At 38.6% G+C, this 72,089-nt stretch overlaps 2 protein-coding genes across 2 annotated transcripts; both read left to right on the forward strand.

Moving 5' to 3' along the window:
- The first annotated feature begins 12,022 nt into the window (after window positions 1–12,022).
- Window positions 12,023–24,636, forward strand: LOC135471411 (aspartate--tRNA ligase, cytoplasmic-like). The gene is made up of 15 exons (XM_064750644.1): window positions 12,023–12,263; window positions 14,117–14,213; window positions 14,873–15,050; window positions 15,279–15,381; window positions 15,631–15,733; window positions 17,423–17,497; window positions 17,942–18,110; window positions 18,843–18,977; window positions 19,347–19,494; window positions 20,008–20,076; window positions 21,422–21,542; window positions 21,750–21,830; window positions 23,136–23,247; window positions 23,729–23,800; window positions 24,032–24,636. The coding sequence occupies exons 1-15, from the start codon at window positions 12,229–12,231 to the stop codon at window positions 24,121–24,123; spliced, it is 1,590 nt and encodes a 529-aa protein (XP_064606714.1). The 5' UTR covers window positions 12,023–12,228; the 3' UTR covers window positions 24,124–24,636.
- Window positions 24,637–28,970: 4,334 nt separating this feature from the next.
- LOC135463837 (sentrin-specific protease 1-like) lies at window positions 28,971–43,813 on the forward strand. The gene is made up of 19 exons (XM_064741286.1): window positions 28,971–29,144; window positions 30,776–30,831; window positions 31,247–31,413; window positions 32,138–32,204; window positions 32,631–32,723; window positions 33,239–33,284; window positions 33,983–34,121; window positions 34,855–35,015; window positions 35,309–35,380; window positions 35,865–35,957; window positions 36,557–36,641; window positions 37,001–37,033; window positions 37,403–37,496; window positions 37,783–37,925; window positions 38,762–38,965; window positions 40,377–40,456; window positions 40,914–40,992; window positions 41,974–42,069; window positions 43,650–43,813. Exons 1-19 carry the CDS (start codon window positions 29,038–29,040, stop codon window positions 43,710–43,712), a joined length of 1,878 nt encoding a protein of 625 aa, XP_064597356.1. The 5' UTR covers window positions 28,971–29,037; the 3' UTR covers window positions 43,713–43,813.
- Window positions 43,814–72,089: the final 28,276 nt, after the last annotated feature.

A 72,089-nucleotide genomic window follows, 5' to 3' on the forward strand; every position in this document is an offset into this window, starting at 1 on the left:
GAATAAACTAAGCTGAGCAAAGAGAGCACATGGCCTTGGTTATAGCATGCACAGTTCAACCTTCCTGATAAAAGCAGAGAAATTTAACATTATTCTATGGACTGAATACACTGAAAACCTGACATTTCAAATTCCAGGTTTATGATTCAAGTGAAGGTGTTAAAATGAAGTTGATGCATGACTGACCTTGCAGTCTCGTGCCTCCACCACAATGCATAAAAACCCTGAGGATGGTTGGTAGTGAGGCCATTGTTGATCAAAATATCTTACTGCAAAACATAACCTGAATTCCAGCTAATTTTAGAACAAGAAATATATACATATATATAGCTAGTACCTTTTATAAGACCGTAATGACCCATAAGCCTCTCACCAATGTGGTCACTGTGAGTTCAAGTCCAGCTCATGCTGGCTTCCTCTCTGGCTGTAAGACAGAAGGTCTGTTAGCAACCTGTGGATGGTCGAGGGTTTCCCCCAGGCTTTGCCCAGTTGCTCCCACCATAATGCTGGCCGCCATTGTATAAGTGAAATATTCTTGAGTACGGCATCAAACACCAACCAAATAAAGACTTTTATAAGCTTTCAGCTGTACATGTAACAGCCTTCGTTACATGGGTCAGTCTTAAAGTCTTTAAGGTACTAGCTTTACATATATATATATATATATATACAATTGAACTGTACAAAGTACAAGCATGCAAAAGATTCTTGCAGTAAAAAGATTAAACGCAAAGAACACTCTAACATGAACATATATATGTAAAATGAAAGAGCATTACAAACTATCTACCTGTAGGAAAAATGCTCCAAGTACATGTTTTTTTTCAACCTAGTAAACTGCAATCGAAACTTTGGAATGTGCGTCAGTCTTTTCTAACCATAATGGGACTAGTAATGTGTAACCTCTATAACTTCCACGGTAATGATAAACATTTTAGCTCTGAATATATCTATGTACATATGCTACAAACATAAGACAAGAGAGAGGGAGAGAGAGATTCAGGTGGAAAGCTCTAATGAGTTTACCTGAAGGATATCTGAGGCTGGTGTAGGGGTAACGCCAGGGTAACATCGGGGTCAGACAGAGTCGGGGCAGGAGCATCCTCTGACAGCAGATAAATGTCACATTTACACCTGTATTTTACTCAGCCAGCCCAGAGAACAGCGCTGGATCATCAGCCAAGGTACACTGAGCTACACCGGTTCACACCTCTGAGAACAGGTTATCCTGATAAGCTGAACAGCCCCTTTTCTCTGCTCATGAGCCAGGGAAGAAAAAAAAGGCACCTGGGCTGCATACATGTGCATACATGTGTCAGGTTTTAACTTGTGAAACTGTGATAAGAGTAAAATCAAAGCCAGCCCTTCCACACAGAGCTTTGGTTGGTCTCAGTGGTCAATCAAAATTGACAAAGAGTGACCAATGCCGCTGCCAGCTCACTTGGACAGCCGGAGGACATGAGCATGGGCCCCGGCTGGACACTGGCTCTAAGTCAAGTTCTGGCTGTCTTGGAATGCTTGCCAGGTGTCTGTATGTTATATCAGAGCAGTCTGCAGGGCTGTCACAATCCCCCCCAAGAGTCGCAGCACAGGCGGTCCCTCCCCCAGCCCAAGTGCAGCAAGGGAACCAAATCTACACTGTTGACCTGTCATTCACATACACGCACACATCAACACCACGTGTGATCTGGCATTTGTTTGAGCAGGACTGACAAGGGCCTCAACACTCCACTGTGCAATGCATGTCCAGGAATATTCTCAAATCTACGATCAATAGCAAGCTCAAGGGCCAGTCCAATTTTGCTGAAGAGGGGGTTTCTTCTCCCCCTTGCATTATATCATGTTGGTAATTCCCTACTCAGCATCAAGTAAACCAATGCAGCTAGATTGGGCACATTGACAAAACTCGTCTGCGTGCAATGTTACAGAGGGCAGTTGAGGCCTGACCCCAGAGGCCAGATTCCCGAGTGATCATGGACTCGCCTCCCTTACAAGTCTCTTGGGAAAGGGGCGCAATCCTTCACTTTTGTGCCATTCATCTCATTAAATTCCTCGACATCTTTTTGAATGCTGAAGAGACAAGGAGCTACAGATAACCAGTTCATCATTAGTATTAAGATGAGCTAGTGAAAAATGTCTTCTGCTTAACCTGTAATAACTAGGTTGTTGACATCTTCATTCAACAAGCCATCTACCTAAGTAATCCCTACACAAGCCTGTATTCTCTTTATGTTGTCATAAATATTTTATATACATATAACACACATACCCAGTGCTTCAATGTTATCTGTTTTACTTACATGACAGCATTTTATTTTATGATGGCAGTTTTATGGGAAACGCAAGAATATTTTAGTCCTATATGATGTTAATCACCAAACCACTCACTAGATATACATGACTACAAATGCCCTGCTGTTAAGATGCCACGGTGACAGCAGGAGTTGGATTTTAACGCACGGCCAGCTAGGATGCTTTGAAAATCAAGTAACATTTATGCGTCAGCACATATTACAATATCCATTATGACATACACAGTATATCACAGCATTATTGTGGGAGGAAACCGGACGCCCGGGGGAAGCCCACAACCATCCACAGGTTGCTTCCGACATACGTCTGGAAAGGAAGCCAGCATGAGCTCAACTCAGTGACCATATTGATGAGAGGCTCCTGGGTCATTGTGCTGCTGGAACATAAACCACCTCTGCCACAGAGACCCCCCTTTCAAATTTAAGTTCATTATTTCCATGTTGTTACATCTAGTACACCCTGAGTAGTACAGTATGAACACACATGTGCACATTTACACTGTACATGCATATATAGTAATTCTACACACAGATGTACAGAACATGTTATACATGCTAAATGTACAGGTATTAACACTGTGCTCACACATACTTCACACATATGTAAGCAGGACAATCACAGTGACCGTATGTAATCTGAGATAATCTGAGATAATCTGCTTATCTCAGTCATACTATTCCTCACATATGCATATTGATTTTTGTGATTAAACACGACAGATGCCATAATTAGGGAATAAATGTCACTTAGTTTCAGCCGTGTCAGATTTCCCTGTCAAGGGACCAGTGTTGGTGTATTTGGTGAAATCAGAGATCAAAGACAGCATAGCACACATGTATGTACATGATCCATATACAAGAACATACACCTCTCTCTCTCTCTGATTTCCAAAAACAAAGCTTTTTGTTGAGAAAACCGCTTTACCAAGTGGTCAAGCACTTCGGCAGATGTGAGGGCTGTTTCACGTAACTTCTATGGCAACCAGTACTACACATATGGTAGTTACGGAGAAGTAGCCCTATGTGCGCTTGTGTGAAATGGGGCCCTGGTAGCCATATACATTTATGAGATTAGTGTATGCATATCCCAAAGGAAGAGACCATGAGTGCACTTCAAAAATATAAAATGCTACATAAACTTAAAACCAGATAACTGACACCCCATACCAATGATGGCCAGTGAGGTTCCTCTCTGTGTGCATGTATATATCAAGTTTCTTCACCTGTGTCCCTGTTACTTGATTACAGTTCTAAATTACCTTGCTAATTAACATACATGAATAATATTGACATACACTCTGACTCAGTCACAAACCAACCCAGGCAAATGAGCTTCAGTGTCAATACAATATATATCCACACATAACAGCATGTGATGTTTGCAGAAAATATTTATACTAGCATTACTATTGTTAAATTTCCAACAGTGTCTTTTGTTCACTTGATTACTCTTATAGTCACATACAAACCAACATTTGCTTCAGAGCATGGGTTGATATTATAAATTTCATCAACATAATATTATGAATAAAGGACACTTTTTTTGACACCTTCATCCTTGTTAATGTAATTGTATAGGCTTCTCAATATCTTACGAGAGCTTGTCAAGGATAATCATTCTTACTATGCATACATTTCAATATCAATGTAACTTGATAAGAAACTATCATAACCCAGAATAATCCCGGCCATCATCATCTTGCCTGCTTTATCATAAGAGACCATTTATCTCACAATACAATGCATTAGTAGGCTGTCTGGTGATGTGCAAGCCACTTAATCATCCCACAAATAAAGGAGGAAGCAGGGAGTTAAGAATACATGTTGAAAGTGGGCAATTCACCCAACGTATTGTGTAATACTACATGTAGCCAAATGCAAATACCTGATCTACTGCTCTCTGTTTGCTAAACCTATAATCATTTAACCACAATGGAGGGGATTATCTGCATGTAAGTAAGTATGCCTGTTCTTTTACTTTCTAAACAGCCATTCATCCAATCGTTTACAAACATACCAAGTATATTGCTAAAGACCCAAGAAAGTGCAGGATCGAGAATTCATATACATTGCATATTGCGTATGCAAATTAGGCAATGATGACATCACAAACTGGCTCAGGAAAAGATGTTCAAATGCTGCATTTCAATGGGCATGCTACTGCAATAACTCTACCGAGATTGGAAACTAATATGTTGAAGTGAGTGAGTGCTTGGGGTTTAACGTCGTACTCAACAATTTTTCAGTCATATAACGACGAAGGAATCCTTAGGGTGCATGCACATGTAATGTGCCTCCTTGTTGCAGGACGGATTTCCACTGCTCTTTTATTAGTTTATTTAGTGCTACTTCACTGAGACGACTTACCGAAGGCAAGTAAGCTGCCCCGCCCGAGCCATTATACTGATACGGGTCAACCAGTCGTTGCACTATCCCCTTCATGCTGAACGCCAAGCGAGGAAGTTACAACTTCCTCTTTTAAAGTCTTAGGTGTGACTCGATCAAGGATTGATCCTGGATCTACTTGTCCCGAAGCGGACACTCTACCAACTGTGCTATCCGGGTCGGTAATATGTTGAAGTGCTTCCATACACAAATGCAGAGCCAATGCAGCAAAGGGCATGGAGACCCTGAAGTGAACATGTCAAGCAATAGCAAGGGTGATCACAAGCACATCTCATAAACACAGCATCTGCTATTCTCGCCCATTCTCTAATGTATATCAAGAACAACTAGCCACATGTGACAATTTGACACCACTCATATATCACCAAAAACGTATTAAAAGTTCAAAACTAACAACCAACGAAAAGAGCCACCAGGATTTGGTGAATCCCCCAGTTCAAAATACTTCCCCTCTGTAAATCCAGGTAATATATAGAAAGAGTGATAAACTGATCCAAAGTAGCCAGGTTACACCAAGAGCACTGTATGCACACCTGTATCCCTATCATGCCTGCCACATTTCACCAAAATCTCATTAACACTGGATGGGGTTAGGACTTTATAAATGTTTACAAACAGACCTACAGACAGACGGATGGACGGACATTCTATCATCATCCCCTTCCTCCCCAACCTGTACTATATCCGAGGGGTAAAAATGCATTAATTAACAAATACTGCTGTGGTGTCACTTAACGCCTGCCCGCATGCCAAATGCAGACAAAAATCACTGCGGGCATGTTACAGGCTCGTGTAGCCTGCCGGATCAGACAGCCACTATTTTCTCGTGCCCATTTTCTCCTTTACTAAAAAATTCCACCTGCAATGTCCGATGGATATCCCTTTTACTCTTCTGTTGTTGTTGTTAACTTGACGACCATGCCTCTGCAACACAAGTGTTCGGCTACTGGGTGAAGAAGATTTCTCTGTTCTCTGCGACTCAGTTCCTTGCAGTATGGTAACCATGATGCATACATCCAGTATGAGAAGCCGGGCACAAGAGAGTTTGTATTTTAAAGGTCAAATCCGTTGTTAACCAGAAGGTGCAATTTTGTGGCGTGCACTGTTTTCTAATGAAAATTACCCGGAAAAATCCAAACAAAGGTAAAGCTATCAGTTCTCTATCATCTGATCCCAATAGGTTGTATGACCACAGTTCAATTAAATAAAATGATGAGGTCAGTTCTAAACAATTTCTGATACTGAATTGGTAATGTAGTGACTTTGCAGAACGCAAATGGCCATTAAACCCACTCCAAAACAGCGGCACATGCCGATTTCTGGTGTGAACTGAGAAGAGTGGGTCTTTTCGATCACTTCTGTAAGTTTCAATCAATTTCAGACTAGTTATATGCAAAGAACCTGATGAAGTGTTGACTTTTTTCTTTTCAATATGGCGGTGTGCTGGGGCACCACATCCAAAATCCAAAATCCGGACGGAGGCCACGGGCAGAAAACATGGATAACGAAGCAGATGTGCACATGATATCCGCAAGCCTCGACTGGAACCTTTAGAATCAACTGACTCGGCAAATTGTTCTTTCTATTCTACATCCATGATGACCGATAAAGTCATTGCTAGTTGTCATTTAAGACTGTTTTCGAGGTCATGTCGAGTTAGGTTGATTTACATATCTTTTGGGACGCAGTTCTGAGATTTAAGTACACCTGACTTGCCATCACAGTTATTTTGACGAGGGAGAAGGAAATATTTCTGTGGATTTCAACAACATTTCGACTCGGGAATGGATTTATACTCGCAGGAGTGGTAATAAAGGCCCTGTCCTCTTCAATGCACGCCGGAAATTGGCGTGTGCAGCCGTTTCAAAGTGGATTTGTGAAATGGAACTACCGGGTTTTTTAATTCAACGATTAAATGTTGCGGCAGATAAATATTAGAAATTATAGGCAGGTAAAATTATAGACCTCAGCATACAATTACATTAACCTGCATGTATTTGTAGTCAGTCCAAAAATAACTGGTACATAAAGTTAACCCTGTAGTTAAGCTATGCACACAGGCAATATGCATGCATATAAGTGGTTATTAATAACGAAGACAATATATATATATATATATATATATATATATATATATATATATATATATATATCTTTCAAATGCATGTATTAGATTTTTTAAGACCGCTGACTGTATCCCATTTTTCTAATTCCTCAACCTTTTCGCATATAGAAGAGCTACTTTCAGTGCACTGAACATTTATATTTACATTTTGGAAACAAAACTACAACGGTTGGAATTGGCCAGTTTTAAGCTTTCTTAAAAGTATAATTTTATCCCTATGCACAGAGCAATGCCTTCAGAATATGCTTGAATAAACTTTGCCAACATGCGAAATGGTTGAAGAATTACAGTACATGGAGGTATATTGTGTACACTTGTAGATAGACATCTCCACAATAAAAGCTCAGTGTACTTGTTTCATTATCTGTTTATTTACTTACTTCTACTCTTTTCTATGCTGTGCATAAGAATATTTTATTAATTCGACGGTGGCCAACGTTATAAGTGGAAACAGAGAGGAGCCCTGGAGAAACCCCCATTTTCCGTAAAGTTTACCAGTTTCATTATAATCAGCTGCTGGTGTATATTCATATTTTCTACAAAAATCTTCTTTTAGTTTTGTATACTATCAACACATTTTTTCATTATATTTCCTTGTCTTCATGTTAGCCTAACTTGGATTTGAGTCAGTTACATACTTGTAAATTTGATGCTGTCATTAATAACTGACAATTACATTTATTTCGATATGATCCATAGCCAAGCAACGTGTAGTCTATGGTGAATGTTTCTGTACTACGCAAGAACTTTTTGATCCCACATTATCATTACACTATGGCACATACACTGTATATCAACATGTACTAACTTACTCCACAGCATGTACTGACATTTACCTGTAAAGCAGCATTTAGCTTTCTTTTTCATACACCTGACCGTCAAATGAATTTGACCTTTAAATCCCTAAAACTGATAAGGACATATGCACTAAAGACACAAAGCTACCAGTCAAGCGATCCAAATTGGTCAATTACTGAATGCTGACTCTTCAACATCTAGACGATGGATGACACTACATCTGTGCCTTACATCTCAAAACATCTTCAAACTCAAATGTACTCAACTAAATTCTACTAAAATTATTTCAAATTTTAAATGTCACAATTACATAAGTAATTGTTCAGCACTCAAATATTACAGTTGTCATAGTTTAGAAAGAACTTATTCTGAATTTCAAGTATACATGTAGGTGAATGATCTGAACAACCTGTGCATGGAGTGCATCATATTATGTGAAGGGGCCATTCCCTGTCATTTCAGCCAGCTGTTGCATTGACCCCCTTGGACTATTTTGAAAAAAATTTTAAACATACCTTAGCATATACATGTGTGAGGAAGGTTTGCCAAGTTATAACTCGAAATTCTAAGTGGTTTTTTGGATAAGGCCCTTTAGAAACACCCTGTACTGTTCATTTTTGACAGTCTTGAAATGTTTGTTTATTCTGGAGGCATTTTTAGATAACTGTAATTCCCCATTCAAGGGTACTAGAGGTCTGGAAATCCACCTGCTGAGGTGGACTCTACAATTTACTGCCTCTTTACCTTAATAGTTCACCTTTGTTGAAAGCTAGACAGCTCTTTATATTTTTCCTTACATCAAGATACATCTCTTAGCCAACTATGGAAGAAAATTCAAGAGTTGTTCTCAACTCCTTCTAATGAAAATAAATTTTTGAAAAGCTAACCACCTGACATACATTTTGATATCATTTATGTACATTATGTACATATACATGTATGTTTTGAAATTTAAGACTTGACAGCAATACTATTATTATGAGTCAGTTAAATTAATTTCAGTATTTGAGTATATTTTTGAAAATATATTGAGTATATTCATGAAAAATGTCCTGAAGATTGTATACTTAGAGCACATAATATACCCTTACATGTAGTTAATGGTAACATGTATTTCTTTGCTACTGTTCATAGTAAAACAGTAAACCTATAACAAAGGTGTGTTATGCGATAAATCATTAGGTCAACTGAACTATTTCTTCGTAACAGATTCCCACTAATGTTATCACATTGTATAATGATCCACTGCTTGGGTTCTCATAACAGTTTTAGCTGGTGGTACATGCAAGATTAAAATGTAGACAGTTCCTTAGTAGACAATATCTTACACTGTCTTAAGCAGTAGCTTGAATTTGTGATGATGTTTGGTGCTCTGACTGTGTTATTGAATGATCAGGTGGAAACCAGAATGTACTTGTAGATTTCATGCAACTGTCTTGGCCAGACAAGAGTAAAGATCGCATGTTGGGTTTCAACGAAATGTGTCATTTCTTGAAAAACACATACATCATACACAGCAGTCAAATGTATACAAAATCTATTAAAGTCTAACTGTGAAGTAAACTTCAAAAAAGCAAAAAGACTTGCTGTCTTGCTTTCAGGAAACCAATCAAATAGTTTACTGATCAAAGTATTATAATTTACACTAAAAAGTGACAAAAATTTGTGGCATTTTATAGAGGATGGCTCACTAATGTACATATATAGGAACAAAATCAGACAAGTTACATGTAGAATCCTCTCAAAATGATTTTCAGATAGGGAGTTGTACCGTGCATCATTACCTGTTACAGTTCAACAGCTGGAACACTAATTACACACATGGCAAGCTTCATTGGCACCCAACATTAATGTTTACTCTTGTCTGGCCAAGACAGAGCCTGACACTAAGATAGTCACATGAGATCAACAAAGATATCCTGGTTTTCATTTTATCTCTGAACAACACAGTTATGCACAGCTCAGCATCACACATGCGAACTACAACATATATGTATCTTTCAGACATTGCCATTATCCAGTGTTTTTCATGGATACCCACACTTGAAACTTCGTAAATTTCAGTCTTACCATCAACTCATGGGATGGCACTGTTATTGGTGCCCAAACAATGAGGTTACGACTGGGTGCAACATGTAATCAACATTTCTGGGCAACTGTTGTAAAGTATAGTTGGAACATATGGTTCATTTGACTCCTGCTACTCTTAAAGGAATAACAACTTCTGTGTAAATTATGTTTGCCTTAATGATTAGTGAAATGTTACATGTAAACCAATAACTACAAAGGGGATAATTATGTGGCGTATGCATATCTGTATGAGATTTTCATAAAAAATATACTTTAACACTAAAATTAATTTAACTGACTCACTTTATGATAACATTATTGCTGTCAAATGTTAAATTTTATAACATACATGAACATTTTCGATGTATAATGTACATAAATGATCACAAAACGCATGTCAGGTGGTTAGCTTTTCAAAAATTTAGTTTCAATAGAAAGAGTTCAGAACAACCCTTGAATTTTCTTCCATAGTTGGCTAAGATATATATCTTGATGCGTGAAAAAATTTAAAGGGCTGTAAATCAACATGGTGACAGGTAAAAAAGGGGTAAATTGTACAGTTGTTTGTCCTGGAGCATTGCTCAAAAACTAAGTACATCGAAGATAAAGCTTTGAAGTGGTCAGGTCTTCTTATGCAAATGACCATATTTCTAAATAATATTAACTAGGTAACAAAGATCTCCTAAATATTCCAGCCGACCAATGGCAGTTTACTGAAAATATGAAATTTAACAAAAGCTTTAATCAAAGTGTGATTTTTTAGGGCTATTGTCTCAAACAGTACTGAACATATTACTATTCCGATGCCATCTTCTGAAAGTCTGGGTAGGAAAACCTCAGCAGGTAGATTTCCAGGCCTCTTGTACCCTTGAATAGGAAATTGCAGTCATCTAAAAATGCTTCCAGAACAAATAAGCCTTTTGAGACGGTCAAAAATGAACAGTGCATTGTGTCCCTAAAGGGCCATATCTCAAAAACTACTTAGAACTTGGAGCTATAACTTGGCAAACCTTCCTCATATATGCTAAGGTATGTTTAAAAATGTTTTCAAAATAATCCAAGGCGATTACAGCAAAAAACATTTTTGGGCTGATTTGACATGGAATGATCCAAAGGTTTTAAACACACACATAAATTTTGTTTTCATATACTGGTATCTTTGAAAGTAACCTTTTGATGTTGACTGTAAGCTACAATGTGCATGATGTACTTCACTTTATCATCAGATATAAATGCTAGCCTATATGACACTGTGAGGTTGCTACTGAAAGTTATCAAATAGCCACCTGTTATCACTTGCATAATCCTTCATGTCTATTTACCTGCCTGTATCTTCAGTTAAGTGCAATTATCCTGATATCACGTTATTTACCTTGACATAATCCGAGAATGGCAACTGCACCCTTAATCCCTCTGCTACCAGTACACCTCCCTCTTTATGGAGCCCAGTGAGCTGCACTGCAGTTACCTGCCACCTTTTGAGCATTCAATCCTTCACATGCACATCTCATAATCGTACATGCTTACATTCCTAAGTGAAGGAGACAAATACCAACTTAACACATGGCATGCGATATATGCAGTTTAATTATGTCTTTACGTCTTGAGTGTTCGTGGAATGTCAGCCGAGTAAACAGGGATGAAATTTAAAGATCAAAGCCGTAAAGGGGGCAAACGTGTCAACAGACTTGTCAAGCTTCCAAAATTGTTTTTCGAAGTATGAAGAGAAATAGTCAGCACTAGTCACGGGCAAGAACCTGACTGAGAAGGTGGTCTGGGCATGCCTCGTGCTTTCTCAGCACCACGGCCAGTGTCGGCTGTAACATTCTGCCACTGAAATCAGCTGCGTCTGCCAGAGAGGCCTCTAGCACGGGGAAAAACAGGGGAGCTAAATTTGCCACAGTGATTATGCTGGTCTCGGGCTGCCACCACGCAGCTAGCAGGCTCAACTATATTCCATACCACTACTGGCCGCGGCTGAGCTAGCACAGGCTAGCACTCGCTAATTTTGATCATTGGTCGCACATGCTACGTGCCTTACAGCACTGGTTTTGTCATGGACTGTTTAAAATAGAAAACAGCTTCCACCGGAGCTTGTTGTCCATGCACGCCCTGTCTCAAACAGTCACGCATAAATCTGTACAAAATGTCACGCACACATATCACGTAACGTGCGCACGCGTACTGGAATGCATGCATGCAAATACAGCCGTCAATCGGACAAAATGACGGCAAGAAAGAGAATTAAACTACATACTTAGTAGATGTTGTGGCTTATTCTGCTTCCTCCTCGACATCGCCTTGCCGCAAACGAAGGCATCAGCCTTTTTGGGCGCGTAACGGACAGCCGGTTCCACATTTCGTAGCAGTAATCGAGGAGACGTACGATCCTCCCCTTCCTCCCCTCTCCATTTTGAGCGTTGCATTGTGGGAGAGGGCCATGCGAATCGTGCACGTTGCACACGCCGGTCAACACTGACTCTGACATTATCGTCTGATCACTTGTAACACGAAGCGATGGATTCCAACAAAATGGATGCAGGTCAAACGGGGTTGGTACTTATATAGCTTAGCACAGCCTGGTTTCCTTACGTTTCCGGACAGTGGCAAAATATCTAAGAGAGTCGGGCTCAGCAGTCGGCATGAGTGACTTTACACATACACATCACAGCCCGACACATGTATATATACAGTAAGGATGTAGCAGTACCGGTTTAGAAACCTATCAGTGAACTTGATCAGCCTACTGTTAACATGAGCTGAGCATGTGATGATTTTATTCGCCCTTTTAAAAAAAATGGCTATGTAGTGTTATGGTTATGTAGTGTTGATTTGTATCTAAAACCATCTTGAACAAGAGTTGTACGTACATGCATTGCAGGTATATTGCATCAGGCACCTGATATAAGTTTCAAGACTCACTTTCTAAACATGGACTGCACAAGTAAACATGACAGTCTTCAACAAAGTAACTTCATGTTAGCTACTGAAATGACATTAAGTCTGTCATGTGTTATACTTTTTGTATTTAACGTATTTATATTAAAGAGCTTATGTATGAATTTTGAAAGATTATTTTCATGTTTCACTCTTTGTATTTACAGACCATGTTAATAAATACATTAGAACAAACAAAACTTTAGTTTATATTATAACTAATTAGGTCTAAATCTGAAATGCTAACGTTTTACATAAACCAGTTTCAAGGCCAATGTAAGGTGTTATGGTCAGTCACTGGAAATATGCTTATAAAATAGACAAAACAAAGTTGAAAATTAATTAACAATAAAACTGAAGACAACAAGATGTGCTGATCAAGAATTAAATAATGAAAAGAAAGATCATCAACTCCATTTCCTGCATAAAACCTACATACACAAGTAAGTTGCAATAAAAAAATGTTCATCCATAAATTGCAACACAACATTGTTTTGTTCACTGGTGTCTGGATGTATTTAGCTGGCAGATAGAATGAAATCATATGATTAGAAATGTGTTCTTGAATGAAGTTTAAAGTTTGTCTTACCTGTTTCAATAAGATACACCTGGCAGTGAGCTTTGTTAGTGTGCTCATCCTTAGCTTACTTCACTTTCCCACAAACTGATGTCTTATTTTCTAGTAGCTGGAGCAGCTATGCAGACGTTCATTTTTGGCATGTCTGAATTTTTGTGTGTGTGTGTCTGGTCAGCATTGTTTGAACTTTTGTGGTTATCTGTTTTTTTCCTGTGTTAACTTATATGGTATCTATATCTGTCTTCATGCCTGCATGGCTGCATGCTCTTTGGGTAGGATAATTGGTTATCTCCCCTTGATGATCATTCTTTTGTGTACTTACATGAGGATGCCGACTTAATTATTTACTTCACCACTTATTCATAGTGATACAACAACTCTGGCCTCGGGATGATGAAGCAGTCTTAGACTTAAGTCAAATTTCATATGACTTAAAATTGTTATTTCTTACATAACAAGATCAGAATATTGATTGACAATGTAAATTCTGTGTACGATGTTGTAAAATAAATTTCACCAAAAATGATGAAAGGAACTTGTCATGTGTAATGATATAAATTTTGACTTAAGTGTAAGACCGCTAAGAACTGTGATTCTTGGGCCAGATGTTTGAATCTGAGTGATAAATTTCTAAATATTTGTTAGACAATATTCTGGTTCACTCTTTACATACAGAAAAGCATTTGATCTCATGTGTTATTTTATTAACTGGCTAAATGTTTCCAGAAAGGATACTGCTATCTTTGGGATCTTGATTTTGTTTTTCTGTCACTGTATGTAGTTAGGCACTTCTGATGTATGCACTCCTGATGTTGAGATCAATGCGATAGAAAGAGCAAACATCACTGTTTAAAACATTTCACAATGAAAAGAAATGATTTCCTCTAACAGCCCCGATGGACAACAAATCTCAAAGAAAGCAGCCAAAAAACAACAGAAAGAAGCAGAAAAAGCTGCCAAGAAAGCTCTGAGAAAAGAGGCGCAAGCTGTGAGTATCTATCCAAGAGTTGTAATTAATAAATGAATAAATCAGATCTTTTGTCAATTAAACGTCCTAATCCCTAAAACGCAAACAGATCAATTTCTTTTGACTGGGATTAGGACTGTGTACAGTGTTGCATATCCACATGGAAAGCTGTTATGTGTTTGACCCATTCCTTTGAATATACTTGTGTGCATTTCTGATTTAACCAATCAGATGTGGGATTGTGAAGTGTGAACTAGAAAATTGGGACTGCCTGATGTTACATTTATTTAGTTCTTATTTTGGGAAGCAGAATAGCCATTCAAAATATATGGGCTCAGTGTTTTAAATATTAAAGTGATGCGACTGCTAATCATGATGCACTTGAGATGTGGGTTCCATCTTGTCATTGGGCAGGGAATTTATGTATTTCGCTGCCCTATTGCACACAGGGCCTAGTTAACAATGACTCGCACAGTCATTTATGTTCATTGAAGTCCATGTATGGCATACAAGTCAGTACAGCACACATGGGAAAGATCATCAGTTACCTGCCAAATGTCAGTGGTTTACCCAAGGCACTCTGGTTTCCTCCACTCATGAAAGTAACCGCCATCAGATAACAACAACAATGAAATAAATAAACAAAATTGATTAAATCAATATCATGATGTATGGCTCAGGTGGCTGATGAAGGAGCCGCCGAAGCAGATTGTGCCCAGGGTCACTACGGGTCTTACCCCATGATGCAGTCTGCAAGTAAACCAGAAACAGTTTTGAGAGACCTGAAGGACCTTACCCCAGAGCTGGCTGACCAGAAGGTGTGGATCCGGGCCAGGCTACAAACAAGCAGGAGCAAAGGTAACCTACCACATATCCTGATATCACCGTTTGTGTACTGGTATGCTATTATCTGAACGAAAACCTGAAAACTCTATATATACATGTAGGTGGAGTTTAAAACTTACCATGTATGCTGGGGGTTTTACGTCTAATGTAATAAAAAATGTCATCGTCGTACTATGAGTGGTTGTATTCCTGAGTATCATATAGATAATGTATTCATTATATAATTGCATTTTGTTACAGGTAAACAGTGTTTCCTGGTTCTTCGCCAACAAAAATGGACGCTACAAGCACTCCTATCTGTGGGAGAGAGAGTCAGTAAACAGATGGTGAAATTTGTGGCTGGGTAAGAATTTACCCTCTAGGACAGAAAAAATATTTTCAGTAAGAATGTGTAATATCCTGGGAAGACTGATCTGTAAATTTGTGGTTTTTAGGTGTAAAGCCTCATTAAATCAAATCATTATGTTTTGAGACAGCAAGATATATTGTCAGATTTTTGGAAAATGAGAAACAAGAATCCACCACCGGAGTTTTAATGAATTAGCTCTAACATTATGCTAAATAAAGAAAGATTTCTTTGACATTTTTGTAGGATAAACAAGGAATCCATTGTGGATCTTGAAGGTTTTGTGAGGAAAGTTGATCAGAAAATTGAGTCCTGTTCTCAGAAGGATGTGGAACTTCATGTGGAGCAGGTAAGTGAAAATACCACGCAGGTATCTTGCAGAGCATAGGTATGGAGAGATTTTAAATGAATAGGCGTATGAAGGAAAAATAGGTGCACTCATGGATCAGATAGACTGAGATTATTGAACGTTTGCAAGTAGCGGCAGTTTATAAATTTGTATCATAGTGTTTTTGATTGTGGGAGTGCTGATGGGACTGATGAAACAGTTGGGTGAGATCATGAAAGTGATGGGAGGGATCATGAAAGTGGTGAGAGGGATCGTGAAAATGATCTGAGGGATCATGAAAGAGATGGATGGGATCATGAGTCAGATGGATGGAATTATGAAACAGATGGATGGGATCACAAAACACATTGATGGGACCATGAAAAAGATGGGTGGGTTCATGAAACAGATGGATGGGATCAAACAGATAGATGGGATCATGAAACAGATGTGTGGCATCATGACACAGATGTGTGGGATCATGAAACAGATGAGTGGTATCAAGGAACAGATTGTTGGATCATGAATCAGGTGGGTGGGATCAAGCAATAGACAGATGAGATCATGAAACAGGCAGGCAGAATGATGAAAGAGATGGATGGGATCTTGCAACAAGTGGGTGGGATCATGGAAAATGGAACATTTGGTTTAATCTGATGAAACTGTAAGGATGGTATCGTGAAATTGCAGGCTAGGTGGGTTGTATAGTGGAACTGGTAGCTGAGCAAAAGTATATTTTGTCAATGAAAAGAGTGCAGTGAATAGTAGATGTATTTATGTAAACCTTAGGTTAATTAAATTAATTGTTGAGGTCTATTTTCAACAATTTCTATATCTACCTGCCTCACCGTTTAATTGTCGAATTAAAAAAAGTGGTAAGTCCATTCTGTAAGGCACTTTGCAGAAGGAAGAGGGCTTTTAAACCCACATTGAAAGGGCTGGTGTGCAGTAATGATAATAAGACCTTTATTACTGCTCCTGCAACTGTTAATCCATTACCAAGTGGAAATGTTGTTGCAATCCACACAAATATTTCCTTCTCGCTTGTCAAAATAACATGGCGTGTTGGTTACACATAGATCTCAGATACGGAAATCAACCTAACACGATGAGACCACGCTGCCCGTCCTAAATGACAACTTTAGCGATGATTTCATCAGTCATCATGCATGTAGAATAGAAAGAACAATTTGCCCAGGCAGTCAAGTGAGAAAAATTAATTCTAAAGGCTCTAGTCAAGGCTTGTGGCTATCATGAGGCAATTGCTTCGTTGTCCATGTTTTCTGCCTGTCCATTCAGATACAATCCAGATTTTGGATTCACCTGATGCATCGTGTGTGCACACTGAGATTTTGAAGAGAGAAAAGTCAAGACTTTATCAGGTTTTCTGCAAATAACTAGTCTGAAATTGATTGAAACTTGTAGGAGTGATCTAAAAGACCCATTTCTTCTCAGTGCACACCAGAAATTTGCACGTGCCGCTTTTGGAGTTGATTTAACGGCTAACTTTGTTCCGCAAATTGCCTTGCGGAACGGACCTACCGCGTTTTTGAACTCGGCGATGAAACATTGAGGCAGTTAAATAACAGAATTGTTGAAAATAAATCTAGACTTCAAATTCAACTAGTTTAAATTTTCGTGCAGGGTAGAACTCTAAAGTGGAGTGTTGGAACCAATTGTTCAATATGTCTGATCTGTTATGTGTTTCAGACATGGGTGGTGAGTCAGGCATGTCCGCGATTACCTTTACTTATTGAGGATGCATCACGACCAGACACTGATGATGTAAGTCGGGTCTCTTTTCTCCTGGCATTTTTTTTAGCCCGTTAGCTGATATCTTAAAATATAGTTTTTCTTTATTATACATGCATATATATTTATACAATTTTCTAGATTATATATTATAAATATATTGCGAATTTCGACTGACATTAGTGTTATTTTAGCTGGTTTTAAACATGTGTCTATTTTTTTTTTATTTTAGATGTTCTTATTATCATATTAAAAAACCATTCATTGGCTCATACTTTAGACTGATTTTTTTCACAATATGGCCGAAATACTGCCACTGTGACATTAAGCCATAATCATTCATAATCCACAACCAAAAAACATTGGAGTTACACGTATACAATATGCGGGACTGTGAATCCGTTCAGTTCTGGAAAGGAGTATGTAATTTTATAATAGCTTGTTATAAAAACAAGTATGGTATCAATCTCCTTCCAGGAATTGGCCAAAGTGAATCAGGACACACGATTGGACAACCGAGTACTGGACCTGAGGACAACAACTAACCAGGCTATTTACCGATTAGAGGCGGGCGTCTGTAGGCTCTTCAGAGAGTTCCTCACATCACAAGGATTTGTTGAAATTCACACACCTAAAATTATCTCAGGTAAGTGCATTACATCACTGAAAGATTGAACATTTGTAGCCAGTGTGTGGGACAATCTGTTGATCTTGGTGCAACAATATTGCTTGTAATATGGTCAAATGCATTTCCTTGATTGACATTTCATCAAAGTTGCCAGATATATTGGATGTGGGGGCCTCCATGGCTGAAGGGATTAGCACGCCACCACAGCGAAATGACCCATGGGCCTCTCACCAATGTGGTCGCTGTGAGTTCAAGTCCAGCTCGTGCTGGCTTCCTCTCAGGTCATACGTGGGAAGGTCTGGAAGCAACCTGTGGATGGTCATGCGTTTCTTCCAGGCTCTGCCTGATTTCCTCCCACCATGATGCTGGCAGCTGTCATATAAGTGAAATATTCTTGAGTACAACGTAAAACACCTATCAAAGAAATAAATAAATATACTGGCAGTGCCCAGAGAACCCTGTGAAGCCAGATATATTGGCTATGCCCAAAGAACCTTGGGAAGCCATATATATATAGTGGCTATGCCCAAAGAACCTTGGAAAGACAGATATATTGGCCATGCACAAAGAACCTTGTGAAGCCAGATTGCCCATTTAACCTTCTATTGCAGCCAGACGTTATCATAATTTATGATTGTTTCAAGTGAGATCATATTTAATACCTTGAAGATGAAAGATGTAGGTATTTATTATTAGAGCAATATTAATGTCATACTAGTATTATTAATTATGTTGTGTATATGTTTTTAGCTGCATCGGAAGGAGGGGCCAATGTGTTTGAAGTGAGTTATTTCAAAGGCAGTGCGTACTTAGCTCAATCTCCTCAGCTGTACAAGCAGATGGCTATCTGTGCTGACTTTGACAGGGTCTTCACAGTGGGTGGAGGTGAGTTCTCAACCAGACATGGCCATAAAATTTTGTCAAAAAATTTTATGTTATGAATATGATAGATATTTTTATCGCTTGATAGATAAAAACTTTTGTCAAAAAATTTTATGTTATGAATATGATAGATTTTACTTTCTTAGATGTCCTTATATACCTGCACATACGTCTTTAAAGGCAGTGAACTATTTTCCATTAGCAAACATTCCAGCAGTTTCTTGCCCTGTTTCCGAATGCAAGCATGCTTCAGTAAGTTTGTCATTTGTTTTTATGCAGTGATACATACACACATGCACAATTCACCTTAAACATTAAGTCACTATACATGCATCTAGTTACTTGTGTACATGCCCGCTCTCCCTCTCTTAGTTTTCAGGGCAGAAGACTCCAATACTCATCGTCACTTGACAGAATTTGTGGGGCTGGATTTAGAAATGGCTTTCCGGTGGCATTACCACGAGGTGGTGGACCTTATCGGGGATATGTTCGTCAACATTTTTAAGGGACTACGTGACCAGTAAGCGTACTTTCCATGTTTCTAATCCGTAGGTTGTACTGACTGTTCTGTCAATCTCACTGCCTTGGAATACAGGCCCCAAATTCATGTAGAACTGAAGCCAGCTTTGTGATTTTATTGCAGGCCATTTTCTGTATAATTCAATTTTCTTTGTGTTCAAGCGATAACAAGCTTTCCGATTGGTAAATTTTTTGCATTCATACCTCGATGAACCTAAGAAATATTTATGCACAGCGGTTTTAGTATCAACTGCTTCACGGATTCATACAGTTTGCACAACGGTTTTAGTATGAACCGCTTCACGGATTCATACAGTTTGCACCGCAGTTTTTTTGTTCATACCTATTGAACTGAAAAACAGTAACAGTCAATCCTTAAATATTTCTTGCAAAAAGTTGGATGATTTTTGTGTAATACTATTACTATCTCCATCCCCATCTAACAGACAGCAACTGTATCTCTATCATGCAAGTTGACTGTGGACTGTAAAGTGTTGTTTTTTGGATGTTTCAGATTTTCAGAAGAGATTGAAACGGTAGGCAGACAGTACCCTTCTCTTCCTTTCAAGTTTTTGGAACCAAGGTGAGAACTAGTCTGCAGATTTCTAGGGCTTGTTGAACAGGTTGAAAAGCCTGGAATTTGAAAATGACTTTCAGTATTCAGCTGGTCGTCTGGCCTAAGAAGTGCTCTTCCGCACAAAAAATGAATAATGGAGGGTCAAAACATCGCCTGAGTACGGTTGTCAAGCATTTACAGCAGTTTAGCTTGCCACTATTTTCGACGCTTTTGTGTTTGTCGAAACGAAAGCTTATAAGCATTATGCTGAGCAGCTCAAAAAGGGCAAAAAAAAAACAGCCCATGTCAACGCAGCCTCAGCTAAAAGTTGCCACTCCACTACATTTCTCGGGATAAGTTCTCCGGTGGCATCTTCTTTAACAACAACAACATTATCTCTAGCCGATCGTTCTGACTCGATTACAAAATCCGACTATCATTCAGCGGTAGAAACTTGGATTGAGGAAATTGGCAGCCAGCCTGATGTGGCAACATCAATTGTACAGAACCCCAGAACTTATGAATGCTGTGTCATGGCAAAATCATTTCTGGCAATGCAGAAGCGTTGGCAGTCAAGGGCCTGCGGCCCCCAAACCCCCATTTGTTTCGTTCTCATCCAGTGGTGACCTACTGGGAGAGGGGTAGAAATAAAGTGCCTTGGAAATCTATCTCCAGTGCATTAAGTGTGACGTTGACCACCGTTCACTCACCTTTAATGGCTTGACCCCAGGGGCTAAAGCTAAACACCCCGTGGAGCCATGGAATAGTGTTCCAGTTCTCTAAAAGGCCTATCGTAAAATCTAGGCTACAGTGTTGTATTTTTTCTTTATTGAGTGTAACTGTTCTCGTCGGTGTAAAGCTGAGATAATGCTCATGTGAAGTAATACACCAATCAGTCAGTCTAAGGCCAAAGTAGGTTGAGGAGGGTTTCAGTCTTTGTTTTTTCTGTCTGCCCCAGAATCATGTCTGTTTCTTGCGTCACACTGCAGGCCTGACAGTTAGGCACAACAACGCGAGTCATAGCACACACTTGTATCCTTGCAAGGTTTCATTCTTTGAAATAGTAATTGGAAAGAAGGAAAGCAGAGCACGATGGTGTTTATAAGAAAGGCAGTGAGGCGCAGTTTTATAAGGGCAGGGCGCTGTGCTCCTCCAAAAACGCCTAGCGAGGGATCTGATATATGGTGAATTATGTGTGTTGTTTTTGATCACACAACAGAATTTAGTTTTAGAATTTGTGAATCATGTGTATATGACATACTGGTATTGTATTTCAGTATATAATTAGTGCTTTGATTTTTAATTTGGAAATTCGACACCACATGTATTGTGACTGAGGCTTTCTGTCCACACATTATTTTTGCAATTTCAGCTTACGTCTGGAGTTTCCAGAGGCTGTCAAAATGTTACGTGAGAATGGCGTAGAGATAGGGGATGAAGATGACCTCAGCACACCAGCAGAGAAGTTCCTTGGAAAACTAGTCAAAGCGAAGGTAAATATATACCTGTCTCTTCTCTTAGTACCAAAGTCTTTGTGACCAGTTTAAAATACTTATTTTATCCACAAATGTTTGAATACATAACTTGTGCTCAGTAGAAATTTCCGTTATATACATGTATCTGATTGTCTTAACTGACTTCCTTGCGATGCATTCAAAGATTTAAAATACTAGTAACACAGTTTACAACTTCCTTTTCAGTACGACACTGATTTTTATATCCTGGACAAGTACCCTTTAGCTGTCCGACCGTTCTACACCATGCCTGATGCCAATAACCCAGTAAGTGTTTATCCTAATATTATAGCTTCATATTCAGGTGCCGTGAGGTATCCTCTTGTAAACTAAACTTTAAATTTTGATACTGTACATCAGGTCACTTTGTTCATGTGTTTCCTACACATAGGCTCTGACCTTCATGTAGAATTTACTACCACCACTGCATGCCATTCAACATTGATTCTGTACAACCCAAGCCTTTAGGGAATTGATCAAAAGTCAGAACATTTGAAATGAACTACTGAGTGTGCGCGGGCAAAGGACTTTTTAAATTGTCTTGGAGGTTGAACCAATGTGTAAAGTCCAGAAGAATCAGGAGGCTGATTCAACAAAGCCATTCTTGACTTGTGTAGAAACTTAAAACCACAATACACTATGCAGTGTATGGCCACGTAGTTTCTCATTTTGATATATATCCATGTTAACACAACACTGGTTAAGTGTTCCCAATTTAAACCCTGTGGTCTAAAAACAAAAATTTAATAACATTTTCACACTTACATGGAACTGGAGTGTACTTGGCCAGTTCAATGGTCCTGCTTTTTGAGCACTGCCTTAAGTTAAAGTGCTTGGTGTATTAATTAATTTAAGTAATTAAATATTCTGCAATTAAGGTTTACTTAAAAAGAGAATTTTTTTTTTTTTTTTTACACTTGACATATACTAAATTGTAAATCTGATACAAATGTTCGGATGCTGCTGGACCATTAAAGGAAAAGATAACTCAAGACCAAATGTACATACATAATGTTAATAAAGTACCCCACAGGAAGTATGCCAAGCATAACTCTGTACTTTTGTGGTTTTGCTCAGCCAAGATATCACAGTTCAAAGTAAGCCAAATTCACATTGCAAGAACTGAAAGCTCCACACATGAGTTATTTCTATAAGCCAAGAACATTGCTGTTTTTTTCACCTGTTTTGTCTTTTAACATCTTTTGATCCTGGTCCTAACCTGCTGAATCCCATGGTCTCATAATTCCTGATTAAAAGTTGATTTGTACAGTTACTAAGCAAGTCATAAAAAAAATGTTCCTAGGCATTTAGATCTGTTTCCACCTCTCTACACACACACACACACACAGATATATATATATATATATATATATATATATATATATATATATATATATATATATATATATATATATACACACACATATACATATATATATGTATCAGGATATTATCATTTGCTGTCTTTTAAAAACTTATAACTCTTATAACCAATAATGTGTACAGGAGATGTACTACATGTATTTGGGCTTCAGTTAATGTTTTTACTTGATCTAACTCTTTCGTCAACAGAAATACAGCAATTCCTATGACATGTTCATGAGAGGGGAAGAAATTCTCTCTGGAGCACAGAGGGTACATGACGCTGAGTTTTTATCCAAAAGGGCATCGGAAATGGGTGTGGGTAAGTAGCACTGGATTGATGTTGTAATGGGAACCAGAAATGGTTGTGGGTAAGTAGCACTGGGTTGATGTTGTAATGGGAACCAGAAATGGGTGTGGGTAAGTAGCACTGGGTTGATGTTGTAATGGGAACCAGAAATGGGTGAAGTATTTCATGGAATATCCCATACTTTTCTTGAACATTTTAGTATAGTGGGAACCTGACATGCATGGAGGCAGAAATCAGACCTTCAAGTTTCCTCACTGACACAAAATGTTGCTTTCCAAGTCCTGTAGACCTCAGCTGGTAACTTGAAGATAAGATATTGCGAATTTCTGTTGATTGATCTTCAGATCTTATGCAGAGTATTGCAACATTATGTGAAGATAGGATGTGACTGTACATTAATGTTATACCATCTTCAGTGCAGAGCTAGTAATCTTCTGTTTTGTTTATACATTTCTATGTGAAGACATTTTTTATATCTTCTTCTTGGTTTCAGACCTGGAAAAGATCAAGTCCTACATCGACTCTTTCAAGTTTGGGTCGCCTCCTCATGCTGGTGGGGGAATAGGTAAGTTTGGAATTGGTGTCGTGCACAAACTTTCTAAATAATGAAAAACATAATTTACTTAAACAGCTATTGCAACGTGTTTCATTAGTTGTGAATACATATGTATTATGAATTACTGTTTTACTTGGGGTTTTCCTTGCTAACTGTTACATACATTGTGTAAGTCTTCTGAGCTAAAACTGTGCAGGTGATTTTATAAGACTTTATATGGCTTTTTTGTTTGTGTTTTAGGGTGTGAGCGAGTGACCATGCTGTATTTGGGACTGGACAATATCAGGAAGGCCTCCATGTTTCCACGAGACCCCAAGCGCCTTACCCCATGAGGACGCAGTGCCCATTTCCCTGCATGACACCCAGAAGAGGCACTTCAACTTTTGCAGTATAAGGGCAAAACTCAGCATTCAATGTTAGACTTTTGAAGTCGAGCTTCCGCGTGAAGCAGATCCTGTTTGGTAGTATTGGATATCTGGAAAGTATATTGTATAATTGAAAAAAATCCATGTATAAAAACTTTGAGTCTAGAAAGATTTTTATAAGTGACTGAATTATGAAATGTATATCATGGTATGCTGTTCATGGTTCACTGCCTTGGATGATCTACTTGATGATTTCCTCTTCGTGGACAAGCTTCGTTTGCTGTGATAATATTCACTTCATGGGGCAATGATATTGAACTGAATTTAAGACTGGAAGATAATTGTTAACATTATTTATAAGAAAGTGTTTACCACCTCTGTTTTGCATACTTATCAATCAGACTTCATGTGTTTTGAGGTCGCTGTCTCGATTGTACTGGTCATAGCAGTATGTGTATTTTGATAAATAAAAATACAGTTTTACCATTGCATATTTTCATGTTATTGTTTCACTAAATAAATGCTGAATACAATTGTTCTGTAGGGAACTTCATAAATATTTCTTCATAAATTATCTTCTTTCTTTTAGTTTTTATTGAATGTTTACAAGATCATTTTTCCCCAGAAATGGTGAGTTCTGCACAGATTTGAAGTGGAGACATGTCATCAGCCTATTCAAAGTGATGGGCTAAGTAATCATGTTTGACAGCAACCTGCGGATGGTTGTGGGCTTCCCCTGGGCTCTGCCATGATTCCTCACACCATAATGCTGGTTGCTGTGGTGTAACTGAAATATTCTTGAGTAGGGCGTAAAACAGGTAAATAAATAAGTACTGGAGAAGCTGCTATTAGGATACTTCAACTGGATTTAATTATCATGGTGTTTTCGTGTGATGTTTGAGTTGAGCAGCATTGTAAACTTGCTGGAATTGCTGGTGTTATATTGCTACAAGTACATATGATCCTGAAATGATCCGAAATAATGTTGCCAGTCACGAACGTATACCTATGTAAGTGAAAAATTCTTCTGTATGGTGTCAACAACAAATAAATAGAATGATAAAGGTGAAAACCTGGTCACACCGTTGTTCGTGGAACCATTTACATCGTGTGATCTTTATTTGGCTCTAAGACACATCCTTCCGGACCGTCTGTGTTCAGCGGTGTCCACTGCCTGAATGAATGGATAATGATAGCTTAACCCCATTTCGGCAGTACATGAATTGCCCTCGACCAGATGGGCTCCCAACTCCAGCTGGGTTCACGTTAATCTTTCCAATGAGGTTACAGGTTCAAATGCAGCTCTCGCAGGTTCAATTGCGAGTACTACTCTGGAAATTCGGCAGGTGTCTGGTTGACATCGGTCATTTCGACGCCCCCACCCCCGTCATCATGCACACACGTACCTGATAGACCTATCCGTCGAATGACGGTAGGCCTACGTGGCGTCGGCCAATCTGCACACAGTGCGTAGATTTTCTCCTGGGCTGTGCGTCATTTTTATGTATTTTTAAGTACATGTATCACGTGTGGTTATGTCTTATGTCTGTATAGGGCAGTGGAAAAGACCTGTGTTAATGCATTGGTGTGCTAGAGACATAGTTTGATTAGGTCGGCACCATTTGGTTTGCAAAACATATATTATATGAACGTGTAAGTACCAATTAGTATATTTTATAAAGATACTTTAGTATCGGTATAAGCGCAAATTGTTCTGCTATATACCAATAAACGCCAATATTATAATTTTCATATCTGATTGATATTTAAAGTCCTGATTAAGAATTCTGTAGTTAACAGGCATATAATACGTGTATGTGTACGACGTAGCACATATAGGTTGGTGTGTACGACATAGCGCATTTAGGTTCGTGTGTACGACATAGCACATATAGGTTTGTGTGTACAACATAGCACATATAGATTGGTGTGTACGACATAGCACATATAGGTCTATTTTAGGACCATTTACTGATATATAAAATGGATACGAAAGCGCCAATGTTAGTGACTGAGCATACAAGCGCCAGCTGCATTGAGCACAACAACTGGTCTTGGTAAGTTGGTGTGCTGTTAAAGATATGGGTACTAAAGTCGTGAAACAGTTATTGTTATTGTATGCATGCGCATGTATACGCATGCTCTATTAGTATAGAATTAGTGTGGGTGGGTAAGGGTACGAGTACAGACGTACTGTAATTCTTCCTAACTTTGGGACAGATATTAGTAGTATTGAAAGTAGAATATTACATTTCTTTACCAGCCTTTTGGTCAAATAAATATATGAGTATGTTGTTCATTAGATTGTGTAAACATGTGAGAAAATTTTTTTACATATATATTAGCTAAAATGAGCAGACCAGGTGTCCCAAATTTCACAAGAAAAAGGGTAGTTTATTTATAGTCTGTAAGTAGCGTCAGTCAGAGGAAGAGACACCCAATCTTAAAATTGTTTCATTCCAACGTGGAAGATAGTGGGTTTTCCTCGTATTCTGTCCGATTTTCTCCCATCATGTATTACTGGCTGTCGTCGTATATAAGTGAAATATCTTGAATTAATAAATCAATTAATCAACAATAACTGTTAACTGTGTATATAGATACCGCTGCCGCTCATGCAAGCAACAAAATGATACAACAAAATAGTCTAAAACATGTGTAAAATTGATAAAAAGAGGCAGTTACCTTCATATAAAGTGAATTCGATAGAATCCAGTGATACAAGTATCATAGCCAATATACATGGAGATCTATTGTTTCTTGAAAAACATTGGATTTTACTCACTAGTATATGTACATTTGTTGAGCGAACAATAGGTGGATAGAATCATGGAAGTAGATTATTCAGGTACCTTCGTGATAGAATTCACTTTGATAAAAAATTTTCAGTCATATGACGACGAAGGAATCCTTAGAGTGCATGTAATGTGCTTCCTTGTTGCAGGACGGATTTCTACCGCTAGTGCTGCTTCACTGAGACGCCTTACCGAATGCAAGTAAACGCCCCCGCCCGAGCAATTATACTGATACGGATCAACCAGTCCTTGCACTATCCCCTTAATGCTGAAGGCCAAGCGAGGAAATTACAACTTCCTCTTTTTAAAGTCTTATGTGTGACTCGACCGAGGATTGACCCTGGATCTACCGCTCCCGAAGCGGACGCTGAGGTTCGAAAAGGTGATACATAAACAAAGTTAATGTCCATTATACCACACTGAGTTATGTGCATGCAGTGCAAGATCCAAAAAATTTGAAGTGTAACTGGCCGCAGATATCAGTTAACTCTAGGTTACAGCACGGCGTACATGCATGTGTCGTAAGTAACTCATATATATAGCCTGTGTATGCATTCAAAGACGAAACAGTGAAGCTTATGTATGTAATCATATGTCTCCGCAAATGCTTATGAACTTTTTTTATGAAGTCCCCATAATTAAGTTAAATCTAACATGGTCCACATTTTCCACCACTATACCACGGCGGTCTACCTACATGTAGACGTATGTTGTACATGTTCGTAAGTTCATATTGAGATACACAGACTGTAAAATGCATGCACCATAACAACAAAATTTCTTCTGATGAACTTAGGTTTGCCTGTGATGTAACATATTTATATACATGAATATGCCATTAGATGTACATAGCACGTGTGGCGTATGTGCAAAATTTTACAATTCAAAACTTGACAGCAATGTACGTATGTCCCATGCGTGGGGATAAAATGCCTTGATCTAGTGGAAATATATGGTATAAAGAAAAGATTAAAGAATACACCCCAAAAGCGCTTGTTGTATCCCCAGTACAAACTTAAAGAGGATGTGCAGGAGATTTTTGGCCAAAAAAACAAAACAAAACAAAAAACAACATATTCGCTTATTAAATCAAATGTTTTGTATTTACCAAGAATATCTCAAATTATAGCCTTTCTAGGTCTAAATATCTGATTCATACATCTGAACAATAAGCCCTGTATATAATCTTAAAATAATTCTAAAATTATATTGTGCGACTCGCTTTATAAATTTTAGAAGCTTTATTACAAATGTTGAATGGTAATTGGAGCATAGATGGGACTGATAATTTGTAAAAGATAATCAGGCTCTACTTCGGCTATTCTAAAATAATAGCAAAATTTCGACTGGATTTGCACTGCTCTATCTTTTTTCAAAAATCGCTGGTTTACAGACTCTTTAATGTATACGTCAGGTATACGTCAGATCGAGTTTATTCGGACTCGATCGAGATCAGTGTCTGCTGTCATGTGTTTTTCACACGCCATCTAATTTACACCAGGCAAAGGGTTAAACAGCAAAGCGGTACTGTTTCCAAATATGAGCCAATGAAAACAAGAGTTCGTTGCACACCTCAAGCTGACGGCCAAGTCACTTTCGTCATGCTTTCAGGGAAGATAGCATCGGGACAAATTGGCCTGGTGATCGTAGCAATGTCCTGGCGTAGCAAATTATGGGGCTCTGTCGTTGAGCGAGAAAATAGGAAAAGGTATTGTACTAGCTGACGGCCAAGTCACTTTCGTCATGCTTTCAGGGAAGATAGCATCGAGACAAATTGGCCTGGTGATCGTAGCAATGTCCTGGCGTAGCAAATTATGGGGCTCTGTCGTTGAGCGAGAAAATAGGAAAAGGTATTGTACTAGTCTATCCAAAAGACTTTCAACAGGTGGTACGAAATCGGTAAATAAAACGAGTAAATCCAATCACTAAACAACAACTGACAGAATCTATGGAGGTTTTATACAGGGTTATCTCCCTTATAACTGAGCTTTTCTCTTTCCGTTTTGGCGTGAAGAGAGATTGAATTTGATGTAGTCTTATTAACAATTGATCGTATTAGTTTTGTTTCGTGTTCTGGAGTCTGGAAATGTTTTCTGCGCTTACTAACTCCATAAGGAAATTCGTGTTTGGAACGTATGAAAACCAGGGAACCGTTTCTCGGAAACGACCGAGAGATGAGAATGAAGACCAGGAGTAAGTATTGACAACAACAACAACAACAACATCATCAACAGAAGCATGTGATTTTTAAACCTCTTCTTTCCTAGTTCGGTGTCTTAGACACTGAAAACCCATCAAAGAAACACGATTGTGCCTTGAATGAACAAGCAGACCACCTACTTAGAAATTAAACGGGACAGGGTGCAAAAGTTACATTCTGAAAAAAGGGACAGGTTGCCAATTTGCTCTGCAGTTCAGTTAGCATTGTGAAAAAGGGGCAGGGTACACATTTTAGGTTCAAGGTGCAGCACCTTCTTAAAGAAGAACCTAGCTGGGGTTGGATAAGTGTAGATATGCTAAGGCTTAGGTTAGTTAAGTTAAATGTTTAGGTCTGACTTTCTGAATTTCTATTGCCTACTTAAATGCTCAATTTTTGAATTATAAAGGAAGCTCTGTAATGGGCCTTGTGGAAGAAGCTGGCCCTCAAATCCACCCTGAAACTGCAGAATGTAATTTTCTCGCATGAAGGTCACCTTTTTTAGCACTCCTACAGGTTTAAATCTATTTACAACTTATAATGTTCTAGAAATATTACTTTTCTCCACTCTAAATCAGTGGCATGGCAGAAATACTATTATCTGATAGACCCATTGTCAAATAAATATACTACAGCATTCTGAGTTCATGCAGATGGACATCATAAGCATATCCACTTTGTGGATCCTTGTGTAACATTGATGGAGGAATTATTTATAAAGTAGTTTTCTTTGGCCTGAGCTCCATGTTGTCTTATGACTGAAAAATTGCTAACTGCAATGAACAACCCAAGCATACATAGGCATACATTCTTCGGCCTGAAAATCACCTGAATTGCCCCCTGCCCTTGGATGATAAGGCCACTGCATCAAGTGATAAGATAAAATATCAGGTTACCATGATGAGGAACTTGTAAAATTCCTTTTCGCCTGTATCAAAGCGGTCCAAAGTTTGAACTCTATGTTCTTTACTTTATTACATCACAATTACTGGAGAACGTGTGCGCATAAAACATATATTAGGTAAAAACACACTACAAGGTTACAGAAGAAAATGATGCATTCTTCTGTCACTTGGACCGTCTGTGTAGCTTGTCCTTGAGTCTCCCATTTTATTTGAATTTCAGCTGACAGGAAAAAAATTCTCCAAAGAAATCAGGCTATTATAAGAAGCCTAAAACCACAGGCCCTTGTATCAAATTAGTAGATTGCTCGTGCTTGTAACATACCCTAAGCCTTATAAAAGTGTGGAAACACCGGCCCACCTATCTATGCTGAATGGACTCCAAATCATGCATTCTGTTGCATCTTCTCCATAGATGCTATCCAACTCATTCTGCCATTTACATGCTCAATCCAGCACCTGATTTTCCCATAGAAGACACATTTCGGCCTGACATGGGTGTTGGATCATTTCTCGTACAAATCACAGCGGTTACTATCCCATAATGCTACAACAATCTGTTGTGTTTAGAGATGGTGACCTGTGGATAAAAAGGTCAGTAGGGTCATGTATGCAGCTGTTAAGCTAAAAAGGTGCATACTTATTATGCAGAAGGTAGTATTGCATTCCACACATCAGTTGGAAAAATATTTTGTTAAATCAGTCTTACCAAAATTCTTTTTCAGAGAGCAGTTTGAAGATTCTTATTTATCAAGCACTCCGAAGAAGCTAAGGACACAGGGTCAGTATTTTAGTGATACATGTATGTACACTTTAAAAGACATTCATTGGTTTAATCTTAAAATAAATTTTTCATGTAAAAACATACTTGTTTACTTGTGAACTTACACTTATTGTACTTATTTAGTTGATTTAGATTGTGTAACTTGTCTGTTTAACAGTAAATAGGGTGACAGATATGTCTTTCTTGTTTAATCTATGGCACTTCTCTTTTTTTTTCTTAAGTATAGTATCTTCAGCCAAAGGTATAGACATGTATAGGACTTTCGACTTTCAGAACTACATGTTTATATAAATGTATGTTAAATGGTTGTAAGTAAATAAGAGATTGCATGAAGTCAAATTGAAATTCTGAAAGGTTACATTTCTGTATGGAGCATTGCTATGTCACACTAATTGTTTTCTTGTCTTTGTAGAATCTAACCATTGGCATATACGTGGAATGCCTTCTGTGCTGAAAGAAAAAATGGACAAGCTTATTCATTCACAAAAACAGAGAAAATCTGTACCAGTTAGTGAGCTTTGCACTTCCCAGGACAAGTATAATTTGCCTGGCCAAAGAGGGAACCCTGACGATGTAAAGGTAGGCTGGTGCCAGGAATGGCAGATCAGGTATTTAGGGCTTTTGGCCCTGGGATTACAAAGTGATCTTAGACTTAAACCAAGTTTCATTCTTTGATTTTGATATGTTATTTTCTGAAATTCTAGTTGAAATTTGTTTTACTATAACTGTGCCAGAATTTACTTTGTCATTCAGTATATAAAGAACTTGTTACATAACAGTTTTAAAGTGGTATGAATTTTTGACTTAAGTCTAAAATCGCTTTTTGTGATCCTGGACCTGGTCTCGTGATTTATCCTGCAGAAATTCTTGTACATCCATTAGTCCAAACTTCTACAGGACGGTCTAGATAGAATGGTCCTGTAGACAACCACCCTTCACACCACCTTCAAAGTAATTTGTTGATACAGAGGTTTATTCTGTAGACACATTCTCTGACATACATTACCATTATATGCAGGGGCTTTGAGGACATCATATTTTCTGTCACCAAATATCAAAACCTGCTTCCACCCACCTCCATGCATGTAATCAGCAAGCTAGCAAGCATGATTAAAATTTTTATAGCTGTTACTTACAGTAGTAAATAAAATTTTTGCTTTCTTGCTGCATGAATGTACATTGGTATGTGGTGTAAAATTAAAATGCTGTTTCAAAAAGGCACACGAATTGAGGTATTATTTGCATACAGTGGGACCTTTAACATTGGCCAAGTTTGCTTCACTTGTCATGTTATTGTTTATAGGGCCTGGCTCGACCTCCCATCCATGACTTGGCTAACATCCAGTGTCCTTCTCCCAATGGCTCCTCAGGTATGTGAACACAATACTGCGAAACGCATGGTGATAGCTGAGTGGCTGGAGTGTACCTGTATGTCTTGTTAGCAGCAGGCTTGTGTTCAATCCCAAATAAGGTCAGAGTGTAAGACATATTACATGTTTTATTAATGCCTCACTTGCTACTCACCATTGGAAAACAGCAGCCAAATAAGAAAGTAAATGTTCATGGTGTTATTAGATAAGGATGTATCATGTTAAGGGCTACCTTTCTGATTGTAGTCCATTTAAGTAAACAGTTGTATAGTTCAGCCGTTCATTGAAATTAGTAAATGAATATAGTATTAAAGTACAAAGCTTAACAAGTTTGGAGTAACATTAGTGTATGGAGTTCTTGAGTGCTGCTTATGCCTGCTCTGTATTAACAATGACATCACCATCCTGAATGTGTCTCTGTTGTAGATCTATTGGGTTTAGAAGTGGAGAGGGACATATCGGATGGAATGTCCAGGACCAAGTTGACCAATGGTCACTCCGAGATGCACCACCCTCAGAGTAAGAGGAAATATAACAGAAGACTTGATTGTCTCTGCCTTTAAAACACATACTAATTGATATTTTGATCATAAACTCAATGATTTAAAGTTCAGCGTAAGGAAGTACTTTTTTTTAGATTCAGTGCCATACCAGTTTACATTGTTGTTTTTTTGCGGAATAAATCTTTTTCAATGTTGAAGGAAGGTATAAAAATAAAACTGAAAATCATCTGATTTGGGTAAAATGTGGACCCATACTAGCAGTTGTTCCTGTTGAAGATATATTTACATTAAATATGAAAGCCTTGAAAGTGAGAAAATTGTCAAGATGAACAAAATAGAAAAGTGGATTTTCAGCTTATTGTTATTGCATGTTTGGAATTTTTGGTGTCAGCTGGCTCATAAAATACAAAATAAAATTGGTGCCAACTGACCTTCTTTTGTTGTCAGGATGAAAAAAAAAAACCAGAGGTAAATGTCACACTTTAGCCAGTAAAAGCTCATCTCCCATTGACATCTATGTTTTAATTTCAGTGGTTAATTCCAGAGCATCAAAATGGCAGACTCCCTCCTATGAAAGGTTTGTTAAAATATATTAGAAACTCTTGCAATAAGTGAGCACATATTTGTGTTTGCTGAGAAAGAAATATTTAAGGTAATACTACAGTGTTGGCTGTAGTATTAATGATTATTGAGATCACTGTACAAGGAATCCTCATTGGATTGATGCTGTAATACTACAAGATGGTTTGTTGCTTACACATAGAAACTGCTGAATGTTGTCCATGTTGCTGATCATAAAGTTTTCTGGTTATAATTCTAGAAAGTGGCATTAACCAACAATCAAACAGATGATTGTAGATGTGTGAGCCAGTACAGAATTTTTGGTGTTTTTCGGGGTACTCTAATTTCTCAACTTTTTTCATATAACTCTCAGTGCAATTTATGCTCAGTTATAATTAGGTTTTGGAGACAAAACTAATTAGTGGGACTGATTTGTTTCTGGGCTTCACAAAAAAAGTAAAATTTTATCAATCTACACAGAATAATGCCTTCAAAATATGCTTGAATAAACACCTTGAAAATATGCGAAAGGTTAAAGAAATACAGTAGTTGGGGAGCGATGATTCAGACTATTTCTGATGAAATGTGCAGCTTGATTGCTGTAGATTTCTCCAAGTTGTGTGGTTTAGCTTCTAATAGACACCGTACTGAGTATCTGGACTTAAGTTACCAGCATAACTAGTTTCTCAGTGTTGACATGTCTTGGTGTTTCAGACTGGAGAAGAAATCGTGCCCATTCAGCCTGTACACCAGCAGAAGTGATCAGTACTTACCTCTGTATGACAAAACCTTCAAGACTCCAAAGAACAGTTCCTTCACAGACAATGGCTTTAAGGCATGCTCCGTCACCCAGGTAACCTTACCTACTAAGTACATTAGGCGTTCAATCAGTTAAATTTTTTGTAAATACCTTTTGATTTTGAGCACAAGCAAATTTTGGAACGTATCAGTGCTATTTGAGGATTATGGAGGATACGTGATAGTATCTTTTAATCATGTTGAAAGTAACACCTTAGCTACTAGTGGAGGTGAAAAAGCAGTTTTCAACTTCAATAATATCTGAAACAACTGTTATTTTACTTTTGTTGCCCACTGACTATTCAAGCTTGTTGAAGTTTGTTTATTTCAAAATTTAACTGAAAGTGGGAAGGGAAAACCAGACATGGCTTAGCGGGCAGTTCTAAGATTTCCTATCCGCTCTGCAACATTGAGGCACATTGCGCCTACATGCACTCTAAGGACTCCTTCATCATCATATGACTTAAAAATTGTTAAGTACGACTTTAAACCCTATGCACTGACTCACTCCAAGGTTTCCAACCAAGGTACTGGTTCAATTCCGGCCTTGGTGCAGAAATTTTTTGAACACCACTTGCCTTCCACGAATATGACGTGAAAGTCTGTACGTCATATTTTGGGAAGCTTATTCAAAACTTGCCAAAACTTGCTGATATAGCTTGTCAACTCTGATTTTCTCTGCCCAGAAAACTGACTGCCATCTTACAGGATAAAGTTTGAGTGTGGCCTTCACAACAGCTCAGTATCAAATAAATATAGAGAAATCCGTTGGTTTGGACATATTTCAGAAGAAGCAGCTTGAGGACAGGGAGAAGTACAGGCAGCTGTTACGTCAGTTTAGTCACACTGACCTGGGTAGAATCCTGGACCGATCCACATCCACACCACGTCACAAGTCTCCTGTCACACCAAGCTCCCCAGCAAGGCTCCAGAAACAGACAAAAACAAGGTACACAAATCTCACAAGAAACGATTCCTCCTTGCAGAGGTAATAAGGATGATATTTTATTCATATCTAATAACATTCCTAGGAATAGTATAATCTGAGTGGCTGAAAAAAGAATCAGATTTGTAAATTAGATTTTCAGACAAGGTATTTCTGGCTTCTAAAACTCCTGTCTTTATATTGAAATAAAGACATAAACGACTTAAAATAACCGTTCAGTAAATAAATGTTAGATGTGATATTTTTGTAGTATGTATTGAAGAAATGAGGACATTGTGTGCTCTTGTGTGTTGCAGAGAAGTTCCTGTGATAACCCTGGACAGCTCTGTTAGCGAGACCTCCGCCCTCAACAAGTCAACTCTTCGCCAGTAAGTCAAGTATATGTACACTATTATACAAGTAATTATGAGTATATGCCTGCAATGTGTATTTGTACGTACTGGACGGGAGTACAGGTAGTAAAGGACCCAATGAAGAGTAATTACCCTGGATTTGTTGAAGTGAGAATCTTATATGAGTGCTTTCCTGAATGTTTAGCAAATATTTAGCGTACCAGTACATTCCTGAAATTTGTAATTACCTCATATGAATGTTTACTTGACATTTGTACCTGTTGTCATGAGGTGTCAATCTGTATCTAAAACTTGCCAAACTGGAGTAAAAGGTTTGTTTGATACTTTAATTTGAAAGCTGTAACAAATTTTGTTTGCAGTCTATATTTTTTCCTGTTTGTTATAATTAAGTAACACTGTGGTTTGACTTTCTTCCTGTGGGGGTCAAGAACAGGCATGAGGCTTCTTTAGGTGTCTTGATTTATGTAAAAATTCAGTTTGTACATTTTCTGTTTTTCAGGTCTGAGCTGTTTACCACACCCACCGTGTTACGTGACAAGCCCCCAGCCTTCAAAGATTCTCCATACTTCATAGAAGATTGGGCAAAAGATTTGTAAGTACATGAAAATCAAATCTGAAATCTCAGATCATACTCTGAAATGGAATGTCTAATTAAAATATCAAAACTCCCCTGAATATGTGCTTCAGTTAGTATCCAAATGTTTAAGTTATTCTAGAGCGTCCATCTCAAATCTGGGTTGGGTCATACCAAACTCTTTAAAAATGATACTTTTGAGTAACACTGAAAGGTTAGAACAAGGAAACAGGACTGTTTGGCCCAGTGTCAGTGTCGTGGCTAAGAGGGGTGTCGTGTCTTGTGTCTTCGCCATGATACTTCAGTGGCGGCAGCAGCACTTTGGCAGCATAGCATTGCCCTACCACACGAACACACGACTTAGGTACTCACACCTAATGACTCCTCTTTGTCATATGACTGAAAAACTGTCAAGTGTGACATTAAACCCCAAGCATTCATTCATTCATTCATTCATTATAAGTTATTCTTTCTGTACCTCAATACGCATTTCAGTTATTGAAATTAATTCAGTTCAAATTTTGTGTAGTTGAAGTCATGCATACATTCATTGAAAGTCTTCCTTTCAGCCACCCTATATGTTCACTAGATGTGTTCTTGACTGTATGTTGTTTCAGAAGGGAGAAATTTTCCCAGGCAGCAAGAGCAAGGGAAAGGAAAATAGCCTTAGAGAGACAAAAAATTGATGAGCTTGAAGAGAAGGTAGAGGAATCTCTCCTAATTAATAATGAGAAGTATGAATAAGTTAAAATATTAAATGACTCCACTGAAAAAGTTTTCACTGAATTTTTCATATTTCTGGATAAATAGTTTTTATTATTTTAGGACTATTTATGTGGCTTGGTTTACAAACTTTTTACAATGGGGAAATTGGTATTCACAGATGGCTGGAAGATTGAAAGTATGATTTGTGTCACTCTATGCCTGTCGCTTTGAACATCCCATCAGGCAGAGAATAAATATTTTTGCCACTGTCATGAGCTTCAGTTTTTAAGAATGTTAATCTCTTCCACCTGTTTGCCAGGATTACAATAATTGAATAATGTATTTTTTGTTTGTAGAGATTAGAAAAAGAAAAACAAAGGCAAGCAAGAGTAAGTATGAGTTGGACAGTTATTGATGATGTTTTTTGGAAAAAAGTTTGAACTTGAAAACATTCTTACTAAAAATGCCTCATTCTGTTTAAGTTTATTGCACGATCTTAAAACAAGTTGGGGGTAAATATGCAGGAGCGAAATCCTCTGATTGCATCACTGGCATACAATTGTGTGCAGTGTCTAAGGAGAATTCAGACCTAATAATTCATTAGTACTGATCACAATACTGAAATCTAAGATATGTTTTGTTTTGTAAAATGCAGGGCTGTTTTTTTTTTCTTCATTCATTAATTAAAAATTAATGTTTATTAGATTCACAATGAATTGAAAAACTGTTCAATGTTTTATCTGTGTTTGTGTTTTTAGATAGAACAGCGATTACACGAGGCCAGACGGGAACGAGCTGTGATAGAAGAAGATGAGTACAACGAAGGATCTACACAGGCTGATGAGTTCCCAGGTACACATTCCATTTCATACTTTTCCACCAATTATTTTCCCAGTAACCACTGTCCAGGGAGAAAATAGAATACATGGATATTGTATATTAATCACAAATTGCAGTAACCTCAATTGTATACTGTTTTTATAATTATGGTACAGTGCAGTATGTTTTCAGTTATTCAGAAATATAATTCTTGTTTGGTAAGGTAAAGTAATGTTTTGTTGTTTTGTTTGATTTCAAGATGTTGAATAAGGCTTTGCAATCTTATCTGTGTGTAATTAATTCTTTCTTTCTCCTGAAGAGCTCACCAGTGATATGGAGGAAGAAATCGATTGGGCACTGGTTCCAAACCCTGGTGAAGAGGTCCTAACAGAACATTTCAAGATACAAATAAAACGGCGGGACATGAATACCTTGGCTGGCCTGAACTGGTTAAATGATGAGGTATTATATGAATGACTGTGAACATTGCTTGAAAGCAGGGCAACAAAGAAAACATGTTGTTACTTTTCTTTTTTTTTCCTGTAAACAATGTATTTACTAATCACAATAGCTCTTAATATATATTAATACACATTTTTGCTTTGAAATTCGCTTTACAAGAATTTGGGCAATAGCCAAATGAAGACTTAAGAGGTATGCAACCAACCAGCAACATCCTCAATATTTTGGGTGTTTTAAAGACAATGTTTTTTCTTTTCTAATTTAGATTTGATAAATCTCACTTGTTCGATGGAACATAGCATCAGACATTTTATCTTTGAATACCGCATATTGCTTGATAGTCTGTGGTTACCACAAGTTGTGTATGGTATGGCTTTTCATTTACACTTTGTCAGGAATTCTGAAATATTTGGGCATTATATGCTGTGATACTGTTGTTCCATGCATTTTCCCCTGCACAATAATAATGATCATAGCTAACCATTGTTGTACTTCTATCTTCTTTTAAAATTCCTTTTTAGTTTCCTCAGTGTTACATAAGCTTCAAGCTACAATTTACAGGAATTCTTAATTCTGTATAGACTTGATTATATAATGATTTCAAGGAGTTGCTGACTTATTGTGAACTTTAAATCAGGATAGTTGTATTCACCCCCAGATCTGCATGGTTTCTTCCACTTATAGAAAATATGATAACATAATGACACTAAAATGTAGCACTCTGGACTGCTCATGTAGCTCCTTTCAGGGTTCCATGAATTGTCAGCAATGAAAATGCGAGTTCCTGACTGGATTTAGTGGCACTGTGACACAAAAAATTATCTTTTTGATTTCAGATAATAAACTTCTACATGAATTTATTGATGGAGCGAGGTGGTAAGGATGATTTTAGCAAAGTCTACGCATTCAACACATTTTTCTACCCGAAGATGCTGAGCTCTGGGTACAGCTCTATACGTCGCTGGACTAGGAGGACTGACATATTCGAAAACGACTACTTGTTGATACCCATTCATCTTGGAATGCACTGGTGTTTAGCGGTGAGTGACCAAAATAGGCTGATTATGTCTATATGTCTTGGCAATAGTTGATGGGTTGTGTCAAGGTTTTAATCACAAGTCACAAAGCCACAGATAATTAAAAATTGCACTGGTGGTGTTCTTGCAAGTAGCTTGGAAGATTTTTTACTTTATTTCATAGTTTTTATTATGAAAATAAACAAAAACGTGATATGAATTTGTAGAAAGTTCTGTCATGAAACACATATGAAACCTATATCTTAAAAGAAAAGAACGCATTTACACAAACTATATCTTAAAAGGAAAAGCGGGGGCCTCTGTGGCTGAGTTGGTTAGCGTGCCAGCGCAGGGTAATGACCTAGGAGCCTCTCGCCAATGCCGTCGCTGTGAGTTCAAGTCTAGCTCATGCTGGCTTCCTCTCTGGCTTTATGTAGGAAGGTCTGCCAGCAGCGTGCTGATGGTCATGGGTTTCCCATGGGCTCTGCTCGGTTTCCTCCCACCATAATACTGGCCGCCGTCGTATAGGTGAAAAATTCTTGAGTATGGCGTGAAACACCAATCAAAATAAATAAAAGGAAAAGCTATACAAACTGTGTGGAATTCAATTTTTTGACATTTTTAAAGTTTTCATTAGATAGAAAAACCATATTAAACATTGTCATTTTCAACAAAATCCACAGATTCGAGGCACATTGAAAGTCCCGCCATATTTTAGGCCAATGAAAAGCCTTTTTTCCACCTCTTGAATATTCATTGTCAAGGTGCTTAAGGTTTTACTCTAACCATGTGATTAACATGGATTTCTAGTCAGCTGAAAGCGTATGTATATGGTGATAATCGTGGATTTTAATGTCTGTGAAAGCCAACTCAAATAAGAAAGAGTTTGAAATGTACTAGAGGGCCACATTCATGCATACATGCGTAACCATTGTCTGCCAAAATGTGTCTGGAATGCCATGACCTGAAGAGCTACTAGGCAAAACCAAGCACGATGACATGTAGTCTGTTCAAATGGAGGCATAAAGGAGGCTTCCAAGCCTTCGATGTTTAACTAAAATACTCAAATGACAAGTGCTGCTGACAGAAAATTTAGATATTTTATTTAACCTTAAGTATAACTCTTTCATTTAAGGTATAGGTTGTATAAATGTTTTTTTTTTAACTTTTAATGAGTGGCTTGAAATATTACAATTTACATGCAGTAGGATCATAATTTTCAGTGACAGTGCTCAGGATACGGAAATGAACCCAAAAACCGTTTGGCTAGGTGTTCAGATACTGCTGCACAATAAATGTGTCTTTTTGGGGTCCGTCCATACAACTGGAAAAATGTAGAAGGTGACGTTAAAAGCCGCTGTGGTACAAGTGAAAAATTATTGAGTGTGGCGTAAAAAAATATCCTGTGACAAGGGTAAACCTGTGTCTGTTTCAGACGGTAGATTTCACAAAGAAAGAAATAAACTATTATGACTCGATGGGTGGGAGAAATCCTCAGTGCTTAAACACCATCAGGTGAGTTGAGAATTTCATCAGCTACTTTATTCTGCTTTATCATATTCATAGAGTTTTCAGAAGTTTCCTGCATTTCCTGCACTGAGAAAGCATGTAATGAATTCACCTCTTGCTGGCATAGCAGTGGGTTTTATTAGTAACCTGTAGTGTACATCGTGAAAACACACTCAAAGAAGCCGTTGAGAGGTACACATGTATACTTGTGTTGAATTTTTGGAAATTTGTACATTCCCCGAAAATGTCATAGGCTATTCCATGATAATGAAATATTTTCATTGGTGTAACTACCCCAATTGTGTGTGTAAATAACAATATCAGATATTGTAAATCATGTATGGAGGATTGGGCATGCAGTGCGCAATTGTTTTCTTATATTTTGAGCCAGTTTTGATTTTTCTGCATTAATAATCTGAACTTTTGTCAATGACTTAACAAATGTAATATTTTTCTTTGCCAGACAATATTTGTGTGATGAAAGCTTAGATAAAAGAAAAACAGAATTTGATTTGACTGGATGGACATGTCAAGAAGTGAAGGTGGGTCATTATTGCAACATTTATAGTTGCTGTTTTTCACCTTAGTGTGCAAAAAAGCACTGTCAGAAGCTTAAGTGAAACACTTTTTCTGATAGAAAAAATAATTGAACTAAACCAAAAACTTAAATAGCTCTATAAGGTGGATGAAGTATCATGTGCCACTTGCAAAAATGGTAAAACTTTGGTGAAACACAGTACCTGCTGAGCCAGAGTAATAATTTATATTTTCAATAAATTTATCGTGTTGATGTGTTGATGTGAAAATGTCAAAGATACATGTAGCTGAATTTTGTGTGGATTGTAAGTGGAAATTTATGTTGGTAAATCAGTCTGTCTGCCTGAAAATCTGCTGTTAACTGGGTATTGCAATAAGTATTAGCACTGTGGGTGTTACAGTAAGTATTACCACAGTGGGTGTCTACAGTAAGTATTAGCACCACGAGTGTTACAGTAAGAATTAGCACCGTGGGTGTTACAGTAAGTATTAGCACCACAGGTGTTGCAGTAAGTATTAGCACCGTGGGTGTTACAGTAAGTATTAGCACCGCAGGTGTTACAGTAAGTATTAGCACCGTGGGTGTTACAGTAAGTATTAGCACCGCGGGTGTTACAGTAAGTATTAGCACCGTGGTTGTTACAGTACAATAAAGATGGAGTCTGATGCAGTTTCTGATGGTTATTCTGAGAATGAGAAGCATGTTGGCTCTCAAACTAATCTACAGACACGATGTCACAATATATTGTACACACCCTCTCTATTGAAATAAGCTGCATCATTATGATTGAAGAGTGCTACAGGTGAGCCCATGAATTGGTGATGTCATGTCTGATAGTGAAGGGAAAGAACAGATCACATATTAAAAGTGACAGTTCACTGAGGTATAGGTCCAAAGTCACCTAACTGTTTATTTCTTGTATCTTGATTGAAGAATAAATGCCAGTCAAAAAATTCAAAATTATTGTTCCCTTTATTCTGATCAGGGGATTCCAGAACAGCTGAATGGCAGTGACTGTGGAATGTTTGCCTGTAAATATGCAGAGTACATCACCAGGGGATCAGAAATCACATTTACTCAGGTGAGGATACCATGTCCTAAAGTACAGTGAATCACTTGTAATTCTATGCAATGGTTCACTGATTAATCTCAGTAATTACTGAGTTAATTTTATGCAATGAACAAATCACATATAATACCATGTAGTTTTTCACCAAGCAATAGGCTTGCTCTATATTACCTCCCTTGTTTGCAGGTATGAAGTGATGAGAGATTATTGTAGGAGGCTTGGAACAATAAGTAGGATCTTTGAAAACGCATGTTGAAAGTAGATTATTTTCTGGCCAACAGAAAGTGAAAATGCATGATATAAACCGTTGTGAGTCGTAGTTTAACTCCGAAACCACAGTCCCACCTAACCACAGCTTACCCCTAGAAACGCACTTTTTAAACATGAGAATGACCTCAAGGAAGGTAATTCGATGTGGCTCTATTACCTTTCTGTACTACAGTCTACAACAGTAGTGTGACAATATGCCGTGAGATTTAGTATAAGTGTTTTATATGTTGATATTTAGTCTGTCATAAGGCTAGTGGACTGTAAATCACATTCACAGTGGACAGCGGGTGGAACAAGTTGAACAGGACATATAGTTTCCAGTACTAATAACATGAACAACGACCAACTTTAAAACATTTTGAGGGAGCCTCAGTGGTTCAGTTGGTTAGCACACTAGCGCAGCATAGTGACCCAGAAGCCTCTCATCAATGAGGTTGCTGTGAGTTCAAGTCCAGCTCACGCTGGCTTCCTCTCCGGCAGCAAGTGGGAAGGTCTTGCAGCAACCTGCGGATGGTCATGGGTTTCCCATGGGCTCTGCCCGGTTTCCTCCCACCATAATGCTGAACGCCATCATATAAGTGAAATATTTTTGAGTTCGGCATGAAACACCAATCAAGTAAATAAATTAAACAGTTTGAAATTAGATCATTTGGAACTGTAGGGAAACAAGAATTAAAGTCTTCCTCATCAAGTCTGATATGGTTGTTTTTTTACCAATAATACCTTTGAATTTGGTATGTCGTTAATTTTTTCTTGAATTGTTGCTCTTTTTTTATTGCCATTGTATTGTTCTGTCTGAAATAGATTTGTAAACTCTTTCAGTGTGTGTTTGGCATTGTTGTGCTCCATTAATGAATGAAAAGCAAATTGACAGATAGCATCTATAAAGGGAAGCAAGTCGTGTCACTCACAAGACAGCAGTGCCCACTACCGACAATACCACCTATAATCATTCATAACCACTTGTATTTGTATTAAAATTACAGGCATTATTAATCATGAATGTAAAGGGCTTTGGGACCAGTTTCACAAAACTTAAGTTTAGTACATTTGCCCAGGTTGCTTCATTATTGTTTTGTCGGTAATTCTTCATGGAGTGTTACTGGAAAGTTTCAAACAATGCATAAATGTCGTACTATATTGCTTAAATAAAAAATCTTATGAAGTGTCATGAAACTGGGCCCTGACACAAAACTTGCTTCCTTCGTAGAAGGCAGACGAACCCCATTGCAGACCACCGGTTGTTACGGTACAAGAGATCTTTTACCCCATCTCCTTGTAATGGCAAAGTATGATTGATTTCTATTTCATATTTGCTTCAGGAACACATGCCTTACTTCCGCCGCAGGATGGTGTATGAAATTCTGAAGAACAAACTGCTTTGATGGTGTGTAGTTACGACTTTGTGACATAGGGTCAGAACCATGTCGTCTAGGAACCATGAGCAAAACTTTCCATTGACACTTTGTTTGGTTCTGCATACAAACTCATCCAGGTAGTCTTCACAGTGGGGAATGCAGTCTGTAAGCACTCCCTGAGTGAGAAAGAACATCTCATGTTCTGACATAATGGCAAGCTACCGTAAGGACAGTTTAACACCTTGTTGTACTACAGAGCTCGCTGGTTTGAAGTTCTGTCTGTGAGCTGTTGTTGACCTAGAGTTGACCTTGTGTTGAACTTGTCCGCAGCCTATTCCAAGTTCCTGGTGCTATTTAATGGTGGTGGCTGGATCAAGAGCTCAGGTAAATCTTGGAAGTGCTAGACGTGCCTACTTGAAACAGATTTTAAATGAAACTCGTTCTAAGTCAAACATCATGTGGAATATGGGCAATAGGGTATGCCTGGGCAACTCATTTCACCGGAAAGACAACAGCATTTGAGATATGGACATTTAGGTTTGCATGGGCAAAGTCCATGGTCTACTGATTTGACCTAAAAGACAACAGCATTGAGAGACGGACATTATTTTTCTGATTTCATCTGAAAGACAACAGCATAGTGGATATTGATTTACTTCACTAGAGCAGGATCCATTATTTTATTGTTGGTTGCCTGGGTGTTTGTAAGATGTGGCCTGGCGAGATTTACTCATCCTGCCGTTGTCGTGTGCTGTTCTGATGAACAGTGAAGCTAGTGATCGACACTCTTCCATGGATGTTCAACAGCCATATCTGTTCAAGCCGTGCAATGATATATATATCAAAGTGCCTGTAAGAGATACACCACATTCGACTCAGGCATCGAGTGAGAGAAAAAAAAAGAACAGAGAAATTATTTAAATGAATGAAATAAGAACGTAAATACTACCAGTGAAACATTTATGAGTAAACATGTATTATTTGTTATCTTCGTCCTCAATAGTCGTGTATTTTTTTTGTCATTTTTTTCATTTGTCATCGGATTGCATCGCTGGCTCTTCAGTTATCCTAGTCTGTACGTTGGATCATTCTCCACAAGGAAAAAAAAACAGACACCACTGAATATTGTGCCCTGCTTTGGTCTTGAACTTGTATCCTCTGCCATGTCCCATACTACACGGGGAAAAAATTCAGGGTTTCATCCTTATGAAAAAAGGTAGCTGTATTCCCCTTTCTGGAGGGAAGAAACCATTACATCCTTTTTGTTTGGCTGATTACATTTCCCAATCGAGGGGCAATTATTCCCTATCATCTCTACAAAGACTGTAAACCTTGAGTAACTTACAGTAACTTTGGAAATGCCCCCAGATCATTTGACATGAACTATTTATTATGTTTTATCATTATTATATTTTCATTATCTCATTTTTTCTCGTTATTTCCCCGCATTGAGTGAATTACTTAAAGTGGATGAAGGAGGGTCTTCTGCAATTCCATCCAACTGCATCATTCCATAGTTATCTTCAACATCTGCTGATCACTGACATCTGCTGATCATTGATCAGTTTTCATATCACCGTTCCAAAAAACAAACAAACAAAAAATGTCGAAAGAAACACAAATAGAAGAAAAGCTGCTCTCTCCTCCAGCACTGGCATCCTGTTGGAGAGGCAAGCGTGAAACAGGATCTGACATCGCTGCACGAATATCAAGTTTGTAAAACTAAAATTCTGGAGTCATATTCAGTCTTAAACCAGACCTGTACCACGACCCAGAAGTGTTCAAATAACAGTTGAATAGTTCATAGGTAGCATGTGAACAATTATTTCCTACCTATTTTGTGTAGCTGGTCAGAATCTCAAAGTATATAAGGTGGAAAGTTTTTTAATATTTGTCTAGAAAAATAGTTCATGAATTCTAGAGAAGGGAATAGTTGATACTTATACTGGTTCAAACACCTTATGTCAGGGAATTTTATATTTAGTTTCGTTTAATTTCTTTTAAAATCTTCCGTTGGGAAATTACTTTTGTACAAGTCATCAAGCACAGCAGGTTATAATTCTTTGCAGTCTCCTTCATTATAGTAATTTTAAGATAATTTATATCTGATCATTGTATGATTGTGCCCTCGCATAAGCAGACGTAGTGTTCTAGATATTTACGATGGACCAGACCGTCTAATACTTGCGAATGTTGTCACTGTATGCTGTACATATATATATGGTTGGTAAGTTCTATTGCAAATCCTAATAAATGACTTTATAATATTGGTCAAGTTTGTTTTCCGTATTTCTTACGTAACTACTTGTATATTTCTGTTAAATGATTGCTTTACATGATAAATGTTTGGTTTAGAAACTGGCTAGTGACAACACGTTACTTTACTGACATGTTTATGCCATGCATATATGTCGCATATGCTTTCAAACACATTTGGAAAACTGTTCTCAATTTTAGAACGCGTAATACTCATCCACTGGTCGAGATTCACTCTTCAGCTTTGTTCACACCTTTCGTTTCTATTGCCGTGTTACATATCGTGTTCCGTTGGGTAATTTGAAATGCCCGAGGATGACTTCGACGGAAGTAGAATTAAAATTAAGCCAATTTCTGTGGCCTCCCTGCTGCTACATGGTTGAGTTTTATAATGAGATTATACCCTTTCATAACAACCCATGGGTCTAATTCGGCCAAGTAAATAGTATTGACAGAAGTAAAGAAATGTAGATATTTTTTTAGTTTGCAAATGTTATAGGTCTTTGTCATAAATTGTCCATGCATGGTGTCCATGCAGAGAACTTTATCGTTTATACAAGAAATTCAGTGTAAGACATTTTGCAAAAATAGTTTTGTTGATGCAAATCTTGCAAGGCACAAAACCAGTGGAACAACATTAGAAAGATCATTTTCATTATTCCATATTCGTTTATGTCTGGCGATTTCGGTCGAATTTCAGGTTCCAAGTTTAAAGAAAAAGCTTTGCTCTTTCCAGGCGCTATAGCTTTTTCAACCTTGCCAACAAGTGATTGACAGAATAGCATGCAAAGTATGATAGTAGATCTTTATGTAAAGGAATTCAAGCCCTAGGGCATTAGTAGACAGGTTTTGGGCAGTCGAAGTTTTGAGTGTCGCCTTTTACCATGATTCGCTTCAAACAAGACCGTCAGGAAGTATTGTTGGGCTACTTTATTTGGTAAATTTGTGTCATAAATATGTGAGTGTGGCCGCACTTCACCTTCGTGTATTTCTGAAACTGACCCCAGTATAAAATTACTATGCACCGCATGAGTTAAACATTTCCGAACATCTTCATCACGCATGCCTTTCCGCGATTTCTCTTCTCACCCTTTTCACGACCGACATGACGTAGATGTACAGGTCTCCCATTTTTAAACTACAGTCTTCTGAATTGTTATGCTACAAATATAGTTCTTGGGATTACCAAAACTCTTATATACTGCTGGAAGTGATAATTAAGATTGCTGAATTCGAAATTCCATGATATGATGTGTTCTTGGAACTGAATTCTGTTCAAATGTAAAACTACCAGAGCCAGTTAAACCGTTTTGGTATCTGCAATTAAATGCAATGCTTGCTTTACTGATTAATCTACAGTCTTTTTGTGAAAGTCTTAAACAGAATTTGAGCTCAAGTATTCTGATAGCTAACGCGATTCAAAGAAATGACGGAACCATTGAAATTGTCGATTGTGATGACTAAGCCATTGGAGTAGTCGTGTAGTACAGATCCAGCCTACTGCTGTTTGACTGATTATTTCTCCTCGATTAGGTTTATCACAGTATCATGGCTGTGAAACAGCGTGGGGCCAAGCTGTAATCAGTACGATACTGCTGTGCATGAGCTCCCCCTACTGGCCAATGTCCGGACGAACACGTCCACAGAGAGGTCAGCAGGTGACCATCTTCAACACCGACACTAACACTGACCACGTGACTCAACACTTCATATCTACCTTGCAGGTGAAAAGTACAATACCTGTAACAAATCTCCTATAATAAGTCGGACAAGAACTGGGATAGAGCCGTGATAATCTTTTCAGATTAAATACTCATTATATCGTCACCTTGGACCATATACTTCATTGTTTTGTAAAGACTCGCATTGGGTCTATAGTAATAGTGTGAGAAATCACACAAGCGATTGCTAAGTACATCAACACGGGGGTCTCGCGAATGAGTGTTCCCGTGCAAACACTGGCATATAAAGTCAGCCGGTTTGCTGGTCTTGATAAGAGATCGGATGGATCTCAGTGAAGATCGAAGGCCAACGAGACCTAAAGCGATATCTTCATCTTTTCTTCAAGTGTATACACAAACCACGAGATCTCCACCAGTGTTTCTACTGTCTCACGAGGTGAACGTGATTATATAAGGTGGTGTTGAGATAAAGAATCCCAGAGAGCTTGCAGTAAGTACTTATCATTTCAGAATTTTGTAGTGCTATTTTCTTTTTTCAAATTAATATTGTCACTAATAATTCGCGAAAAGTCATTGTTGCCGTTAGGTTTGCAGTTCTCTGTAAATATGTCACATTTCAGACGTGTTGACTAATGACAAAGATGGGAGAAGCATTTGGCTTTCTAAGAGGGATATTTTAGGAAAGGGATGCCAGCAGCAGTACAATTGGGATAAAATAAAAATACATACAATATATTCAAAATTAAAGAACTTCATATATCAAAATATATTTGTAAATGGAGGTGTATGCGCTATTAGTCTTCAGATTTGAAGCACAAATATACATATGAAGTAAAACATCGTTTATATGTTGTGTGGTGGGGCCTATAACTGACTGATTGAGTTTCGGATGTTCCAATCCAGTTCCAGTCTTGTTCCAGCTGGTTCAATCCCGTGTTTTCCCACTCATAAAGCCTGCCGTCTTATCTATTCGTGAACTATTGTGCAGCATGGTGTAAATCCCAAATCAAAGTTATACATAACTATTTCATTTGAGATCATATATGCCTACCGTTAATAGTTTTGACTTATGGTGCAGCTGAGATGTGACCAAATCGCTCATGTACTGGCTGACATCTCGTATACATAGGCCAAGCCAATGAAATCATAATTGCTGATAACGCCGTATCCGAATTCTGAGAGCCACTAACATGCAGGTACGAAACGAAAGTGTCAAATTGATATGAAAAAACGTACAAAGCTTACAGGCAGGGTTATTGTTTAACCCAGTTTCTACGAATCGTAAGTTTACTTAAGTGGTAAAGCACAAAGTTTGGCCTGTCACAATTTTCGCTGATCTGTGGAACTGTGTGTGTAAACATGTAATTACATTGCGATAAACGTCACGCGGCAGGAAGTGGCCACAAGTGACAGGTATTGTCCTTCGCTCAGTACCGATAAGTAACAGATCGAACAGATTATGTAAGCTATTTACTGTTGTATCAGAACGCCAGGTAGTAAAAGGAAGGTCCGGCTTGATGTAATCTAGGTTAACTCGACCTCTCCCACACAATGGTTCAGTGGGCTGAGAGTCGCGTGTCAGGCCCTACCCACGGGTTTTAGCCCGGCCCTAATATCTACACGTAAATACGGGGAGGGACAAGTTCACAAACCTTCCTCGCTCTGCTTGTGAACAGAAGTTTACTTTCTCTTCTTGACAGTTAGACAGCACCGACCATGATCCGGTGGTTACGGAAACGATGTGGACGATCTAAAGGCCGGAGAAGACGTTCAGACCAAATCTCTGAGGTGGGTCAGGAAAAACTGGATCACATCTATGAGGAAATACCGGACGTTATTCCTGAAGGTTGTAGGAAGATGAGCACCAGCAACAGGAAGACGCCATCCTTCACTAATCTTGGTCACGTTTCCAGAGTCCCACTGGCAGAGCCCTGTGGTCAGGCAGGAGAGTATGTCCCCAGCAGAGAGGCGTGTGTCCCGTACATGGTGGTGTCTGTAACCGATGCCACGTCGTGGAGGACAAATTCTACAGTAGACAATGTCGCCACCATACCGTCATCCGAGGATGATCTGTGTGCTATTCATCAGCGAGAGAAAACTGTGTACCCCAGGGACAAACCTAGACTAAATTGCTGTGATGCAAATCCAAGACTTCAAAGCAGAACGCACATACCTTCTCCAGAGAATAGTGATTCCTTCACAGCCATCGACGGTTCTAGAGTGAGAAATGTTCTGACTTGGAAGAAAAGTTTCATCACGACAGAAAACGGGACGCCTAGAACAGACGCTACCTCTTGTACAACAGAGGAACATCTTGACATTTCCACCGCCACTGTTTCTGGCATATTATATGTTAATGATTACTCGTCAGAGGAGTCCTCGAATACGTCCTGCAGAGCTGTATGTGTGCCACGAGACAACAGTATTAATACATCAGATGAAGGTCTCGATGTTTCCTTCACGAGTATATCTAGTTTGTGGTCAGTTGGTTTAGGATCAGATACCGATGGAGACGTAGACTTGGCAGATCAGCAGGACACGGGGTCTGACACAACGATCTCTGATCCTCATACCTTACCTCAGCTGGCCTCGTCAGAAAGAGTTTGTAATGTAAAACCAAATGTCAGAATGTGTGGACAGGTTAAAAATATACCGGTGTCTTGCAAGATGAACTACTTTCCACGGAACAGACTTTTAAATGATCTAATTCAGATGAATTTCCAAAGACAAATGTCTTCTCTTGTCTGAGAAGAATGATATTATTTTGTGTGTGGATAGTGTATTATAGTGCTAAATTTCATTTATATCATACCAGTAAATAAAAGGGCATAGCAGTTATCTTTGCATCATGTTCGCTTTAATACGCTTCTCCGATCTTTTGTCGTAAAATGTCACTAGTTAAATCAGGCGTCGAGATCGTTTAGCATGTGGCATTAATAGATAACCATTCATTCCTGCGTGTAGTTTCAGTAAAATGGAGTTTGCGGTCGCTGTGAGTTCAAGTCCAGCTCATGCTGGCTTCCTCTTCGGCCGTAAGTGTGAAGGCCTGGGATTGACCTGCGGATGGTCGTGGGTTTCCCTCGGGGAAATGAACGGTTTCTATGTGCTTGAAGTATCACATTAAGCACAAATAACTGTCATTTTCATGTTAGTAATACAGATTTGTCCTGCTAAACACTACACCTGGTTTCCTCCCACCATAATGCTGGCTGCAGTCGTATAAATGAAATATTCTTGAGTACGGTGTACCAAAACACCAATCAAATAAATAGATAAAAAGGTGTTTGATTGGGAATGAATGAATAATTGGACTTTAATGTGTCAGTCCTTCGATCCAGGCTGAAGACACACTTGCCGACTAAAAATATTCGGGTCACTTGGTGGACACTATCAAACGCATTAAGGGTTATAATTACAATACGCTGATATCTGTTCGTAGTTACGCATTAAGGGTTATAATTACAATAGGATGATATCTGTTCGTAGTTACGCATTAATGGTTATTATTACAATACGCTGATATCTGTTCGTAGTTACGCATTAAGGGTTATAATTACAATAGGGTGATATCTGTTCGTAGTTACGCATTAAGGGTTATTATTACAATACGCTGATATCTGTTCGTAGTTACGCATTAAGGGTTATAATTACAATAGGGTGATATCTGTTCGTAGTTACGCATTAAGGGTTATAATAATTACAATACGCTGATACCTGTTCGTACTTACGCATTAATGGTTATGATTACAACACGCTGATATCTGTTCGTAGTAACAGAATTTTTTCTAACAAGCAGTGGTGGCGATATTAATTATTACCATCATACAGATTCCTGGTAGACGTCTTCTACTTTATATATGACTGAGTATAGACTTTAGTATAATGCGATTAGATTGGGTACTTCCTGACAGCGCCAAACTAATCGCGGGATTATGACATTAAATCAAACTTATGTATACTGTAAGCAGAGGAAGTCCCGTGGGAAAAAATGAACATTTTTTCCTAGCGTACACTCTATGACGTGTGTCTGGACCTGTGAAGCCCTTGTATATGCGTATGTATTTTAAATATTTACATATACAAAATATAATATTTTGAATGATATGTTTTGATTCTGTGGACGCAATAGTCACTGTTGAACCCCATGTCTGGTGGTATGTGTGAGATTTGTCAGCGTGGGGCTAAGCGGTGGTCAGTATAGATAACAATCTAACCGGGCCTTGCTGAGGTCACCAGGTGTGGATTTCAGCATCATTGCTAACTCTCCTTTAACCCAAACCACTTGAATTACAGGTGAAAAATAACAATACCTACATTAAGTCTTTAAAGCTGAAGAGAGAGAGAGAGAGAGGGAGGAATAACTCCAAGCTGAGATAGGGTGTGCAGATCCTGCCTTATTTAAGAACACGTTATATAATTTGAATTGTTTAGAATCACAGTTATAGAGCTATGTGGTGCGTTAGCGGGGCGTGTTGTGTTCCCAAGCAGAAGAACGGGTTTGAGACTTCTTTTCTTTGCACTGTACAGCAAAGAGGTAAAACTGACAAGCAAATTATGGTTATTTGTGTATAATGTAGTACTTGAACCACATTGATGTGTTACAGAACAATGTTTCAGCTGTCAAATTTTGCACAATCCTATGTTCGTTGTGTGTAAACATGTAATTGCATTACGATAAACGTGACACGGCAAGGAAGTGGCCACAAGTGACAGGTATTGTCCCTCACTCAGTACCGATAAGTAACAGGTCGGACAGATCATGTAAGCTATTTACTGTTGTATCAGAACACCAGGTGGTAAAAAGGAAAATCGACTCATTGTAATCTACATTAACTTACCTCTCCCACGCATTAATGGTTTAAAGAGGCGAGAGTCGCGTGTCAGCTCCTATACCGACCTGGGGAATTATCCGACCTGATCAAATCTCTTAGAGGTTTAGGGGAGGGGCAAACGTAACAAATGCCCCAACCCTGCTTAAAACGTCATAAGCATGTTCTTATATTTATTACAGGAGTCTCAGATCTTTCGTGTAAATGAGTTAAAAGATAAGACAAGAAATAGTTTAACATTATAGTTATTTCGGAAGAGAAGCAACAGCAGAAGCAGACCTAAACGACCTCAAACAAAGCACGTGGTATGGTAAGGTGGGGGGATCGGGCCCAGCGCACGAAACAGTGCAACCCAAGAAGCGAAACTAACTATTGCTGTGATTGACAGCTGCTCACACACTCGTATGGCTGCTTTCTTTTTGAGTTCTGCTTTCTGCGTTCTGCTGTTTTTTCCTGTTATGTGGCAAGTATGCGACTTATAAAGATCCAAACATACACTGAAGCAATGTATAGGTTATAAAATGGAAAAATCGTAGCCTGTTTCAATCACACTGAAATGTCTTTTTCCTTTTTGCATTAGACACTGTGGAGTGGGGAAAATCACGACACCACACATGTACCTTTCTGAAAAATTCTTGAACGTGCACCAATCAATTGAATACATACATTTATACAACAAATGTTCAGCCTTATAGTTCCGCTACGCATAACGTGCACTCAACCAGGATTCACTTGAATATTGTTACCACAGGTTACGTAATACCATAACTGAACAATTTAACATAATTTAACAATTATCCATTCTAATTCATAATAACACTTATTTAATGCAAGACAGCCCATATCTTTGCTCACACGAAAATATGTTGCGAAAGAAAAAAAAAGAACCACAAAGATTTGAAATCTTCCTAGAGGTGCAACCTATTTTCCATGATGACTGCCTTAGTCTCTGTACTACGAAGGATACCTGACAGACAGTGGCACAAATACGGATTTCAAACTTGCCAAAATATAAAAACTGATCACAATATAAAGTTTATTTTTTACATATGAAGACAAAGGTCAACCAAAAAGAAACCTTGATAACACGTAGAAATATACACATGAAAGCTTTCGTAAATATATTTTTCTGGTTAACGTGGATCTTCTTACTGTAAATTAAAGACAGTTCCTCGTTTGAGAGAAAAATTGGCTTTTATGATCGAGAGTGCATTTTCGGTGGGTTATTACAAACCAACCATCTCTTTTATGGCCATATAACTTTTAAGGGTGATTAGACAAAGTTTTATCATTCTAACCTGGAAATTTACAGAATTGTGATGGGATTTTGAAATTTGCACTATCTAATCATACCTCTCTTTATTGTCACCAGTTAATACTCATATTAGCTAGGTTCGTAATGGGTATTAAAGGTTCACTGAGGACATACCGTCGGCTGAGTGATCATATACGCTATAAACAACACAGGGTCGCCCTTGGAAACAATTCACTTTGGCACAGGGAATGAGTGGACGTATAATATGATTATAACAGTCACTTCTGGTGAAAGAAAAGTTAAACCAGACCGACAGATTATGTTATTATGGAGCTGACGAGGATAATAAGAAATTCGATTTTAACTTCGTGAGAAAACTTCTTATACAACACCATTACTGTGTGTATAGGCCTGTGTCCTTAAGAGGTAAACTGGGGTCTCGGTAGCTTCTAAATGGTTTAAGTTTTAGCTCAATGCGACTGTCAAGTCTTTGGCCAATGAAGTCGCTTGTTCGAATTCAATTCTCGCTGTTTCCGCTACTGCTTAAGGTCAAGAAAATCGATTTGACCCTGGGATTCCCGCTTCCTCCACCCATGGAACGGATCGCACCCCTCGTCTCTTATATGTGGAACATTTCTGTTCCCCCTAACAACCAGACAACATTGTCACGTAACCGGGCGGAGAAACAGTTTAAAGATAACAAAACTTATTGACAATTTCAGACTTATGACGAAAATTGTTTAATCCACTGTTCACTGTCATTTGCCGTCAAGAGGCACTAATACAGTTATCAATGAATGGCAAATTAAAACCAGATGAAAGAATTTTACATTGCCCAAGACCGTTATTCAGATAGGACAAATTTGCACATTGAAGCGAAATCAATGAATTTCACATTTCCCAAAGCACATATATAGATATGACTGAACTGCCAGTTAAAGTCATGTAGATCGAAGACTTTCACCATTCCAATCGTAATGACTACTGTATAGTAGTTTGTTGGTGTTTTCCCACGCACCCTAAGCTCGCTGTTATAATATCTAAGATTTTATATCATAATCCTCCAGGATTTGTATTTGTTTATGTTGGCATAATCCGGAAGTGCTTATTCCAATCATGTTATGTGGCGGTCACATGCGCGGGGGTGGATATCTTAATGGGTGATCCGATAACAAACCATACCGCATGCTGCATGGGAAAATGTATAATCCTGGATGAAAAACGTCATATCGTTGTTAGTTGACCTGAAACTATCCCGAGACCCTAAGGCGATAGACCAAGCCTCACACAGGATAGTATTTTTACTACTACGGATTTATTGCAGTTGTTTTAATGTTCCAATTTTATCTGTATTAAAGTATTTCCCTAATGAGGACTTAGTACACTGTCGTCTATTAACAGGGAAATAATAACCTTCAGTGTACATGCATCTTATATTCATTATTAAAGTGAAGGAACGCTAAAAAATGAAGTAACGTTCATTAGATTGACAGCTGACACTGTGCGTAAAAATACTTAATTCATTTATTTTTTTTAGATTTTTGAAAAGAGAGTTACATAAATCAAATTTTTGAAATACATGGTGGGCTTCAGGAACATATAGCTGCTGTTTAGGTGCTCTGACGTCACAAGAGGTTTTTACTCCTCTAAAAAAACTTCTTTTAATGGTGGAACAACTCTTATTACTAATTTGTAAAAGATAACCGAAGTAATGTTCTAATAAAATTCTTGTATGGGCGATATTATATACTTTGAGTGGGAAAAGTATATAAAATAGGAGTAAACATATTTTTAGAGGCAGTTTTCAATTGATTTTGTCATATTATACTCAATTCATTTTATGCGCTTTTTTTTCATTAAACAGGGTAAGAATATTATGATGTCATTGTTGAAAATAATGAGGATTCGTGGAGGTCTTGTCAATAACAAATGTCTATCCTAATGCACATCCAACTTAATAGGGTGACTTTTCCCGCTCATGGAGAATCGGGTACAAGCTGAATTGACCGCTGTTCACTTTATGAATATAAAGTTACCAGTTTTACCACAAAACGCCATGGTCTGCCAAAAGCCTGTGGATGGTCGAGGGTTCCCCCCGGGCTCTGCACGGCTTCCTCCTAACACAATGTTGGCCACCGTAGTATAAGTGAAATATTGTTGAGTACGGCGAAAAACACCAATCAAATAAATAAATAAATAAATAACGTCGTTGCAAAGGCAAGGATAAACAATAGACTAGACAAGGTCGGAAAAGTTTGGAATACGTGTACCTAAACTGATGGACATCCAAATAGCATCCAAATAGTTGGGGTATTAGAATGACAAAATAGACCAGTTCAGGACACACATCTGTCTTTGGAAATCGATCTGAATTAAGTCATTTTACAGTCTGTTCCGTTGTAAGTATTCCGTACGACACTCAACGCTTGATGAAGAGATTGCATCAGGTAAGTGATGTAAGGGTAGTATTAAAGCCTTTACTTGAATGCTGTGTTTCACCTGTTACGTGTGACCATTTGCCAGATATGGCAATATCTGTCTCGTCGCTGCTCTGATTTTATTGTCTATGATGTATGTCTGTAATTATAATATATCCCAGAATTTGTTCATTCGCATAGGGAGAATTGGTTGTATATCCAGTCACTGTCTTCTACAGCTGTCCTCGGGTCACCAGATGCTATGGTGGAGAAAACACAGATATAACAGATATAACTCTGAAATGTAGTAAGTGCCCGCATTTGTAAATGATATATGCGTGACTGTACCATTGGAATACATCTGTTCTAAAGAGACTTTTTTTGTCTAGTACCATTTACAGCTATCAATGAAAAATTCTCTGGTGCTTTAAGCTTGGTTAGCGATCGTAGACTAGTATATACTCAGTTTGTTTTTGTTGTTTATACATAACTTCAGATCGCCAGCTTAACCACCGAATCCTGCTCTGTACTAGCAATCAAGAAGAGAAAGTAGATGTCAGTTCGCAAGCAGTGCGGAGTACTTTTATATATTCTGCCCGTGCCTGTGAAGATTTGAGTGTGCTGACGGTATGTAACTAATAAATACTTCTGGGTGCGGGCTGACACGCGACTCTCGGTGCATTCAACCATTGTTTGGGAGAGGTCAAGTTAATGTAGATTGCATCGAGCCGACCCTCCTTTCTACTACCTGGTGTTCTGGTACAAGAGTAAATAGCTTACATAATCTGTCCTGTCTGTTACTTATCGGTACTGAGTAAGGGACAATGCCTGTCACTTGTGGCCACTTCCTGGCCGTGTGACATTTATCGCAGTGTAATTATATGTTTACATACAGTGAAGACATTTGTGTCAAATACGACAACAGAAACAAATGCGGTTCAAGTACTACATTATACACAAAAACCATAATTTACATGTCAATTTTATGTATTTGCTGTAAAGAGTTCTCAAACCAGTTCTTCTGCTTCGGTACACAACGAACCATATAAGTTTATTAAGTGATGGTGGAAAACTGTCGGTCAACTGTAATCTTCACGGTAACACCATTAATGTGAGAAATGTTCAGGTGCAGTTTATTTTAGAAAAATATATCGAGGATTTAATCTTAAGATTTAAAGCCTGTTTCAACTTTAACGCACGGTTTGCATGAATAAAAAAGGCCCCTCTTACGTTCTCAGATATTAATTCCGACTGTTGATAATATTGTATACAGTTTAACTGATGATGCCTAGAACTGTATTCTCATCTCAACCCAACCAAGCTTGACCAACCAAGTGTCTCCGCCCATGCAGCAGTGTCTGTGAGAGGCATCGCGTGTGTTACCATCTGTGGGAGGCATCGCGTGTGTTGCCATCCGACAGCTGACAGTTAATAATTAATGACGATTGCAAAATGGCCTGTATTTTATTATATCATTATTTTGTCTATATTTTTGTGCCTTTTCTTTTCCATTGCACAGGTGGTTCGCGAAAGTGATCGGGGACACGCTTTAGACGTCACAATACTTGCCTAGCTAACTAAGGGGTCGGTCATGGGTCATTGTGCAGCCATGTCCTGAGCTACATGTATATGTAATTATCTTAAAGTTATCTTAAAATTATCTAAATCAGTACAGATTGTCATATATACGTGTAGCTCAAATTCAGTTCTCGCTTGTCGGTATTGGGAGATTATTACAAGTATTGCAGTTTTTCAGTTATGTACTTCTGTGAAAAGTGTAGCGTCACGTGGTTTACGACAAATCACGTGATTATGCTTAGCACCATAGGTAATAGCCATAAAACCCACACCAGCTGACCTAAATTGGCCGTGGTCTGTTGTTCGGACACTGACCATGCACCGCTTAGCCACACGCTGACAAACCTCAGTGGCGCCACCGGATATGTGGTTCAGTATTCACTATCTACTGCGTTCATCTAATCGAAACTTACCATTCATGATATCATATATTACAAGTCCCTTGTATGTACCAACTACGAACATGAAAATAATGGCGTCACAGAGCGAGAACTCGTACACGAGAGTGGGATGTGCCTGAAGGTACTTATTTGTCTTTCAGTTGCCATTACCCACGAGGTGCGGGCCCAACCATGTTAGAACGTTTCCCAGTTCTCACTGTTGGTGAAGCCTTGGTGACAATAACCGGTGGACGAAGCTCGTGTGGCCGTTTGCACAGTCTACCGTTCGTGAAAGACCACTTGTTTTCTAATAAGGTATACACTAATAGTTTTTAGTTTTCCCCACATGCTCATATGTCCTCCTCACATAAAATTGGCCGCCATCATATAAGTGAAACATTTTCGAGCATAGCGTTAAGCCACAACCAGCGAGATAAATCGTACATGAAAGCCTTACTCCTTACATCTGTAAACGATTTCATATTTCCCACGGTACTTCTCTCTCCTTAGAGTGCACGTACAAAATCGTCAAACTTTCCTGTTGTATTTATGATTAAATATCATAATCCTTCATGATGCGGTTAGTTTGGCGCTACCTATGTAAGTACTTATTCTAATCACATTCCACTAAAGTCTATAGTCCGTCACATAATGTAGAAACATTTTACTGGGAATCTTACATGCCCGCTGCGGCCTGCTGGTGGATTCCCTTTCTATATATGGACAGACATCGTTCTTATGCTCCCTATACTGATTTTGAAAATGTCTCCAAAGTGAACTGAATATCTCATAACCATCACCTAGTCCTTTTCACGTGGATTTATGGACTGAAATTTTTTTGGTTTTATTGACGCTATATGGAGAACAAACCGTCCTTGTATGGACAACGTCGTTATGAGAGCTCGTTACAAGAAATAATAAAAGACGCTTAAACCAAGAAGACAACGAACATGCAACTATTTCTGGTTTTTATTCAAGGGTATGAAACAAATGAGATTTAGCACTGTATGTGTCAATGACCAAGATGATGCCATGTTGATGATCAGACAAGAGAAGACATTTGTCTTTGGAAATTCATCTGAATTAGATCATTTAAAAGTCTGTTTCGTGGAAAGTAGTTCGTCCGGCCAGACACCGGTATATTTCTAATTTGTTCACACATTCTCACATCTGGTTTTGCACCACTAAACCTTTCAGGCGAGGTTCTGAAATTTTCAGAGATCCTTCTATCAGACGACGAGTCCTGTTGATCTGTCAAAGCAAGGTCTCCGTCTGTATCTGATCCTAAACCATCAGACGACAAACTGGATACACTCGTGAAAGAAACATCGAGACCTTCATCTGATGTATAAATACTGCTGTCTCTTGTCCAACATTCAGCTCTGCAGGACGTACTCAGGGACTCCTCAGACGTGTAACCATTATCATATAATCTATCAGATACAGTCGTGGTAGAAATCCCAAGATGTTCCTCTGTTGTATTAGCGTTAGCATCTGTTTTGAACATAACGTTCTCTATCTTGACCAACCTCTCCTCCGAAGTCAGAAGACTTCTCTCCACAGAACCATCTGTGGCTGTGAGGGAACTGCTACACTCTGAAGATGATATATCCGTTTTGTTTCGACATCTCGGAATTGCGTCACAACAATTTAGTCTAGGTTTATCCCTGAGGTACACAGTTTTGTCTGGCTGATTATTGGCACACAAATCCTCCCCGGATGACAGTGTGGTGACGACATTATCTACTGTAGAATTTGTCTCCCACGATCTGGTATCGGTTACAGACACCACCATGTACGGGACACACGCCTCTCCGTAGGGGACATACTCTCCTGCCTGACCACAGGGCTCTGCCAGGGGGACTCTGGAAACGTGACCAAGATTAGTGAAGGATGGCGTCCTCCTGTTGCTGGTGCTCATCTTCCTACAACCTTCAGGAATAACGTCAGGTATTTCCTCATAGATGTGATCCAGTTTGTTCTCACCCACCTCAGAGATTTGGTCTGAACGTCTTCTCCGGCCTTTAGATTGTCCACATCGTTTCCGTAACCACCGGATCATGGTCGGTGCTGTCTAACTGTCAAGGAGAGAAAAGTAAACGTCTGTTCACAAGCAGAGAGAGAGAGGCTTGTGAACTTGTCCCGCCTGGTGTTTCCCTGTAGAGCTTAGGGCCGGGCTAAAACCCGTGGGTAGGGGCTGACACGCGACTCACGGTCCACTGAACCATTGTGTGGGAGAGGTCAAGTTAATGTAGATTACATCAAGCCGAACCTTCCTTTTACTACCTGGCGTTCTGATACAACAGTAAATAGTTTACATAATCTGCCCAATCTGTTACTTACTGGTACTGAGTGAGAGACAATATCTGTCACTTGTGGTCACTTCCTGGCCTGTGACGTTTATCGCAATGTAATTATATGTGGACACGAGATTGTGTATACTTGGACAAGTGAAACATACTTCTCAAGCACATAAATATACGGTTTGTATGTACTTGAAGTTTCACATTAAGCACAAATAACTGTCATTTTCATGTTAGTAATACAGATTTGTCTTGCTAAACACTTCACCCGGTTTCCTCCCACCATAATGCTGGCCGCCGTCGTATAAGTGAAATATTCTTGAGTACGGTGTAAAACACCAATCAAATAAAAAAATAAAAAAATAAACACTACACGGAAACAAATGGAGGTCTTTGTTGTATGAGTGAATACACTGAGGTTGATTATTTATTATTGTTGTTGATAAAACATCTCCGAATACCTTTCCTGTAGACTAATTTGTATGAAAGGAAAGACAGGCAAGCAAAGTGTAACTCAGCACTATAGGGCTTTTCTTTCCCTGGTAAGCTTCAACAGCTGAGTGTTAAAGATTACAAAATAGTGAGTGAAACGAGAGCAGAGAAGACTGTATCCAGCCACTTGTCATGTTACCTCAGTTACAATTTATTCCAACTGTTCATGAATATACTTGAAAGCAGCAAGACACTCCCTAGAAATGTTAAGTAAAATTGTAGGTAAAAAAATGAAGAGATGAAAGTTGAAAATTATTTGATCTCTGACGAAGACATGGCCTTGAATGGCAAAAATCCTGCTGGCTGACGTAACAACAGCTGGCTATAAATAAATAATGATTATTTAATGGATAGGATTTATGCCACCTCTACCCGGCGATTCATTCTATATGTGGAACAGCGAACAATATTTTCCCAATGGCGCAACAGTAAAAGTGCCTAGCATGAGCGCCAGTCCTTATCTCCAGGCGAGCAAAACGATGTACAAGACAAATTGTCATAGTAGGTTGAGCACAAGGCATATTTATCGTTCTTGGAACACTGTATTTCGAGAGGAGCTTGTTAGGTTGTGCTTTTTCCCAAAGCGTCCAAGATGTAATTTGGTCTTAAGAGTTAATAATGATGAACATTTTAACTGACGTATGTTACTTACAATGTCAACTAGGACATCCACTCCTGTTCTACTTTCTCTCTCTTCAACATTCACCTCGTTTAGACGTGTATATGTCTAGATGAGATCTGTATCGTCTCTCCCAATTCATATTTTGGCTAGACTTTAAATACCCACGTCTTGTATGGTGTTTGGAACAATCGCACAGCCTGATTAGCTGACTGTGCTGATCACCTGTGGTGTCACCGTGTAAAGAGCTGGATATCTCCTGAGGTAAAGATAGTGAGGCTTATCACAATTCTGGTTTATTTTCATATGGCTGAAGAAACTTGTATTAGGTATTGTAATTTTCACCTGGTGGACTGGGAAAGTGTTTAGTCACGTTAAATCGATACCTGCTGACATGGTCAGATCTTCCGAACACTGAGTAGTGGCCACAGTGAGAGCACCAACAGAATCATACTGATTACCGCTTAGTCTCACGCTGGTACAGGACAGAGATACCCTCAAACATGGGGTTCAACACTTCTCGATGATGTCACAGATTTTAGGCGTTATATATCTGATGTTGTTGAAGTACAAGCGAAACTGTTTGGATGATGATACCCTTAAACATGGGGCTCAACGCTTTTCTAAGGTATCTCTAAGGGATTTTAAACGTTATATATCTGATGTTAGTGAATTACAAGAGAAACTGTGTGGATGAGGATCGGCCGTGCCGACTCTCGTCAAATGAGCCCTAAAAACAAATTCTCAGAAATACAGAAAGCTAATGCGTAACAAACACTTATATCACACCCTAGAAAACAACCATTAGTATTAGAAGGAATTCCTGGAAAATTATGGAACAAAACAGATCTGAATTTCAATGAAACATATATTTTCAAAGATGTCATCTGTACAATATATAAATCGGAATTTCTTTATACAAATTTTACGCGTAACAAATAATTCAGATTTAATGGTATGTGATCATGCACTAATACACGACCAGCATTTGTCTATCATTATTTAGTCGGATAATGTCAGATAACATTCTATTTTTAGATCTGTAAACCTCCGCCCCGTTTTGAGATTTGTCCGGTCTGTAGATGGCTGTGATGTCTTTTCTATTCTGAGACATTTTAGTTTTTGACGAGATCTCGATACTTGGTGGAATCGCCGGTTTATAGCCATATAGCTTGGACCGTTTGTGCCTGGAGGAATTATGGATGGACTTTTGGCGATTGATCGTTGTAGAGTTTCTCACTGATGTCGTAACTTGACTGTCCTCGTCTCTGAAAGCCAAATTTCGACATGCGTGTCGGAAGTTGTGAAGGTTTTGTAGCTCTTTGTGTGATGGTATGTGAGTGGGCAGCTCTGCCATGTCCACATATTCCTCACTGGACAGAAAATCCCCCGAGTCCTTTAACTTCACGTTGTAAGTCACCGTCACATAGCGGTTTTGAATTCTGTCACAAAGATGATTGGGGTGTCTGGCTGGTCTCCCCTCGTGCCCTAAGGCTGAATGATCTTGATGGTAAGTTGCTGATAGTGTGCCTACGCAAAAATCTGTGCTCTGGTGTAAGCGTGATACGTCTATCCCTGTCTTGGTGACCAAATCTGTTTGTGGTCTTGGACCCCTTTCTGTAGGTATGAGGTCGGGAATCTCCTCGTAGATGTGACTCTCTGAGTCTGTACACGTCACCTCATTATCCTCGTGTCTTCGTCGGCGGCCTGTCAGACGTTTACGGAACCACCGTATCATGTTTTCAGACGAGTGAAATCCACCTGTAGATGTTGCTTGTCCGGCGGTCTGCATTGGGTGTGTATAGTTCTGAATCAACGGTGCTGTATTTAAAGGGATACTCATCAGCCCGATCTTTTAATTAGTGACACGTTTGACAGTGATAAAAGAATGCATTTCTTAAACAAACAATTCTACATTTAATCTGCATAGAAGACATAACGGTAAATCCCTGCCAATATAACTGTCAACCGTTATAGTGCTAAGCTAACTGGCGACACGTGACTGCGAGACTTTGTGTTGGCGGGAGTAACGCTCCGTTTAGTCACGTGGCAAGTTGATCATGTCATTTGTTAGGCGGTTGACCTCATGAAAAGTGCTCTCTGTAATTAACGTCATATCCAGACTTAACTGAAAAATACTCTCAAGTACTGTAGAATGTGTTGTTGTAAGTAATCTATCTAAATGGGAGTATTCCTTGCACATCTAATGTGACAGACAATTTAAAATTCAGTTTGCCATGGAAGGTATATCATAAAGGCTCTGTGGCCTCTTGAGCAGTCGGTCTGACGTTCATTATCTTCGACCAATATGGTGTTCATATCTGTACGTCTCGTGTGAGAAAGTTCGTCAGTAACTTGTCAGATGCGGGTGGTTTATCATAGTGGTTTCCGCCACTTATAAACTGAGCACTATCATATAGGTCATCAATTTTTTTTGGTATAGTGTTATAAACCAAGCAGATAAGTACATCAAACAAACCTCTGGTTCCATGCTTTATAATTACACACAGTCCCTTTTATATCCAGCGCGTCGATACACAGGTGTAAGCGACTTTTCCGGATAATATGGCATTTGCACACTAAAAAACATTCCCTGTGTATTTTAGCTTCGAAACAGAGTACCTTAAACTTCGTATCTGTACAAATCAAATTTGAAACTTTGCACTTGTTCTACATGCATGTTGAACCAATTTATGCACTAATAAGTATTCTAATTTAGATGTCTTTCAACAATTCTTGAATTTCCATAATAAAGGCTTTTCTGGACAGTATGAAATCATTCCAACGAGAAGGCGTAACTTGCTTAGCCCATAATTATGAACATGTGTCTGTCAAATAAATTAAGTTTTTCACTTTTATATTAAGTCTAATCACAGACTTCTCAAATTAGGCATTGGTGAGAATTGCTAATACGGGTTGTACATTTCTCTGTACAACAAGTTGAATTAAATCAAACCTACAATGTTCACAAGTTCGGAGAATGTAGTTAGATTCTTTGTTAATTGTTGGTCCAGTTTAGTAAATGGCGATGGGAATCTCACATAATCACCACATATCTGGATTTGACACCTTTGCCTTGAGAGGCTGATTACATTAAAACAGCATGTTAATGGTTAACTAAGGAACTCAAAAGGTGTAGTATTAGTTAAGGCGTCCCGACCACTTGTAACACAACGGGTATCCTCGTAAACCCATAGGACCACGTGATACAACGTGTGGTGAGAGCCCCGTGGCTACACACGTGTGGTGCTTGATATCCTGTTCCTTGTTAAACACGAAATATTCTTAAAAGCAGGTTTTGGTGAACATCCACAACATTTCGTCGTCTAGGTAAAGCGTTACCAGACAACTCATTTTTTGAACAAGTGTCGATAATATGTCCAGGTCTGGTTCTGGGTTGTCGATGGTGTCGTTCTGGTCGTAAAGCCGTGATCAAGTCTTAGGCATATGTACACTGGTAATGACAATGCCAGGTGTTTGGGTTTCAGACTCAACCACTGTCCAGATCCTCGAGCAATTAATCTGGCGATTTTTTCATGAATCATACTGAATTCAACTAAATTCTCAACATTTATAGACGTTTGGTCTTATATGTATCATTCTTGTGATAGACAAAATATTTTATGTCAGCTAGACATCAAACAGGGCTGATATTTTCGGAGCTTCGATCTCTTTACATGCTCGTCGATTTAGCTTTTGTCTTCTCCTCGCCGTTCACATTCTGATGTGGTCACTCATATTAGAGTACAACTAAAACACAACCAAAACAAGAGACTCAAAGTTACCAATCTGCAAAATATATGGCACTAATGACAAGTGCTAGAAAATCCTATCTGCGATTTTTGATCATTGCTGATATTATATCCTGGAGGAATATCGGGCGTACACTCTGGTGACGTATACCACATGATAATTTCTTTGACGAACATTCAAACTTCCCAAAGGGCAATGTTACATTAGGCGTCGTAATGTGTGTTTGCTGCCACTAGGGCTTCCCCACACAGGTTAGCACACACCGACCACGGCTTAGTTCATGGATTATGAAACCCGATGGTGGGGGCGTGGGTGGGTGGCACGGGTTTGTTAGCTTATCTTACAATCGAGAGATTCACCAGGTGGCGGAGATTTAACAGGTAAACATCAAGACTTAAGTTTAACTAAATAGCTTCGAACATGGCACATACTCTGATAACATGAAGGTTACACCAAACCCCGTATCAGTCTTGTCACAGGGTAGTTATCTGCCATAATATGTATACCATTATGTATTCAAGCACCATGGCAGAGAACAAACCGTCAGGTAAACACGATTTTCGGCCAGTCTACTCAACTCTCCTGCGACTAATTTCTATTTTAACACTGTAAAATGTGAAAGAAAATTCTACAACGTCAAGTGCACAGATCACCACAACAATAAGTATCCAGGATAATTACAGAACGAAGATAAAGAACTGGTTACATCTATAAGCTTTTTCATACAGAAAATTTTATTTTTCGGATTTAAAAGATGACAGTGTATCCGTAAAAATATGGCCACTTAAAACAGCACTAAAATTTACTCTCTGAGCACAGTTACATATTATGACATAGAACATGCAGATTTCATCAAATAACGTCTCTGTTTAAATATGAAATCCACCACAACGTTTGATGTGTAAAGAGAATATACATGGAAACCATTAAAATGCCAGCATTCGTCTATCATAGTTGCCTCGAATCAAATCGTCCAACAGCCTGTTTCTTGAGCTGATCAGGCGAGGGTGCGAGCCAGTAACACGGCGTCTGTTTCTGTCAACTACTGAATGTTTTTCTTTTGGCACCAAACCCCGCGATGCTACGGGCAAGGATTTGTGTATTACGACCTTTTCACATCTCACGCCTGATACACAAATGTCATCTGAGTACACATCTGATACATAAACGTCGGATTCACAGACGGACGACAAACTAGACACTGATGTGAGAGACATCCCGTCGTCCATGTCTGGTTGTTTTGTGCATTGAGTGATGTGTATCGTGGGCCTAATCGTTAGTTGTGTATTGTCATACACGGATGAGTCGACATCTTCGTGAGAATGGTAACAGGACGCTCTCACACAACTGAGTTTGTCCCGTGGACAATACGAATACACAGTTTCTCCAGAATACGTGGTTTCCTCCGCATACCCGGTTTCCTCCTCGCCTGCAGACATAACCGTTTCTCCGGCAAAACCGTCTGAAAGTCGTCCTAGTTTGTTCAGCTCTTCGGCCGAATCCAAGCAAGACGTCGGCGTTTCATAAGAGCACAAGCTTTCTGATAGCGAAGCCACGGAGTAGGGTTCACCGCTTTCTAACATGGAGTCTTCTGCGTCCATTGATACACCCGATGTACCCACCAAAAAGAAGGACGGCATGCTGTCACTACGTATCCCTCTCCAGCCTGTAGGGATAACATCGGGAATTTCCTCGTATGTGTGGTCGAGGAAATCAGTTCGAGATTCGTTGGGAGAATTCGACTCGATGCCGTCTGGCTTCGGTTTACGGGAACGTCTTGTGTGCTTTTTGAGCCAACGAATCATCTTGACTGTAACAGAAGAGAATTGGTATGAGAGGGATCTAGAGGACTGTGTGCTCGTCGACATGACTGTCACTGATCTAAATGACGAGGAGAATGTGAACACAGACTTTCATACATTTCCTCTATATACCCTGCCTGGGCCACTTATCTCTGACATGTATTTCCTTCTTGAAAGAAAGAAAAATATTGATTTTTATCCTTCACTGATTTGACGTGCATGTCACTAGCAGGCCATTAAGGATATAGACGATCTGTAATGGGATATAGACACTGAATGGCACTAATCTCCACTTATGGAACGGAAGTCTTTAACAATTTGGATTTTGTTTTAAAAATTCAGCCAGATCTATGCAAGTATATGGTCACTGCGGGAGATCAGCGCCCTTCCCTGGAGAGCCAATCAGCCAAGGCTCAGTCGTTAATCTATGGTTCACCTGTTCGGTACCGTCGAGACAAGCAATTATCATCAGCGGCTAGCAAGTATATACGAGATAATGGAGCAGCCTTAGAAACTGATCTACAGATATGTCCTTAATCCTTCATGTTAACAGTATATACGACTAAAACCTGTGGAAAAGTAGACGGATAAAGACTGATTGTCGTACAAGCATTTCATACCACTGAGAAAATTTGAAACGTCATTTAAACGCCTATGGTTCACCTGGTCTCCTCACCCCAAAATGCAGGTGGCCGTCGTAAGTGTCAAATATTCTTGAGTACGACGTAAAACAGACATCAAATGCACAAATAAATTAAACACCCATAACTGCAAACTGCATAGCATGTTATGTCAATGAAGATATTTTAGTCATTTATTTCTTTTCCTACGTGATGGAACTAGGGTATAGTTTACGGCATATATGTTGATAAACGATTTTCACAATTTAAGGTAAGAGTAAACTAATCTTCATTTTCTGATCGAGCATTGAAAACTCTATCGAAATGTGTTACCTATTTCTTTTTTTTATATACGTGTAAATAAATACTGGAAAAGGATTGAACTGGGCTACATTTACGGTGTTAGGGTCGATGCTGTGACAAACTCTTTTGACCTCAAATTCAGTTAGACAAAACTTTGAACGTTTCAGGCATGTTATGTAAAGACAGATCTATTCCAAATAAAATACTCCCTTTGGCCCCACATTGGGAATACTTCAGTCATGTCGTAGGGTATGGAAGAGTATAACTAAATCCGGAAAATATAATCACTAAAAATACTCACCTATGCTAATATATCTATAGACAGTTAACAGCCGACAGTTGCCCAGGCGTATACGAATTTTTGACAGCAGACGTTGCAATGACCAGCCGATGACAGTCGAGGCGCCAGAGACTTAACAAATGTGAGGTAGGGTCGTGTCCTAGTCAATTTAAACCTTTGACTTACGGGGATGTGGAATTGACACAACCAATGACAAACCATATGCTTAGTTACTGGATTATCCTCTTGTGGGTCGCCCCTGGGGGCGATTGCACCCACTCAACACCCTACCCACGGCTCTGTGTGTTGTCTCCATACATTTGCTCTGCCCCGGGGCTCGGGCACATAAAGGATGGTTAAGAAAACACGAAAGATGCCCTGTGAGGAATCAACTGATAGTGTGGCCTCAGAAAACAACACTCTAGTCCCCTTACAATACACTTCCGGGAAAGGAGATCAGGATGGATGTGGTTGAAACCCTGGATACTCAGCTGAAATATCTCAGAGCATTCTAATCGGAGGTGTCAACTGGAGCACAAAGAGGCGCATATAGAAACTAGTGTTAGTAATGTGTATTCAGATAACCGGTATATTACGTCATGTGTAGCGGTCAACTTGGCATATCCACAAAAACAAAGCCCTTCCATTTTACATGTACATTGGGAAACACTAGTTTAGGACTGGGAAATTGAATGAGAATGACTTGCAAATTGAAATCAGAATTACAGATGCGGAGAAAGAAAAAGGGACACAAAAAGGGAATTTTTTTTGTTGTTCATCACGTCACACGCGAACTATGTTTTGGTTTTCATATCACATAAAAATATTCGATTGAGAAAGCATTTCCATTGACGACATTCGTTGAAAATTATTAAAACAAGAGAAGTTTGCATCACGTCGTATGTAAACTCGAAATGAGCGAGTGGCAGTTTTTTGGTTTCCATATGCCATTTAGTCAGAAAGATCCACCGAGAAGACATCCCCTTTAACAGATTTAAAACCTTGCAGGAATAACTTTGCGACGAGTAAATGTTTTACAAAGGAGAGAAAGAAAGATGGGCTGCATCTGAATGGCTCAAATCAAATGCTCTTTTAGTTAAACAAACAGTGATTATTTAAGATTAAGTGTGGCTTTATGAGTCTGTGTATTTTTCGCGGCTTTTTAAAGCTCATTACGTATACACTGGTAACAATCATCACCTTTAAATGTGTGTAAAATAGATGAACAATTTTCAAGGTAATCAACCACGTCCGTGTTTAGCTAACACTCTATGAGAGAAAACGTTAAAGTAAACAATACAGCAAACAGCTTTTAGTGTGATGGTTAGTGTGAATTTAAATGTTTGCTCTCACGCTCTCGCCCACACCTGGGAGGATTACCCTTAATTACAGGTATGGTCTGTCTTTCTTAAGGTAATAGACCCCCCTGAGAGATACTTGACTCATGGTATTCAACGTTTGTTATTATTCTGGATCACAAGACTTTGAAAACAGCACATAGTGCTAAAATATCGATTTAAGTGACAGTGTGCTCATAACAGTTGAATTAAATGTGAAGTTGTAAAGGAGATAGAAGCCCTAATCAAAGTGTTCAGGACTTGGCACCGTTTTAAATTGGACAAATATTTACGATTTATTTATACGTCATACCGTCATTGTTCTATAGAGGCCATCGTTGGATTCTTTAATACATCAACGTCTTTGTCTCTTTTCTTAACTATATGTGAGAAGATTGTGTACAGGTAGATTTACGAAGACAAATTCGAAACTGAATAAAAACACTAACCCTTATAATTCAACTAGCTGAATATTTAACACAAAGCAATAATATTTATAGTTAAATCCTGAATCAAAATTACATTGTATAATGTTAATTCGCATGGATATAATCGATAATTTCTGAACCAAAATCGATTAAAGAGTATTAATGTCCTACAGAATATGGTCCCCGCGGTCGGTCTGCAATGACACTAAAAGCGTTTTGTTCCGCTTAAAGGCAAATGTATCCTGTATTTCACGTTTGTATTGGAGCCAACTCATCTCCTCCTTTATCCTGAAAGAAGGACGATCTTTTCCTTTGTTCGATGTTATGTTGACACTGACAGCCTGATCTTGTCCCGATGACATCGGAAACCCTCGGGCGTTTCTTCCATGGATTAACCTCAATATAGCACATGGTCATATGTAGGCGGTCAGCTTATGTCACTGCGGGTATATGTCTAATGGGATGAACTCTTACTTTGTATAGTCCAGTAAAATTTATGTGACCTTTGACCACATGTTAATAAGTTTAAAATAAAAAGCGACAAAAGGCAACTATTGGGCGTATATAGGTACCTCTGTCCGTATATCATTGTCACAGCATGCACATACAAAAACGATTTCTTAACAGAAAACTATTAGGAAATAGAAAACTCTGTTAGAAAAAGGAAGCGATTAACAGAATCAGAAATTCGCGAACCTCTGGCAAGTATAGCTGACGAACTTTCCCACATATAATTGTATATGATGTACAGATGACGTAAACTATATTTATTGGTGAAGTGTAATTTCTAATGAATAATTACCTGTACATGTTTGGCGATTAAACCAACACCTACTGATATCCTAGGGATTTATTTATTTATTTATTTGATTGATGTTTTAAGCCATACTCAAGAATATTTCACTTATACGACGGCGGACAGCATTATGGTGAGGGAAACCGGGCAGCCCCGCCACCTGCTGGCAGACCTTCCCTCGTACGGCCGGAGAGGAAGCCACCATGAGCTGTACTCGAACTCACAGCAACTGCATTGATGAGAGGCTCCAGGGTCGTTACACTGCGCTAGCGCGCTAACCAATTGAGTCACGGAGGCCTCCTTCTATGGAATGAGACAAACATTCTAACACTTGGCCATGCAGGGCCAGGTTCCCTCAAAGTAATGATGTACATCAGTAATATATCCAGTAATAGTAAAAATTAAGAACATTATTCCTTTCAAACTTCAAAGCACAGCCTTGGTTAAACAATAACACACACTGATAGTTATCAGCATGCACTATAACGCCACCAGAACAACATATTATTGGTTAGAATATGAAACAGTCAAGTTCATCATATATAATTTCGTTTGTGTATAAACACACTTGAACAAATCTATAATATATCATTTGGAGCAGTATAGATGCGCTACAAAATTCAAATTACGTTGTCCCTTTTAAACCTTACTCGACAAAAATGCTCATTTCCACTGATACAGACTTAATTTCTAGCAGTTTACTATACATTCAGATCTCACATTTAAAATGTTATTCTTTGAGTACATGTATATATTCAAATATGCTTACAAGTTACGTTACCTCACCTTCAGAAGAATTCAGATTGGAAAAAAATGACTCATTGGCCTAAACATCTGACCCATACATTAGGAGCCTGCATATATACGTCTCCATAATGTTTGGAAAGATATATTTTGTTCTCCCATTATATCAAATGGTGCCTTGAATACAGGTCACAAAGAAATTTATGAACGGAAAGAGAAACATAGACTTCAGTAATGTTTGTTTATGTTTTATGTAGGAGGTGTATACCATGACTCATTGACTAATTCTGCTTTACCTACGTACGTGTATTGTACAAAACTGATGTAACATTACCATATTTATCACTGGCAATGGATATGAATTAACCTATTAGTTTTAGGCCTGACTTTTTTCTCATGCAGATAGAAGATTCATTTATAAAGCATGCTGTGTTCGTTACCCGATTATCGGTGAGTGAGAATTATCCCAACGGATTAGCTCCAAAAGAACAACAATCTGGAGTGTGATACTCTCCCGCCGACATAACCGC

The sequence above is a fragment of the Liolophura sinensis genome, chromosome 1, assembly GCF_032854445.1.
Source record: "Liolophura sinensis isolate JHLJ2023 chromosome 1, CUHK_Ljap_v2, whole genome shotgun sequence".
Lineage (NCBI taxonomy): Eukaryota > Metazoa > Mollusca > Polyplacophora > Chitonida > Chitonidae > Liolophura > Liolophura sinensis.

Excerpts from the sequence above, each read along its gene's own strand:
- LOC135471411 (XM_064750644.1), top strand. The coding sequence starts at position 12,229 with ATGGATTCCAACAAAATGGATGCAGGTCAAACGGG. Across the intron at positions 14,214-14,872 it reads TGAGAAAAGAGGCGCAAGCT|GTGGCTGATGAAGGAGCCGC; the intron begins GTGAGTATCTAT and ends TGTATGGCTCAG. Across the intron at positions 23,248-23,728 it reads GGCATCGGAAATGGGTGTGG|ACCTGGAAAAGATCAAGTCC; the intron begins GTAAGTAGCACT and ends TCTTGGTTTCAG.
- LOC135463837 (XM_064741286.1), top strand. The coding sequence starts at position 29,038 with ATGTTTTCTGCGCTTACTAACTCCATAAGGAAATTCGTGTTTGGAACG. Across the intron at positions 29,145-30,775 it reads GATGAGAATGAAGACCAGGA|AGAGCAGTTTGAAGATTCTT; the intron begins GTAAGTATTGAC and ends ATTCTTTTTCAG. Across the intron at positions 37,497-37,782 it reads ACAGGCTGATGAGTTCCCAG|AGCTCACCAGTGATATGGAG; the intron begins GTACACATTCCA and ends TTTCTCCTGAAG.